The 72089-nt window shown below is 38.4% G+C and overlaps 1 protein-coding gene across 1 annotated transcript; it reads left to right on the forward strand.

Annotated features, from left to right (window-relative positions):
- Positions 1-8610: 8610 nt before the first annotated feature.
- Smc2 (structural maintenance of chromosomes 2) lies at positions 8611-58614 on the forward strand. The gene is made up of 25 exons (XM_051162072.1): positions 8611-8710; positions 9555-9777; positions 10891-11040; positions 13573-13695; positions 14939-14977; positions 16465-16575; positions 16758-16802; positions 17863-18096; positions 18275-18424; positions 27813-28046; positions 29034-29193; positions 29638-29755; positions 30589-30727; positions 31333-31452; positions 33465-33669; positions 35943-36078; positions 38586-38710; positions 40898-41091; positions 41937-42080; positions 45642-45836; positions 47382-47582; positions 49310-49426; positions 53885-54045; positions 56000-56147; positions 58429-58614. The coding sequence occupies exons 2-25, from the start codon at positions 9610-9612 to the stop codon at positions 58585-58587; spliced, it is 3576 nt and encodes a 1191-aa protein (XP_051018029.1). The 5' UTR covers positions 8611-8710; positions 9555-9609; the 3' UTR covers positions 58588-58614.
- The last annotated feature ends 13475 nt before the right edge of the window (positions 58615-72089 follow it).

Genomic DNA, 72089 nt, shown 5'->3' on the forward strand with positions numbered 1-72089 from the left:
ATGGAGGCCTGCAAAATTGTATAACAAGTAAAGGAAAAATACTTGCATATCTTGTGGGGGAAATTATGTGTGCAGACTCTATCTGGGATCCAGTGAGAATTGAGTTAGGTCACAGATAGAAACCAACTGGAGGAGGGACAGGTACGTCAGATATTGATTCCAAACAAACAGCAACAACAACAAAACCACAGTAAAGGGGCACTATGACGTGGGAGAGTAAGAGAAAATAAGAAAAAGGTAATAGACATCCCAACAAAAGGAAAGGGTATGACAAAATAAAGAGGGGTGATACAGATAGCTCTGCCTATAAGCCAGCAAAAGGTGAAAATATGGAATGATAAATTACAGAGTTTTAGGAATAGCTATTTGAGTATGTGAAAATCTGTAAGTCGGGGTCAGCAAAACAAAAGCCATAATGTTCTTCATGAACACAATAGACCCACCTGTTAAAGGATATTTCATCACATTGTGAACCCTGAGATTGTGTTGTTTACTGGAAAAATCAGCTTCTTGTGGTGTAGTGCAGCCCTAGCCCACATCTTTCATCCAAGAGCTTCCTGCTTAAATTAAATAAAATCAACCATTGGTCAAGAGACATGACAAGCACCCAGTTGACAAGGAGTGAACATGGGGGAAAAACATAGAGAGTAAGAGAAAGGAGACTGGATAAAAAGACAAACAGGAAGAGAGGGCAGGAGGCTCATTCAGTTTTAGGGTCTTTAAAACAAGGTGGACATTGGCTGAGGAGGAAGGTCACTGGGTGCTTTCGTTGTCTCTCTGAGCTAGCAAGTTTCCACCCTAGCATCTTTATAGGTAAAATTGATTCTTTATTGGTAAAATCAAATGATTGGGATTTTGTCTAGAATGGCAGCAACAGCAAAAACAACAACACACTAACACAACACACACATACACACACACACACACACACACACACACACACACACACGCAACATGGTCCTTTGATCAGCCCCTTTGTGATACACCTGATCAAAGAGCCAAAATAAAGAAGTCATAACAAAAAAAATGGAAAAAAATTAAAAAGGAATAAAACACAAATTTTAAAACAATGCCATCATTGAAATTATAACGCATAGGTCTAATCATAGCTTGCAAGTAAAGGAATGCAATTCTTAAAGGGAAGACGGAAAGGGGAAGAGCTCCACTCTGTCACAATCAGCAACCTGAGGGATCCCACTATTTTTTAGGTCCTGAAATTCAGGCCAAATTGGTATTTGAATGAAATGGTTGACTAGGCAGATTTTATTGTAGATATGAGGAAGTACAGCCAGAGGCATCTGGAAGAATTCAGAGCAGGGAGAGAAAATACTGAACAGAACAGAAATAGTGAATGAACCCGGCCATGAGAAGAGGGGGGAGAGGGAGAGCAAAAGAGAAAGAGAAGACAAAGGGGCCAGAAAAGGGACCAAGAGGACAGAAGAGAACACAGCGCCAACAAGGCAGGTTCTTACAGGAAAGAGAAGCTGGAGGAAGGGAGGCTGAGCAGATGGGCTGCAGAGGTTTAGGATAGGGGTGTGGTGAGAGAAGAGTTGAGTGGTGCCACAGATATTGAAGACCCTGGTCTCCAGCATGGGCTTTGGTATGCTAATAGGCACCTCAGTTAGCCATTTGACCCTATTCATGCTGTTGCTTCCCCAGTGACTGCAAGTCTACCACTCTTTAGGGTTCTACAGTTTGAAGCACTCATAAGAGTTTAGCCCATGGTGATGAAACAAGAACGATGATACTTACACGATATCTACTCAACAGTTTATTGCCAGCCTTCTCCTCTACAATGCATCTGTGCCATCTCATTCTCTACTTGTGACCTCAGGAGGCAAAGCCATAAACTTTTCACTCCTTTAGCGATTGCTCAAGTTCCTCTCAACCACTTTCAGCAGAACTATTGTTTCTGGAATGAATCAAGACTAAAACTGATGAGATCACAACCTTTGTGAGCAATTTTAATACATAGTTCTAATGGGAGTAAACACCTCATTGTCCTTATCCAGAAAAAATGTAACCGTAGATTCATAGTACCATGATAAATAGATGGCCACATCTCTCTTTTGTATGTTGACTTAGATTTCTTCATCCATAAGAAAAATGAAACATGTCATTTGCAGGAAAATAAATGGAATGATCATCTTACTAAGTGAAATTTAAAAAAAGCTCAGAAGGATAAATACCATGCTTCTCTACTATCAAGGGTTGTCAACTTGTGGGACATGCTACCATTGGGGGTCAAATGACCTATTCACAGGGTTTGTTTGCATATTAGAAATCCTGCTTATCAAACATTTACATTACAATTCATAATAGTAGCAAAATTACAGTTATGAAGTAATTTTATGTAAAAAAAAATTTTATTACTGGAGATCACTACAACATGATGAAGTATATTAAAGAGCCACAGCATTAAGAAAGTTGAGAACCACATTATATGCTTATATGTAGAACTAAAAGATTTATTTGGTTTTTTGAGACAGGTTTTCTCTGTGTAGTCTTGGATGCCCTGTACTCACTCTGTAGTAGAGGTTGGCCTCGAACTCACAGAGCTATGCCTGCCTCTGCCTCTCGAGTGCTGGTATTAAAGACATACACCACCACTGCCTGGCTTAGATTATTTTTTTTAATATAGTGTTTAGAGAGAAGAAGGTTAACGCCAGGGCAGAGGGATAGATATTAAGGGAGGGGAGAATACAAGCAAAATATACATATTATACATGCATGAACACATCATAATGAAATCCATAATTTATATGATCAATATACCATCATAAAAAGCACACTTACCTGTAAGTTTTTTATCTATTTAAGGATATTATCTAGCTATTAATCTATTAAAATAGTCAAAATACTGATAAAATCTGTCTTAATACTTAAGATTTTATTCCCCCAAATAGATTATATGATTTGGAAAAATCACATTAGATTTGCTCAAAACTTTATTCATTTTTAAAATTTTTTTATTAATTTATTTATATTACATCTCAATTGTTAGCCTTTCCCCTGTTTCCTCCCATTCCTCCCTCCCTCCCACTTCCCCCTTTCTCCCCTCCCCTATGTCTGTGATTGAGGGAGACCTCCTCCCCCTATATATGCTCTTAGAATATCGAGTCTCTTCTTGGTAACTTGCTATCCTTCCTCTGAGTGCCGCCAGGCCTCCCCATCCAGGGGATGTGGTCAGAAAAGGGGCACCAGAGTTCATGTGAGAGTCAGATCTCACTCTCCACTCAGTGGTGGAGAATATCCTGTTCATCAGCTAATTACCTTTAGTCATAAAAATGTCATCAAAGGAAGATAGCAGAGCTGAAGGTAAAAATGTATAATTCAACAGAGTCAATATAAATAAGTGAACTCACTGGAGTTCAAGAGCTATAGAAATTACAGCAGACTAAATGTCTTCATTAAAGGGATATTAGCTTATTTCACAGGACAAATTGGCTGATACCACAGGAAGGCAGGAAGCATACTAGTGTAGATAGATGTACTCTTTCTTAAACAAAACTTTATAACACTTAGCTAAACTTAGAAAACAATATGGAAATACAAATAAAATAAACTCTACTGCCCCAAGCTGCTTTTGGTCATGGTGTTTCAAAACTCCAAAAGAAACTCTACAAGACAGTCACCTACAAAAGAAGCCCTGCTATAAAGCTAAACCCTAGCAGGCCACAAGCAGAGGCCTGTATTCCCAAATTACCTCTATGCCTGGGAGACTCCATAGGCCCTAATAGAACTCTGTCTAGTTCCCTCACCCCAGCCTCCAATACCAAGAGCATTCTACCTGAGAACCTAACCTACTGGCCAATGCAAGCCTGGGAATCAGATAGGTGATCTTTACTCTCCTCGCTTCTAAATTCCCCAGTCTTCTTACCAACCCAGTAACTGACCACCTGGTGGGGCCTGCCTTTTCTCTCTGACTCCACTCTCTGGAGAATCCACAAATCCTCCTGACTCAGCTTTCCTCTGTCATGTGGACCCTCTTTGCACCTCATATTCTAACCCTCCCTTCCTATTCCTTCCCAGTCTGCCTAATGCCTAGAAACATTTTCTACCCAGGACTCACAGTGGCCACACTGGGCAGGGATTCAGAAGCACCCCCTGCCAGGCAACCCACACCTACCACACTGTCCTAAGATCCCAGAAAGAATAACAGAAACAAAGAAACAGAAAATCCAGATGACAAAGACAAGACCAGATACCAACACCTAGAATTACAACCATCACCAACCCAGATGTCTAGACACCGGCATAAAAATAGTCAACAACAGCTAAAACAATATGTCTTCACCAGAACCCAGCAGAAATGCAACATAGCTGAAGCACAAGACAAGGACTTATAGCTACTATGAATATGATCAAAGATCTGAAAGAGAAAATTAATGAATCCATTAATGAAGACAAAAGCAAATAGTGAAATGAAAAGAAGAAACAGTTCAAGACATAAAAAGTAGATACAGAATCACTAAGAAAACTCAAACTGAGGGAAATATGGAAACGAAAAACTTAGGACCTCAAACAGGAACGTCAGAGGCAAGTCTTACCAGCGGAATACAGCAGGTGGAAAAGAGACTCTCAGGTATTGAAAACATGAGAGGAAAAAAACAAATCCCTTAATCAAAGAAAATGTTAAATCTAAAAAACCTCCAAAACAAAACACCCAGGGAATCTGGGGCACTACGAAGAGGCCAAATCTAAGAATGACAGCAATAAGACAGAACAAAACACAGGTCAAAGCCACAAACATATTTTCAACAAAATCATAGAAGAAAAATTTCCTAACCTAAATAGAAGTAGATGCCTGTCAAGATACAAGAAGCATAAAAATCACCAAATAAACTGGCCTAATAAAGAAAGTCCCCTCAGCACATAATAATAAAAACACTAATTGTACAGATCAAAGAAAAATATTAAAAGCTACAAGGGAAAAAGACCAAAAAACATATAAAGGCAGACCTGTCAGAATTACACCAACTCTCAAAGCAGACTAAAAGCTGGAAGGGCCTAGAGAGACGTCCTGTAGACTCTAAGAGACCCAAAAATAAAAACAAAAAAATCCTTTTATTTTGCTATTCTCCCATGCGTCTCTCATTTAGAGTCCCAATAGGATGCCTTTCCCTCTGTCCCAGTTTCCTGGTAAGTGAAGGCTTTCGTGGGACATGCCCCTTGGGCTAGTATGCAGATATAAGTGAGTATATACCATTTGATTCTTTCTGCTTCTGGGTTAACTCACTCATTATGATCATTTCTAGCTCAATCCATTTATCCTCCACAGTTGAGTGGAGAGTGTGATATGACTTTCTCACGTACTCTGGTGCCTCACATTTGACCATGTCCCCTGGATGGGGAGACCTGGTGGCACTCAGAGGAAGGACAGCAGGTAGCCAAGAAGAGACTTGATACTCTATGAGAATATACAGGGGGAGGTAATCCCCCCCAGGAACAGTCATAGGGGAGGGGAATAATGGGAAAATGGGGAGGGGGGAGGAATGGGAGGATACAAGGGATGGGATAAACATTGAGATGTAACAAGAATAAATTAATAAAAAAATATATAAAAAACAAAACAAAACAAAAAAATCCCATCCCAGATTACTATAGTATATTTCAATCACTATAGATGGAGAAAACAGGACATTCCTCTGTAAAGCCCAAATTAAGCACTATCAACTAATCTAGCTCAACCATGTTTATTGCTCCTCTAATTATAGTTAGTAGCCAGAAATTGATATCCTAAATGTCCATCAACAGATTAGTGGATAATGTGGTACATTTACAAAATGGAATATTAATCATCTGCTAAAAAAAGGAAACAAAATTATGAATTTGGCAGGTAGACAAAACCATCCCGACTGAGGTATCAAGTATGGTATGTATTTATTTATATGTGGATGTTAACTGTTGAGTCCTTGATAAAGAAGTTCCAGTCTATATGACCACATAGCTTAGGCATAGAGTAAGGAGCTAGATGGGAGAGAAGGGTTTCACTTAGAAAGAAAAAGAGAACAAGTAGTTCTATTTGTATGGATGGACAGGAGGTGAAGGGGAGCTGCAATAGGAGGATCAAACAGGAAGGAAGGAAGAAAAGAAGGGTAAAGGAGGGGATACAGGGTGTGGCCACTTAAAACAAAGGGCCATTTGAGGGATCTTATGGGAAACTTAATACAGTAGAAGCTTCTTAAAATAAGATACTTAAACTGGAATCACCTAATAATGAGGGAGACAAAGCAGCACTTATACATCTCTCACCACCAAGTGATACCTCTAGTGCGGAGAATGAAGCACACTGAATGGAGTTGCCCACCCAGTGTACTGTATAGGACCCCCTAAATAACATGGAATATTGGTTGCTCTCCAGAACTGACTGTAAGACCCTAATGCCGAAGACAACAGCTACATAACTTAAACAACACAGACATATTGAGTTCCTGCCTACCTAGAACCTTCACCCCTACTGAATAGTATTCATCGTATGGGAAGGTACACTGCACACTACCAGAAGGGTATAAGAAAGGTAAACCAACCCAGTTACAAAAACTCTGGTCTACAATAGTGACGTGCCTCTAAAATAAGCTGGTACAACAGCTACGCAAAAGTTGTAGGAGTAACCAACCACTATCTGATTCAAACTAAAGCCCACTATATGAGATGGAATCCATGCCCAACACTGCCTGGGTGATGAAAAACACAGGAGTAGACAGGAACTGGATCTAGGTGAAAACCAAGTACTACTGTTTGCTAAAGGAATGTAGAAAAAAGAAAACTCCGAACAGCATTCAGCAATACTCACATTGCTCAACCACCATCAGAGAAGCTTTCTCATAGAGTAGATGAGAACAAAGAGAGATTGTACAACGCGTAGAGGGAACACTTGGTTCTAAATGGTATGTCTCCATCAAATCCCTCCCCTCGGGGCTCAGGGAACCCTGCAGAAGAGGAAGAAGAAAGATCATCAGAGCTAGAGAGAACGGAAGGATCTAAGGAAACAAGGTCTCCTAGACAGAACAGGACTGATGCACATATGAACTCACAGGGACTGTGGCAGCATGAGCGGGAACTGCACAGCTCTAAGCAAGCACTGAGAGGGGAAGTACGTAGAAAGAATCCCCACCCTAACCCAGAAGCTATATCCAATTAATAACTGATTGCAAAGGAAACGTTTTCTCCAGTGAAGTCTCCCTGGGCATACAATCCACCCTTGAGAGCAGCCTCCGTGCCCATCAAAAGATGGCCAACATAGCAGGAACTCAATAGCATTTTTAAAGGGTTTTTGTCTCAGAGTACTTTAGCTGGACATTTTCTTTTAACCTAAGAGATCTTTTGCTGAGTTATGGTTTCTGTTTTTGTTTTTATGGGCTCTGTGTGTGTGTTTAATGCTTTGTCTTTGTTTTTTGTTTGTTTTTTTTTTTTTTCTCATTTATTTGTCCTATTCTGGTTTGTTTTCATCCTATTTTATCATCATCATCATCTTTTTAGATGCCTGTTTACATTCTAATAAAAAAGAGAAAAGAACGTGTGTGGATTTGGGTGGGTGGGGAAGTGGGAGAGATTCTGAGGAGTTGGGGAAGGAGAAAACTTGTCAAAATATATGGTGTTTTAAATTGAATATTGAAAATCATACTTTCAATTAAAAAAGGAAAGCGAAACCCTCCTCAACTTGGTATTGATGCTCAAATATAAATAACCCTAACACCTGTTGTTGTTTTCTAAAGAAATCATTAACATCAGTGACAGGATCAGCTATTACTAGCATTGTGATGCTGGTGATGCTTTCGGAGCATTTGCTCTGTAGTTAAGCTGCCTGGGAACAAAATCTGTCTCTTCACTCACAAGTCGTTTAACCTGGTGACTCTATGTACTCCTCTGTACAAAACTTAAGAATGCTAGCATTCCAGGTTTGTTGAGGATTTTTTTTTTTTTTTGACAGCCTTTGAAGCACAACTACCAAATCCAAAGAACCCTGAAAATACAAACTGTCATAAGGAGCTTCAGCAAAATTTCTTGAGCTGTTGGGTCAGTCATTGCTTATCATTAAACAGCTTTTCGGCATAAGGAACCCACGAGCTACACGCATAACACCAGCAACCTAACCAAGTATTGCATGCAGGCCTTGGGTCCCCTCTGGAAACTTGAACCGTTTTTTGTTTTTCGAACCCAGAGCTTTTTCATTCAATTAATAACACCCTCCATTTTTTCCAGTAATCTCAATTGTCTGAAGAAAAAAGAAACCTCAGAAGAAGTTTCTGTCCGGTTCCGGTTTCGCTACAGAAACCTCCGGGAAGGGAGAACTCTGAGGAGGCGGAGCCTCAGAACTGTAGCCCTTGGCCGGAAAGGACCAGAAAGTGGGTGGAGCCAGCGACGCGCGAGGCCCAGACCTAGGCAAAGGTGCTGCCTGGAGCATGCCTGACGCTATGTCAGCACGACAGATCTTTATTTGAAATTTTCATACTCTCAGCGTTATGATCCCGCTACACGATACTGTTTATTTACTGCCTCTAGTTTGTTTCTGTGGTTTTTAAATGGGGAAAAAGGTGAAGCGCTTCAGTCAGGCAGATCCTAGGCAACACCAGGGGACAGCTGCCTCGGAGGTGGGGTCTTTTGCTCGCGCCTAAATTCAAAGGAACAGTTCCGGCACGGTTGTTGGGCTGCGGCGGCGGGTCTGTACCCGGGATGTTGGCGTTCGCCTGGTAGCGCCGGAATACAGGTCGGATGGCTTCGGTCTCCACCTTCGCGTCGGCTCTGAACTTTGCAGGTTCCCCAGGCTGGCCGCTTGTGGCGGATGCATAGCGCGGCCCTTGGCCCGGCCGGGTGTACTGGCGGTGGATGGGGCGCGGGGGTCGGGGGTGAGGTGGACGAGATTGAAGGAGGGACCGCTAAGCGTTTATTAGAGGTATTGACTGCTTTTTATCCGTAAACCGAATCAAGAAAGGCTTGGGGAAGCGAGAAAAAGCTGAATTTAAAAACAGGGGGTAGAAAGAATTCACCTGGTCCTTAATGCCTGCTAACCACTCGGGTTCTCAGAGTTGAGCGTTCAGGGGTGTATATAGCGGAATTTAGGATGAGTTGGACAGAGATAAATGCTGTTACGTGTCATCTTTTACTGCTGTGGAGGAAGGGAAGGAGAGGATGGGTTTACGTGTGTGTGTGCATTACTTAGGGAGATCCAGAAGTCCTCATCTGAGGGGACATTTATGTCAAAACGTGCGCAGTAAAGGGAGTAACCATTCCAGCGCCAGAAAAGCGCATTTGTGGCAAGGAGAATGGAATGTGAAGTAATCAATAGTCTATTAACTAAGTATTTTTACAGTGCAATGCAAGCCTAGGAAAGTGGACAGTAGTGATGATGATTTCCGGGTTCAGTGGTTTAACTTTTAGGCAGTGGCTCTCAGGTGGATATTTTTAAATCCGAGGAAGCTGTTTTTAGGAGATAAAGTAGTTTTGCAGGTGTATTTTAACGTTGCTCAATATTTTGTATTCTATCATATTTACTGTGATTTGGGGGGCAGATTACATTGTACTTACACGACGTTATTTGTGTTTTTCTGCAGGCCTGGCTTGGAGCTTGTTCCCCAACAGGCTTGCCAGCCCAAGACAGTATAGAAAATGTATGTTAAATCAATCATTCTCGAAGGATTCAAGTCCTATGCACAAAGGACCGAAGTCAATGGTTTTGACCCCCTCTTTAATGCTATCACTGGTCTAAATGGTAGTGGAAAATCCAATATATTGGACTCCATCTGCTTTCTCCTAGGCATCTCCAACCTGTCTCAGGTACAGTGTAACCTTCCTGGTTTATGTAAAGTTTGGCCAAGGAGTCTTTGCTGATCTTTGAAGACTTTGGATTTTCTTAATTTGCACTTTTGTACTTCCTCAGACTTATGTTGCAGTGCAGCCATTTAAGAAAATGCTGTTATTATTCTTCCGTCCCTTAGGTGCTTGATAGGAACTTAGACGCTCTGCCTCACATTGGTCCTCTTAGGCTATTGGGAGCAATACTCACACCAGTGCTGCTGCTTCAAGTGTTCTCAGTCCAGATGTATACCTGCTTTTCCGGAAGGAACACTAGCTGGCCTGATGATGGAAACAGGGCTCTGGCAGGCCTAATCCTTCTCCTGCATTGCATTCCCTCTGTCTTGCTCAAAACCATTAGATGACATTGCTAAAACTAGCTCCCAAGGTTCCTTTCCTTATTTGGCCACTCCCTCCTGCTGAGGCTATCTAAGGTCCAGCTATCAAAAGCCTCCTTTGATTCACCTAATTAAAATGCTCATTCAGACTTAACCAACTCACCCTAACATGATGTTTTTCCCTTTTATGTTTATATACTGTCATTTGCCTATGGGCCACATCTGTCTCCTTTCTATCAGGGACAGTCCTTTGTTGGGGGGGGGCAGAGGGAGGCCCCCCTTTCAGGGCAAATGCACGTTCCCCTTGTTCCATTTTTCTTTCTCTTCATTGTTTATCTCCTGTCTTTGCCTTTTTTTCTTATTCCCTTCCTTGCCCTTTCTTCCTCTTGGGCAAATAAATCTCCTTTGTGCTGAGAACTTGGTCTTGGGGTATCTTTGAGCCAATACCAGTCCCTTCACTTTAGCCTTTCAGTGCCCTTTTTAGAGCATACTAATGGGTGGGATAGCTAGTAAAGTTCATAGACACTACTTCCTTGAGTTTTGCAAATATACCTTTGTTAAGTAAGTAAAAATCAATTCAGAATAGAAAGTTTTATTGAAAAAGATATGTATTATAGGTTATTGTCTGATGGATGTGACTGCCTGTTCTCACTTAATACCACACAGGTGGGGGGGTTCCTAAGCAGGACATGTGTTTTTAATGCTGCTCTTGTACAGTATGAAGTTCTGTCAGTGAACTTTCCTTCTTTAATTATAGGTGCGAGCTTCTAATTTACAAGATCTAGTTTATAAAAATGGGCAGGCTGGAATTACCAAAGCCTCTGTTTCAATCACTTTTGATAATTCTGACAAAAAGCAAAGTCCGTTAGGATTTGAAGCTCATGATGAAATCACAGTAACAAGACAGGTGAGTAGTGCAAAGTATCTGGAAACTTACATTGTATGACAGGCACTCTTTCTCCGGGGATCTACTCACCCCAGATAGTGAACCGACAACAAAGAATGGATGCAGCCGAAGTTCAACTTAGTGAGTCAATGAATTGTCCTACGGTTACGTACAGGATTTGGGATAAGGAGTTAGTTACAGGAGTAGAAATGACTCAGAGACAGTTGTGTCATCCAATGTGGGTGGCAGCTCATAAAGCATGGAACCTGGAGCACACTGCACAGCCTGTAGGCAGCTCAGCAGGTTGGAGAGTGCCCAAGTTGCTCGAAAACTCTTCCAGACAGCTCTCAGTCTTCTTCACAGCTTTTCTCCTCTCAAGAATCTTTGCAGCTCAGGTGTGTGTGTGTGTGTGTGTGTGTGTGTGTGTGTTGGGGTCAGAAGGAGCTCTCCAAAATAGAATGTTGTCTCTGGAGGAAATTGCTATGTAACCACCTTGCAAACTTTTCAAGTTTAATGCGGTGTTTGGCTCAGTGAAAGCTGCCTGTGACCATGTTGATGAGCAAAGCTTCTGAATACTGGCTGGAATCCTTTAGAATATCTGCACACTGTTGCTCTAGTCAATAATGAACTGTGTGTTTGCTAGTGCCTCCATTAGGTGTCTCATCTTTAAGAGAATGGAAAGAGATCTTGGGAGTCTTCCATCTCATGTAAGCATTCAGCTATGATTAGAAAGGACTTAAGCCATGCCGTGTTTGCATCTTTTTTCCCTGCGAACTCTTCCTGTTACCTCAGATCTCGCTTTCTATTCTGGTTTTGTAGAGAAGTTTATTAAAAACTGATCTTAAATTCAGCAGAAGTCTGTTAACAAAGTTTTATGAGTTAATCTTGGTTCTCTTGAGACTTGCAAGATGAGATCTGGTTTTTTCATGTATTTCAATATTTAAGTTGTCTGTGGGTCCAAATAGTTTCTAAGTGGAGCTTGACCAGGGCTTTCACTGAACTTATTTCCAGTTCCTTCATCTGTCTAACCACACCAAGTATGTGCTCCCTCCTGCTCACACACATGTAATTTTAACTATGTGACCTCAGATTGAGTGTGACCGAAAGAGCTAGTAAAAACAGGTATAAACAAAAGAGGTATTTCTTCATTTTCAATACTCTAGCGATTTTTCCCAAGCCTGCATTTCAGTGTGCATACCATGACTTGAAACCACTCTGCATTTTGCTCTGTGTGTCATTACTAATTCCATTACTGCTATTCTTTTACAATCATGAAAGGCCTTTCATTAGTTCATAATTTTTTTCTATAGTAAGTGCTTTCAGCTTTGTTTTTATTCTATTTTTATAAAAATAATTTATATAATTATAAATTAATTATGTAATTAATTTAATTAACTACAAATATAGAACTAATTCTAATTTTATAAATTCTATTAAACCTCACTTTCCATCTTAGCATTTTGCTAACATAGATTTTCTCCTTTATTTTATCAAGCTTCTGATTTTGTTTGGCTAGACTTGACAGAATTCGGTTCTTTGTCAGGTTTTTAGGTAGGCATAAACAGCTGCTTTTTAGGAGTTGTCTCCACATTCATATTTAAGCTACGTGTTTTCTCTTTGTTTGGGTTATGAGACTATATTCTTACCAGAGTTTATTTTAATACATTCTTTGTTTCATTCATGGACCTTTCTTTCATTATTAGGCCTCCCAACCTAATAATCCTGTAAAGAGAGTAAATGAACTTTATTCAGCATTTATTAGTTATTGATATATAGTGGAGGTTGTTGGATTCGGGGAGGTGTATATACTGAGAAGCAAGTCTCTTTTAGAAATTCAAGATGGCGTCTGTCATACTCTAACTGACAATTTGGAATTATTGTAAAATCTGACAGAGTCTAGAATGTTATGATGGGCCAAGCTGAAGAGTTATTATTCTCTTCCATTGAAGTTATCAAACTTCATTTTAATAATGAACTCCTTTTATAGTTTTGTCAAGCATTCATTACAAAGCTGCTGGTGTCGTCTACGCCTTTAATCCCAGCCCTCAGGGAGGCAAAGGCAGAGGTAGGAGGATCGATATGAGTTTGAGGCCAGCTTTGTCTGCAAGGTGAAATCCAGGACAGCCAAGGCTACACAGAGAAACCAAAATGAAAAAGAATTCATACCAAAAATCCATGTCTTTAGCTTTTACTATCTTCTGTTCCCATTGGAAAATGTAAGACAGATATTAACCTCTAAGTATTGTCAATTTTAGAAGTGATCAGGAAAGGAAAATATATGTATAACTGGGAAAATAAAGTTAGAATTGACCTAATATACATAGTCCAATGCAGGTTAAGAGGCTTATGCATAATTACATTCACTAGTTAGTGAAAGTACCTGAGCTGTCCTAACCCAAATCAATATTCCTTTTGACTATGACACGCATTTACTATTTACCCAGGATTGGATGTGCCATTATACAGAATAGCGCAAGGTAATAGACTCTGCTTTATTATTTTGGCACAAAGTGTTCTTGTATGTTTAAAAGTTGTTAAATACTTCCTTTTTAGGTGGTTATTGGTGGCAGAAATAAATATTTAATCAATGGAGTGAATGCCAATAACACCAGAGTCCAGGATCTCTTTTGTTCTGTTGGCCTGAACGTTAACAACCCTCACTTTCTCATCATGCAGGTATCTTGTAGTTTTCATAATAGTTTTACTACCTTTTATTTTTAGCTTATTACATAAAAGAATTGTGGAATTTTACTTTATATCTGTTTTCTATTTCCATTTTTATTTGTATTTTCTGAATTTTAGCTATTAGGGTTTTTGTTTTGTTTATGCTTTATTCTTGAACTTTTAAAATTCTTTAAAACTAATCTTATTAAAATAAGATAATAATTTTACGGTTTTGATGTGAAGTATTCCCCGGCAGGGTTCATGAGTTGAAGGCATCATCCTCAGTGAAACCTTCAGAGGTAGGGCTAGAGGGTCATGATCGGATCAGGATAACAGAAACCTAGTTACTTGCCCAATCACTGATGCACTTACCATTGGGCTGTTAGAAGGGTATTAACTGTGGACAGTGGCGGTCTCACGGGAGAAACTGGAGTTGTAAGGCACATTTCTCTTTGTTCCCTGGACCCCATGAGAGAAGCACCTTTCCTCTGCCATGCTGTTCCCCTGTGGTGTTTCAGCCTTGCCTTAGGCACACAGCAATGGAGCTCATTAGCAATGGGCAAGAAACCTTGTGAAAGGCAATGAAAAATCAGTCTTCAAGGCTGTCGTGGCACTGGGGGATCATGGGGAAGAGAATGAGGGAAGCAGTGTGGCTGATTCGCTTTTTGCTCTGCGCTTTATAAAAGCCCACTCTGAATATCGCTGCTCTTGTCACTAAGCAGATATCATCAAGTCCCAGCTCTCGACAGTGTTGCATTGGTGGTTAAAGCCGTAATACAGGAACTGTGAGGGCCATACTCAACTAACTAAAATAAAACTGTATTCACTGCAGTCTGGCTTCAAAGCTGACAGCTTACTTTCAAGTGACTCTAAGTGGTGACTATAATCTGAGGCCTGGGTAGATTGGTTTTAGAAATGAATGCAGTGACAATTTCCTGCCACTGGGAAAGCAGTTTCACTGCAGACCTGGAATCAGATGGTCTGCTTTTTGATGATATATTGCAGGGTTTAAAAATTAATCAAGAAATACTTAACAAACAACCTATTTTAAAATCTCATAGTCTACATTTTTATTAGTGACCCTCTCAGAAATGTCCAGACTTAACCTGTGTACTTTGTATCATTTAATAACTTAATTTATGTCACACTGATGAGTGAGTTATATCAGCTTCCACTTAAACATTGAATGACCTACTTAGGTAACATTTTTCTATAGATTATTGTAGTTATTCTAAATCTGCTGTTTTCTTTTCAGGGCAGAATTACAAAAGTATTAAATATGAAACCACCGGAGGTAAGAGTACTGCTGTGAACAGCAGAAAATTATAACTATAAGTACTCTTTTTCTTTTTTTTTTTTTTTTTTTTAATTTTCTAAGCAATCAGTTTTTGAAAGTAGTTTCTAGAATTAAAATGTTTGGAAGCCTTGTCTGAAAATTCATAAAATAGCATCACATTTAGCACTATGCCCATAGTTAACAGATCTTGACCGTATAACGCAACTTAGTTAACTAGTGTTCTATGTCGGGAAGAATTACGAAGGAAAAACTTGATAGAAAAAAATGTGTATGAAATTAGTTTCTTTACTAGGGTACTTTATGTAAAGCAAAGAACTTGCAACTACCTTGAAAGAAGTTGATATGATGAAATGAAATTTTTACTCTGGCTGTTGAAACAAGACAAAGATTGGTTTTTTTGTTTGTTTATTTTTTCCGAGACAGGGTTTCTCTGTGTAGCTGTGGCTGTCCTAGATTCACTTTGTAGACCAGGCTGTCCTCGAACTCACAGCGATCCGCCTGCCTCTGCCTTCTGAGTGCTGGGATTAAAGGCATGCGCCACCACACCCGGCTCAGAGACAAAGATTATAATTCATGTTACTACTGTATTTAAATAAAGTCAAGTTCACTTTCAGGTAGTGCCTTAGTGAGGAATTGCTAATTTAAAACCTGACTAACGTGCATTTTCTAATGGATCAGAAGAGAAGGACTCCTTTAGGGCGATGGTTCTCCTCCTGTGGGTCACACCCTTTTGGTGGTTGAATGACCCTTTTGTGGGGGTCACATATCAGATATCCTGCATATCAGTATTTACATTATGATTCCTAACAATAACAAATTTGAAGTAGCAATGAAAATAATTGTATGGCTGTGGGTCGGCACACATGAACTTCATTAAGCGGTCACAGTATTAGGAGGCCTGAGAACCATGCTGTAGAGATTGCGATTGAAGAAGAGTAGAAACAGTTAAAAGTTGCTGGCATGCATTTGCATTGCCTGTTCAGTTATTAGAGATGGGATAGGACACTCTGAATAACAATATGGAAGCATAGGGAAAATTACATGTCACTACTCTTAATGCATGTGCCTTAGTCAGTAAGCAAATGTTACGCCATGCTTCAGCCTTGGAATAAAAAATTAAAGTCCACTGTAAAACAGATTTAAGAGCAAACCTGAAAAATAAAAGCGGAGTAGGGCTACTTTCTTTTTAATTGCGTTTTTTAGATTTATATTGGAAGGAAATTAAGAATCAATAGCTTCAAATTCAGAAGAGATAAACATTGGGAAATTAGTGTAGTGGAAGGCTTGATTCAGGAATAAGAGTGAAATCATAAATATTTTTAAAGTTAAATGTCATGGTCACATGCATGTTTTCACCTGGCTGACGACGTACAGCATGGTACATGTGATGCAGTGAGGCTTCGTGGAGATCTGTGTGTCGGTAATTAATGTTAAGTTCCAGTGAGACACATTGCTTTGAGTTCTTAATACAATTGTTATTCCAGATACTATCCATGATCGAGGAAGCTGCTGGAACCAGGATGTACGAGTACAAAAAAACTGCTGCCCAGAAAACTATAGAAAAGAAGGAGGCCAAGCTGAAAGAGATAAAAACGGTAACTAAGCAACTTGCAGCAGTCATGGAGAAGAGCCTCACATTGGGAAGTCTATGTTGTAAAGCAAGAAACTTTTTTTTTCTCAGTTCTGTTCGCTGTGTCTTAAAACACAGACCAACCACTTAGATGTGTCTGTATCAGAATGTGACGTACTGAGAATATTGACTTCTTTTGTTTTCCAGATATTGGAAGAAGAGATTACTCCAACTATCCAAAAGTTAAAAGAGGTAATGCTGTATTTTTGTTATGTAGGTAGGATGGGTCTCAGAGTTGCTTACAGATCCTAGGTTAGATAAGTACTGAGGAAGTGACTACCATTTCTTTGGAGTTTCTCTCTGGGATGAAATGCATTCAAATTAGTGCTCTATAATGCCGCCCTCTGCCACGGTGGGTATAAATGTCCTCTGCTACATCATAGTGCTGTCAGAGAATGCTCTTCAGACGCTTAGGTAGGTTCAGGCAGGTTTTAGTACTTTATTGAAGAACAGCAAATCCAGCTTCAGTTAGAATTTACTACAGCATTTTAAAAGATAGAACTCTTAATATTGGTCATTGTCAGTGAATTCCTTTCAGTATAATGATAGCTATCACAGTAATTATCACAGTTGATGTAGAATGTTTGCAGTAAGATTGGGTTCTCTGTATAACATGTGCAGTCCCAGGCATCATAAAACTGGCAGTGCTTAAGTAAAAGTGTAGAGCACATTGGCTTTACCCACTTAAGACTTCCTAAGCGCTCATTACAGTTTGGTAGTGTTTAACTCTTTATAGTGTAGATAATTCGGAAAAACTGTGGCAAATTAGATTAAAAGTTGAAACCTAGCCTTCAGATCCCTTTTCCCCACCCTGGCTAAATCTGTAGCAGGGAGAGGCAGTAAAGCTACTGTGAATGTTTCTTTATCTGCAGCTTATGCTGCTGTGCTGCTGTGCTGCTGCTGTGGTTCCGTATGCCAATCAGCTTCTGCAGCGCGGGACCAAGTAGTTGTAGTACGTGGGAGTTCTGTGGGCACATGCACCTTACAGACTTGTGCTGCCACCAGGTTATGAGCCTTGGGGACACATTTCCTTGTTCATCCCAGCTGCTTGATCATATTTTACAAAAAATAGAAATGGCCGTATAGGATTCCTTAGAGATGGGATATTGTTTTAAAAGCCAGTTTCTAACAATTTAAACTATCAAACCATGTAAAGAGAAATTTGATTCAAGTTTGCTATACTGAGGTTCTCCCCAAATCTGTTTTAAAAGTATGATTTTTGAATTATTCTTTATTGTGACTTTTCTTTCAGGAAAGATCTTCTTACTTGGAGTACCAAAAAGTAATGCGAGAAATAGAGCATTTGAGTCGTTTATATATTGCTTATCAGTTTTTGCTGGCCGAAGATACCAAGGAGCGCTCAGCTGGGGAGCTAAAGGAGATGCAGGATAAAATACTAAAGCTTCAAGAAGTATTGTCAGAGAATGAAAAAAAAATAAAGGCTCTCAATTGTGAAATAGAAGAACTGGAGAAAAGAAAAGATAAGGTCAGAACAATTAGATAAACTATCCCATGATTTTGGATTCACTGGGCAGTGTTTTCCACACTGTTTTGTTAATCTAAAGCAGTAATGTAGCTGTGACAGGCAAGTACATCATAGAGAGCACAGCAGAGAGCTGTAACTGAACAGATTAAGTGATGGGAACTGTGTACGTTGGTTGCAGGAGACTGGAGGCATACTGCGATCTTTAGAGGAGGCTTTTGCCGAGGCTCAGAGAGTTAATACTAAATCTCAAAGTGCATTTGATCTCAAGAAGAAAAACCTGGCTGGTGAAGAAACCAAACTCAAAGAGCTAGAAAAAACCATGGCTGAGGTAAGCAAATAAGAGTTACTCCCAGTAATGTTCATTTGTCCAGCTGCTCACCACAGAGTCTGCCATAGCTGTTCATTTGTCCAGCTGCTCACAGAGTGAGTCTGCCACAGCTGTTCATTTGCCCAGCTGCTCACCACAGAGTCTGCCATAGCTGTTCATTTGTCCAGCTGCTCACCACAGAGTCTGCCATAGCTGTTCATTTGTCCAGCTGCTCACCACAGAGTCTGCCATAGCTGTTCATTTGTCCAGCTGCTCACCACAGAGTCTGCCACAGCTGTTCATTTGTCCAGCTGCTCACCACAGAGTCTGCCACAGCTGTTCATTTGTCCAGCTGCTCACCATAGAGTCTGCCACAGCTGTTCATTTGTCCAGTCTGTTCATAGAGTAATGTTCATTTGTCCAGCTGCTCACCACAGAGTCTGCCATAGCTTACGTACAGTTGCGTAGGTCAGGAAGACAAGAGTGGGAAGAAATAATTTTTTAAATCTCTGTCTTTTGGGTACAGTTGGAGAAATGTTAAAGTAAGTAAAATATATAGTTGTTGTACAGTGATAACTGATGTGATGAAATAAGGTGGGAAAAGAGAATGGGTAGAAGGGAGCTTGTGCCCCTAAGTGTTCTCAAGGCCAAGTGCAAGCCTGGTTACAGTGTGGCCACATGATACTTACAGATTGACTGCAGAAAAGTACATGAGTGAGTCTAAATGATTTCCTTTCCACTTCTTTAAGGTTGAGTCCTAACCCCACCACAGACTACCCAAACACCCTTATAGCTAAGAATGGTCTTGAACTTCCGGTCTCCTGACTATACCTCCCAAGCGCTAGGATTACAGGGGTACACTGTCATGCCCAGTTTATGTGAGTTTCATTCGTGCTAGGCAGAACTCTCCAATTGAGCTCTGCCTGGTAACCCGCACCTCCCCTCTTCCTTTTATTCTTATTTTTTAAAGGCTCCCACTCTACTCCAGGCTGTTCTACAATTCCTGTGTGCTGAAGACTGATGTGATTCTCCTGTAATAGCCTCATGATCACTAGCATTATAGGTGTGACCCATCATGGCCAGTAAATAAAATAATTCTTAAGATATATTTCCTTGAAAAACAAAGGATAGAGATAGTAACTGATCAATGATATAATATAGGAGAAATTGGAGGAGGAGTTTGGTTTTACTTGGAATAATTAATAAAATATACTAAATAGACACTGGTGGTGAAAGTGCAGTGGAGATAGAGTAGCTTAGACCTCTAATCCGAGCACTTCAGGAGGCTGAGATACCAGTTGGAGATCAGCTTTGGCTTCAATATGAGGAACATTTGTGATTCAGAAACTGATGGGAGACAGTGAGAATAGGATGGAAATGAGTAAAGGAGGGTAAAATTAGAGGGGGCAGCCTTCGCAAGGGCTGTAAATAGGTCTGTCATATGACAGGAAGTTAAGTCTCAATGGTGATGTATGCGATAGACCACACAAGTGTTTCAAGGATGAGTTCATTGGGTGACTGAAAGTAGACATCATTGTTTCAAAGTCAAGAAAACAAAATGTTTCTTAATGCTGTCCTATCAGATACTGTTATATATAAAATAATTATAAATATAAGCAATAAGAAAGTTTTAAGTAAAATGTCAAAGCAGAGTAAATGTTATGACAGTTCTGTTTGTCATACTCAACCATACAAATGTGGTTTTGATTTTATTTTTATTTATTTATTTTTTGGCTCATTCCCTCCTTATTTTTGCATGGTCATTTAGCTTCAACATGGAGTTACTAGATTGTTCTCCCTCCCCGCCCCCCTTTGTCCTTTTTGTATCCTTTATTTGTGATCTGTAAATGTTAGCATGCCCCAGGCTAGAGTATAGACATCTTCTATTTACACTTGCTTCTGAGGAGAGCTCCCTTACTCTTGTAGCTCTAAATACATTCAGTTTCATGCTTTCAAATCCATTAACTCTGTGAGACATTTGACTGCATACTGGCTATCAGCTCGTTTGAAAAGACGTCATGTAAGACAGGAAGTGCATATACATGAGCTATCTTGTGAAGTGGGCTCAAGTTTACTACTAGAGGACAGCAATAGTCTAGGATTTGTGAGGTGATTTTCTCAGGCTTAGAAAAAGTTCACCAGGGGAATTAGGACTCTTAGTCATAGGCTGTTAGGAAGCTTCTTGCCTGGCTTTTATATCCCACAGTTATTTGAGGCGCTACTCTAAATGATGTCCAGTTGCTGGAGGAGGAGGACTGGAGGACCAAGCCCTTCATAACTCAGCATGTTGCACTCCCAACAAATTCCTCGGCCATTTACTGGGACCATAATCCAGAAAGAGGAGATTTCAGCTAGTCCAGGGCAGCTACAAAATTGTCCTGCCTTCGCTACTGTGGCCCAGAGAAATCCTCTTAGCAAGGCAAATACATATCCGTTGCCTAAGGCCAGCCCCAAGACTGGAGGAAATTTGTCTCCAATTAGGTCACAACACCTTGCTAGATAACAGTGCAGCATTGTTGAGCCCCAGAAAGAACACATGTACCTACATCACATGCAGGATGATAGGAATGATCCTGTCTGCCTAGAGTACTTACTTGGCTCAGATGGAGGTGGTCCAAGTTCTGTTACAAAAGATACAAAAAGCAAGTGGAGGGCCAGCTTCTGAGCTTCCTCTGCTTGTTTTTCAACAAGAGGTGGTGGCAGTTGTTCATGTAAAAACCATAACTCTCATCTTTGTGAGTGTTTGTGTTTGGAGTGGTGGGCAGCCCTGGCTCTCCTTGAACTGGTTCTGTGTACCAAACTGGCCTCAAACCTGGGAGTCTTATCTGTCTATACCTCCCAAGTGCTGGGATTATAAAGGTGTCTGCTACTCCACCCAGCCACAACTCTCATCTTAGAAGAAACAGAGAATTCATTCTGGAAGTATTTTGAGTGACCATGGCCTAGGAACACAGATTTAGGCTCCCCAAATTCCATGTTCCAATGTGGAAGCGGTTTCACAGTGTTTTTATAGTTTTACAGAGCAAGGAAAGTCATAAATCAAAGCAAGTTTGTAATACATTGATGAGTACAGTAGAGACAGACAGGTACAATGATGTGGGAGGTAGCTGATCTGTAAACCCAGGAAGCTATTTGAAGGCATTCTTCATTCCTGGGTTGGTAGAAACTAGTGTTCTGCTAAGTTAATAGTTTCTAAGAGGTTTTTAATTATTGTCACAAGGTGTTATTTCAGATACAGAGAGGGACAAGGTGTGGCTGTTCTAGAAGGCTAAAAGTAGCCCAAGATAAACCATTTAGTTTCTGAACCTACAAAACTCCAGTCTCTCCCTAGTACTGAAATTTTAGTCAATCTGTCAGTCTGCAGACACTAGCTCCTTCCTGAAGTTTTTTTAAATCATAGCCAGGCACAACTTCTTTTCAGGAACTTTGCTTCATACAATCATACATAGCTCCTTTTGAAGTTTACAGCAGCTCTGTTGTCTTAAATGTAGTTTTTGAGAAAATTGAATGATTTTAATGGACTGCCAGGACTGTGACAGTGATGAAAAATCAGCTGCCATATCTGCCACAGTATTTTATCATCTTTAAGAATACTGACTCCTTTGTATGATAATAGACATAAACTGATTTCACCTCTGGGTAGGTCCCTGGTATACCTAGCACAGAGCTGTGGGCTCCAGGCCTAGTGCTACATCACATTCTTAGGCTCAGACCTTGAGATACACTGGCATACCTAGTGTACAGGATTCCATCATCTGCCGGGTCTCCAGGCATGACATTGGCCAGGTTCCAGTCAGCATTCCTGGAGGTGGAAGACACATCTTATTCCATTAGGCATATCATATTCATAAGGTTTTAAAAGCAGTGCCTATACTGTTAACTTGTTGAATGCTTCAAACAGCCCCGTTTAAAATTCGCAGCTTGAGTAAGGAGCAAAAGGTATTGGACATGATTTTTATAGATAGGTTCCACCAATGCAAACTCTTATTTAGACTGGATCTAGGATACTTGGATGTTTTGTTCAAATGATGTTAGCAGTCAGCCTGGTGTGATAGTGTAGTGCCCATGCCCTAAATGTCTTTAATCAGAGAGGTTGTCCTCATGTATTGTAATAGGTGGTTTGTACCCACGTAGCTAAGTATGACGTTGGACTAGCTGAGATTACAGATGTGTTTTACCACTCCGGGTTTATGTGCTCCTCGGATCAGTATATCAGGTTTTCAATTATCAACCAATTATGCCTGTGCGATCTGTGCGATCATGTTTTTTTGTTTGTTTTTTGTTTTGTTTTGTTTTGTTTTTTGGTTGTTGTTGTTGTTGAATAACCTATTGGGCCTTGGGAAATTTGTAGTATGAAGTGAGTCTGTTCTTCTCTCTCAGACAGTAGTGGTGTTCCGTTCATAAGCAGCCAAATTGACAGTGCAAATAATGTATCCTGCTGTGGGGAACTAAGGTCACTGGTACTCAAAATGTGCCCTCACTGTAGTTATCCTAATGTAATCATCGTAGTGTTCTCTCTACAAAAGCCCTGAAGAGTGAATTCATTTCTTTGTGTCTCATCTTGACAGGAGTAACAATGTCAGTGTTTACTGTCTTAGGCTTTTTCTCTATTGCTCTTCATAGGATATCTCTCTGAGAAAGCAACCTAAAGGAGAAAGGTTTTATTCTTGGCTCAAAGCTGAAGGGAAACTACAGCAGCAAGAGGTTGAATTGGCTGCTCACATTGCACTCAGCCTTGAAGCAAGTAGTGATGAATGCTTGTGCTCATCTCACTTTTTCCTCTTTGTACAGTTCAGAGCACCAGCTCAGGGAATGAAGCCAGCCACCCTCAGTGGGTAGACATTCCCACCGCAGTTAACCTAGTCAAGATAATCCCCACACGCACTTCTAGAGCTCCATCTCCTGGGCTGATGATTGAGATGAGCAATCAGAACAGCCTCCCTTTATCAGACAAAAATACCTTGGCCGGGTTGCATAAATCTTTCCTAGCCTTTCCCTATCTCTTCTAGTCTGATTCTGTAAGTCCTGTACTGTGTCTTACTTCCCTTGCAGATGGCTCAGAACCTGACAACTTAATTTTGAGAATTCTAAATACTTGGGATATGAAGTTATATATTTCCCCCAAAACTTGATCTTATGCTGAACTCCATATTGTATACTTTCCCTCCATCTCTGCATCAGATGTATGTAGTGAGCTTATTAGCATCTGGAGAGAGTAGCTTAGGTCTAATTTACTATGTCTTTCTCCCTAAAATGTCAAGCCATGTATCTGTATCTACAAACTGTGAGACATGTCTGTTCTGTGCTGCTGTTTATCAGTGGCTAAAGCTACTTGCACTTTTTCAGTAAACCAAACTGGATCCCTAGTTCTGTGAAGCATATTCATTTATTGCTGTATCAAAGTCACTCAGCAAGTTATGGGAGTCAGATCAATTTCTTACAAATAGGTAGTAATTATGAAAAAGCCTGGGTTATATTGTGGGCCTTTCCACATGACTTTGATAAGATGTCATGGGAGGATGGAGTCCCATTTCTATATGTCCAGTTAACCTGCAAGTGAGGAACCTCGGGAAGCATCCTAATTAGAGATTTATACATTGGAGTGAAATGGGATTTACTTAAGGCATTACAGAATATAATTTCTAAGGGGGGAGGGGATTAGAACACCGCCTAAGGAAGTTGCATTACCATCACATTTTGCAGTATTTTTAAGAATTTCATCTACACAGGGGGATGAACTGGGTCAGTCAAAGCCATCTGCAGAATTATCTTTTAGTTATACTTTTGTTTTGCCAGCTACTTAATATTTTTACCCGAGGGACTAACAAAGCAAGAAAACTCACTACATCCACAATGGAAGTCACACATTTTTCCCACCGATGATGAATGTTCCACATTAGTTAATGGCACCAACATTACCCTTGTTATCGAGGCCAGAAAGCCCAGAGCTGTTCGTGTTCTCATATCCATCGCTGCAAGCTCATTTGAGCTATTATCGCATTACTGCTATTGCAGTACACGCTGATTAGTTGCTCGTATTTACTCTAGTCACTCTAGTTTGTCTCTACAGAAGCTACAATGTAAGTTGTCTCACAGCAAATTCTATTTCAAAGTCAGTGGTGATTAGATCAGATGTTAATCTTAGCCTCCTGTGTGCTTCATAAGATGACTTCTGACTCCTTTATATTCTCTCTCTGCTCCGACCCCTGTTGCTCAAGGCCCTGTCACCAAGTCCAGTGCTGACTGTTTGTATGTTCACTGTTCATTCATACTTCCTCTGTTCAAATGTCTTGTCATCCAGGTTTTCCTTTACTCCTAAGATAATTCCTTCCACTGCTTGATTTCTCCTGATTTTGCTTTATTGTATCATGTTTTCTGCCATAGAATGAAGACTCCTTATACATAAGGTTTTGATCTGTGTCTGTGATGTCTTGGAACAGTATCTAGTATATTGTAAGCACCTAGTAAATATTAGATGAATTACAGTTAATCAAGTGGCCCAAAATACTTAGCTACGTTCATGTAAATAAGAGTTCCCCACACGGCAAGGCTGCCCACTCTCTCCATATCTCTTCAATATAGTACTCGAAGTTCTAACCAGAGCAATAAGACAACAAAAGGAGATCAAGGGTATCCAAATGGGAAAGGAGAAAGTCAAATTATCCCTATTTGCAGATGATATGAGAGTGTACATAAGTGACCCTCAAAATTCCACCAGAGAACTCCTACAGCTGATAAACACCTTCAGCAAATTGGCTGGATACAAAATTAACTCAAAAAAGTCTGTAGCCTTCCTATACACAAATGACGAGCTTGCAGAGGAAGAAATTAGGAAAACCACACCCTTCACATTAGCCACAAGCAATATAAAATATCTAGGAGTTACCCTAACTAAGCAAGTGAAGGACTTGTTGGAAAAAAATTTCAAAACTCTGAAGAAAGAGATTGAAGATGACCTGAGAAGATGGAATGATCTTCCTTGCTCATGGATCGAGAGAATTAACATAGTAAAAATGGCCATCCTACCAAAAGTAATCTACAGATTCAATGCAATCCCTATCAAAATACCTACACAATTTTTTTTTAAAGACATTGAAAGTTCAATTCTGAACTTCATATGGAAAAACAAAAAACCCAGAATAGCTACAACAATCTTGTACAATAAAAGGTGCTCCGGAGGAATCTCCATACCTGATCTCAAACTGTACTATAAAGCAATAGTAATTAAAACAGCATGGTACTGGCACAGCAACAGGCTGGTTGATCAGTGGAATTGAATCGAAGACCCAGATATGAATCCACACACATATGGTCACTTGATTTTTGACAAAGAAGCCAAATCCATTCAATGGACAAAGGATAGCATCTTCAACAAATGGTGCTGGTCTAACTGGAGGTCTATGTGTGAAAAAATGAAACTGGACCCATATTTGTCACCTTGCACAAAACTCAAATCCAAGTGGATTAAAGACCTCAACATAAAACCAGAGACACTAAGTCACTTCGAGGAAAAAGTGGGGAAGAGCCTGGAACATATTGGCACAGGAGACAACTTCCTGAACAGAACACCAACGGCCCAGGTCTTAATGTTAACCATTAATAAATGGGACCTCATGAGGCTGAAAAGTTTCTGTAAGGCAGGAGACACGGTCAAGAGAACAAAGCCATAGCCTACAGACAGGGAAAAAATCTTCACCAACCCTACATCTGACAAAGGTCTAATATCCAAAATATATAAAGAACTCAAGAAATTAAACACCACCAAACCGAATAACCCAATTGAGAAATGGGGATTGGAACCAGAGAATTCTCAGCAGAGGAGTATCAAATGGCTGAGAAACCTCCTTAGTCATCAGGGAAATGCAATTCAAAACAACTCTGAGATTCCATCTTACACCCATCAGAATGGCTAAAATCAAAAACTCAAGCGACACCACATGCTGGCGAGGATGTGGGGAGAGAGGAACACTCCCTCATTGCTGGTGGGAATGCAAACTAGTACAGCCACTTTGGAAATCTATCTGGTGCTATCTCAGAAAACTGGGAATAGGGCTTCCTCAAGACCCAGCTATTTCACTCCTTGGAATATACCCAGAAGATGCTCCAGCACACAACAAGAAACTTTGCTCAACCATGTTCATAGCAGCCTTATTCATAATAGCCAGAACATGGAAACAGCCTAAGTGTCCCTCAGTAGAAGAGTGGATAAAGAAACTGTGGTACATATACACTATGGAATACTACTCAGCTATTAAAAACAAGGAATTCCCTAAATTTGTGGATAAATGGATTGAGCTAGAAATGATCATAATGAGTGAGTTAACCCAGAAGCAGAAAGAATCAAATGGTATATACTCATTTATATCTGCATACTAGCCCAAGGGGCATGTCCCACGAAAGCCTTCACTTACCAGGAAACTGGGACAGAGGGGAGGGCATCCTATTGGGACTCTAAATGAGAGAAGCATGGGAGAATAGCAAAATAAAAGGATACAGAGGGTCCTAGAAACCTACAAGTAGAACAATATGATAGATTTGGGCCCAGGGGTCCCGCTCAAACTAAAGCACCAGCCAAGGACAATACAGGAGGTAAACTTTAAACCCCTTCCCAGATCTAGCCAATGGTCAGAATAATCTCCACAGTTGAGTGGAGAGTGGGATATGACGTTCCCACGTACTCTGGTGCCTCACATTTGACCATGTCCCCTGGAGGGGGAGACCTGGTGGCACTCAGAGGAAGGACAGCAGGTTGCTAAGAAGAGACTTGATACCCTATGAGAATATATAGGGGGAGGTAATCCCCCTCAGGAACAGTCATAGGGGAGGGGAATAAGGGGAAAATGGGAGGGAGGGAAGAATGGGAGGATACAAGGGATGGGATAACCATTGAGATGTAACAAGAATAAGTTAATAAAAAAAAAAGTGTTCCTCAACCTGTAGTTGGTATGTTGTCTCATATCCGATACCTGATTAATATTATGTAAGAGGTGCTAAGTATTAGCAGTACTTTTCTGTAAAGCTTGACTCTTAGGCTACTTTATAAAATATTTCTTTATATGTGTTCCTAATCCTAAAACTTCCTTTTAAACTTGGTGTAGAATGACTATCATTTTACTTTTATAGATTTTAGAACTGACATTCAGTTTTCTTAAGTGAGTTCTTTAACTACTTATTAGCTTTATCCCATTTTTTTCTGTGATTTTACTGTCCCATTTGGAATGAAAATACTTTAGGATACAGGTATCACATCTCCCAAACAGCAAGTTTCAAAGGGAGCCTTCAGTATTTAAAATTATAACAACAATTACATTACTCTTAATTATGCCCCCTCAAAATTACAAACTCTAATAACAAAGTAAGTTTAAAATTGTTTTCTAAATATCTTTTCACTTTGTCATTCTTCCTAAAGGACGCTAAAGCAGTAGCAACAAAGGAAAAAGAAGTTAAAAATATAACAAATGGGCTTTACAGCCTTCAAGAAACATGTAATAAAGATGCTGAAGCTTTGGCTGCCGCCCAGCAGCACTTCAATGCTGTTTCTGCTGGCTTGTCCAGTAATGAAGATGGGGCAGAAGCAACTCTGGCTGGTCAGATGATAGCCTGTAAAAATGACATAAGTAAAGCTCAGACTGAGGCCAAGCAGGTAAGCACAGACACTGAGCCTGGTGTACTAACTGCTGCTCATTGTAAGAAGCTACTTTTCACAGTCGCTTTGGGTTGTTACAAAATCTTGAAAAATATTAATTGAATCTCAAGGGTTTTTTTTTTAATGTAAATATCTAATCTACAGTATGGTAAATCTCAAATTCATTGTGAAGTATTAGTGGTAGTGATTGTCAAGATGCAGTAAATGCTTTGCTTGGTTTGTAGCAGTGCTTGTGATTACTCATGTATGCTTTTTTATTAAGGAGCCACCTTAAAATATTTACTTGGAAATATTTATATGTTAATTAATTCTCATCACTTAAAATTTTAATTGTAGCTTTTCAATTCAGAAGTGACAATCATAAAGTTTATAAGCTGTCAGTACTGTAAAAGTTTTAATTTACTTTGAAGGAATTAGGAAAAACTGAAATGCCACCATTCAGTTATAGAGCAGGGATCACCTGAAAACAAAAGTATAGCTTTGAACGTGTTCACTTCTGAAGAGTGAAACGTTGTCCGCTTTGGAAATCAGAGTTATGGCATTACATTTCTGTTCGTTTAGCTTCCCCTTTCTGTATTGCCTTGGTTCCCATCATTCAGTGCAGCTTCTTTGCTGCTGAGAGACAGGATTTACAAAGATAGACAAATGAAGTTAGAAGCATGTGAGTTGAGAAGGAAGAGGAAAAAATGATGTGCAGCTGTCTGGTGATCTTTAGAAGCTACTAAGAGCTGTTCTTTTATGACATTTCTTATTTGGGTTCATATGTCATACTTTATATTAAAAACACGCCTGCTAAATTATTAATTCATTTATATTAATGTTTTTAAGACATACAGAGAAATGACTGATATTTCTTGAAATTTAATCTAGGAAACTACACAGCGACATTTTTAGTCCTGATGTCTCTTAATTAGGTCAACTGAATATCTGTTTAATTACTTCACTGTCTGCCTCATGGTCGGTTGTGACCTCCTGTTACCACAGGCTCAGATGAAGCTCCAACATGCCCAACAAGAGCTCAAGAGTAAGCAAGCCGAAGTCAGGAAGATGGATGGTGGCTATAAGAAGGATCAAGAAGCTTTTGAAGCTGTAAAAACAGCTAAAGAAAAACTTGAAGCTGAAATGAAGAAGCTAAATTACGAAGGTTTGTCTTAAATGTCTGTAAGTCACATCATGAGGAGGCTTGTGTGCATGGGAACCAACAGAGGACATAAATAAGCACCATTTTACCTACGCATTAGAAAAGCGTCCATAAATACAGCCATAAAATTATCTAAAATAATCCTGTAAAGTTTTGATAGTTTCTTGCTTGATCGCTTGAAAGTTTAAAACAGGCATTTGTCTATATTTCACTTTAGTAGGCATTAAATTCATAGGTTGTTTTTGGATTGAACATTGTATGATTTTGATGTCAGAACCATGTCCATTTGCTGCTTGATAGAAATGTAATGGTAAGCGCACCCTTACTTAGTACCAGCTGCAAGGTTATATTTGCTTCTTGGAGTGTTTCATAGTGGTCGAGGCTCCCCTTTTCCTGAGTGGGAGTGTTCTGCAGACCTGGCTTCCAGCTTCCTGATTTCTTCTGTAGGAAACAGAGAGGAAAAGCTCCTGGAGAAGCACAGGCAGCTGTCTCGTGATGTCAATCATCTGAAAGGAACACATGAAGCTCTCCTGGCCAGATTTCCCAATCTTCGGTTTGCATACAAGTAAGATTTAAACCTTAATGTCCAGTGTACATTTTTATGTAAGCTGAAAGGCAGTCTGAAAACTTTTCATAAGGAATTTAAGTTGTACTTCCTTTTTTTGTATTTTTCTTAAATATTAATTGAAGTCTATCAAATGTTGGGTGGAGGATTCTTAAGACAATAACAGCCACTGGTATCGCTAATTTTAAGCCAAATGCAGTGATTGATTTAGTCTCAGTTCAAACTGCCTTCAAAGTTATTCTGTCATTAATTACTCTTGCATCTTCTGATTTGTCTTACAATGTGAGATTTTTTACGACATTCATTTTTCATCTCTTTTTCAATGGCAGTACTGAACATTGACTCCTGGGTGTCAGGCTTGTGGGGGAACTAGCCAACTACTGAGCTACAGCTACAGCCTTTGTTAGGGTATTCTTAACCATAGTCATGTATTAGATTGGAACGCCAAAGTTATTTCTTCCATTTCATTGAAAATTTGCTGAGGGACCTGAGAGGCTCAGTGGTTAAGAGCACACATGCCTCTTTCAGTTTTTATGACCCACATCAGGAGGCTTACTTACAACTCCAGCTCTCGGGACCCAGCCCCCTCCTCTGGCCTCCATAGGAAGCTGCACTCACATGCATTTGCCCACACACACACACCTGCGTGCTCATAATTACAAATTAAATAATAAAGCTATTTTAATTTACTGAAATATTTTAGTTGATATTAAAAAAATAGCTGACTTTTAAAAATTTTGTTTTTTATAAAACTATACTAATTTATTTATAGCTCTTAACTAAGATATTATAATTTATCTAACATTAAATTTTGGTAACTTCTCTATTTTTAGGGACCCAGAGAAGAACTGGAATAGACATTGTGTGAAAGGACTTGTGGCTTCTCTGATAGGTGTGAAAGATAATTCTGCAGCCACGGCTTTGGAGCTGGTGGCTGGGGAACGACTCTACAATGTTGTAGTAGACACAGAGGTAAACAGATTTAAAGACAATTTTAAATTATAAATTGTTAGAAAAGTAAATTAACCTCATCATACACATTTTATGATTTATCTTTTAGTTTTACTCTGTATGTGTTACTTGCGTGCACACATGTGTGTACATAGAGGCCAGAAAAAGGCATCATATATATATATATATATATATATATTTATACACATGTGTATATATATGCTATATACTATATTTAGACACACCTAACTTTTCTAATTACAAACATGTGCCCCCTTACCTGCTTCTGTGCATTGTTCCCTCTCCTTGCCACTTCTCACCTTCTGTCCTCACTCTTCGTCAAGTTTTCCTTTTAGGAGTCTATATATAGATGACATTGTGCAATATTTTTTCTGACTTATATCACTTAGCAAAATGCCTTCCAAGTTCGTTATTATGGCCACAAAAGTCAACATCTCCTTTAGTAAGGCTAAATTATAATCTATTTGTATACTTTTAAAACCTACTTTTGGATGAACACACCACAGATGTATTTGATGGTGGGTTCTTAAATTTGTATATGTTCCATTTTAGTGTGTTTAGTCATCATTAGTATTTTTTCTTAAAATTTTAAATGCATGTTTTAGGTTACTGGTAAGAAGCTACTAGAAAAGGGGGAATTGAAGCGTCGATACACAATAATTCCTCTCAATAAAATTTCAGCCAGATCTATTGCTCCTGAAACTCTGAAGGTCGCTCAGAATCTTGTAAGTCTTATTTTGTCTTAATTAAACCTCTTAAGTTTTAGGAAACATTAGTTTTAGGGGATATATTCATGTAGAATTCTGATCAGCTGCCTAGGTAGCCCTTATTGTGGTGTATCTGCTAGTAAGAAAATAGATGTTTACAAGGAAATAATTTTTATTTTTAACTTACTATGCATTTTTTTGTTTTTTAAAAGATTTTTTTTTTATTTGTTTTATTTAAGTATGTGTCCAAATATATGCCATATGTTTCTGCCCTTGAATGCCAGAAGATGATGTTTGATCCCTGGAGCTTAGGGTATAAGCCGCCTGATTTGAGTACTGGGTACTGATTCTTCACAGTCCCTTCATGGGTATTGAATGGTGATTAAAAACATGAAGCCAGGGGTGGAGAAGCTCAGTGGTTCAGAGAATTGGCTGACCTAGAAGACCCAAGATTCAATTCCTAGCACTCACATGACAGCTCAAAACTGTAATTCTAGTTTCAGGGGATTTAACCCCCTCACTTAGAAATACAAATTCGCATTTTTTTTTTTTTTTAAATCACACACAAATATTATGATGCCAGGGCTAGAGAGATGGCTCAGTGGTGAAGAGTGCCATCTGCTCTTCCCGAGGTCCTGAGTTCAATTCCCAGCAACCACGTGGTGGCTCACAACCATCTATAATGTGATCTGCTGTCCTCTTCTGCAGATAATGTACTCATATACAATCAATCAATTAATCTAAATCTTTTTTAAAAAGGAAGCCATTGATGTTTACCAGCAAAATTAGCTTCTTATTGAGCAGTTTTTAAAGTGTTTTGAGTTGAAAAAGTTATGTAAAACACAGAAATAGCATTTGTAGTTATGATACTAAGCGGATAGCCAGAGTCTTTAGTATTATTGAGAAAATTTCAATCAAAACAATTTCAAAATGCCCTTCTATTTGAAAGTGGGTTTTTGCTTGTTTCAGTTTGTATCAAGAATGTTACAAACTGAATTTAGCTATATTTAAGGCCTAGTTTAGTGAGTTGGAATCTCAAACACCAGCAAGAGCACTTCCCCCTACCCCTGTTTAGACTTAGCCAGACCTGTTAATGGTGTCTGCTGCCTCATAAGATGGTCTGAGCATGGTGCTACCTTGCTGTTATGCTGTTGCCATACCGACGTGTAGTTTTTCTAAAAAGATGGGAAAGCTGGCCATTGTAAGCAAAGTTCACAAACAGGCTGTGGAAGACTGGGGGGCCTGGCCTGTTTTTTGTTGTTGTTGTTTCGTTTGGTTTTTTTCCTTGTGTTTATTTCTGTTTTTTGAAAGTGCCTGCTGTTGTCCAATTTGAATTTAAAAAAGCATTCACTGAAGTGGATTACTAATAATTGAAACCAAGCATTTTCTGTAACTATGCTGATACCAAGATTATTGTACTTTAGTTAATAGTTGTTTTTGTAGAGCCCATTTAGATGTACAAACTTGGTATTGCCTTCTTGATAGAAGCTTACAGTGCTTAGTAATTTTTAGTTTTTCTTTTTTTAAATATTTTTATGTATATGAATGTTCTATCTGCATGTACATCAGCATGCCAGAAGAACGTATCAGATCCCATTATGGATGGTTGTAAGCCACCATGTGGTTAAGGGAATTGAACTCAGGACCTTCAGAAGAGCAGATGGTGCTCTAAACCATTGGGCCATCTTGCCAACCCAACTTTTGGTTTTTCAATACAGGGCTTTTCTGTGTAGCCCTGGCTGTCTTGGATCTCATTCTATAAACCAGGCTGGCCCCAAACTCAGAGATCTACCTGCCTCAGCTTCCTGAGAGCTGGAGTTAAAAGTGTGAGCCAACGCCACCCTAGTGCTTAGTACTTAAACTATTTTAGTTGGTAATAGAGCTTTCAATATTTAAAATTATATTTTAAGTAAAATATCTAATACTAGGTATATGAAATCTAAAGATATATTGCAATAGTTCTTACTAGAATATAATAATACTTCAAAGAAAGTAGTGTGTCCTGTGGTACATCTTTTGTTTTCCTGCAGGTTGGTGCTAACAATGTTCATGTAGCTCTTTCCTTGGTTGACTACAAACCAGAACTTCAGAAAGCAATGGAATTTGTCTTTGGAACAACGTTTGTTTGTAACAATATGGATAATGCCAAAAAAGTGGCCTTCGATAAAAGGATAATGACCAGAACTGTAACTCTTGGGGGTGATGTATTTGATCCTCATGGAACGTTGAGTGGAGGTATGTTGTGTATCTGCTTGTATCAACAATTTTGTGGTAAACAGTTTGTGCCTCTAGCAGCTTGTATCTCTACCTCCCAGTTTCTTTTCTTGTATAAAATAAAGCATTTAATTGAAGGCTTGATTACAGTTTCAGAGGGTTAGTTCATTATCTCCATGGAAGGGGAGCATGGTGGTAGGCAGACGGCAACAGTGCTGGAGAAGGGGCTCATCTACAGTTAGGCAAAGAGGGAGACTGGAACTGGTGTGGGCTTTCTTTTTCTTCTTCTTTTGCATATACATTTATATTATTACACATATATACAATAAACTACCTGCATTCAGAAGAAACATGAAACAGTCGACAATTATATAAATGTTACAGTCATAGTGTTTTGGCTATTTGTATTTGGCAGCCTTGAAGAAAACATCTTTCCTATCTTGGTGGGTCTAAAATTCTGAACGTAAGTTAATATCTATCACATCTCATTATTATCACCTCGCAGTTTCTTTTTAAAAGTACAAAATGGTGCCAAAGCCCTCAAGTGGTTGATGATACACTATCATGGATTCACTCAGCAGCTCGTTCTTCTAAAGCTTTTCCCTGTTGGTACTTAGACTATTTCAGTCACTGAGGTGTGCATGGGGATACAGTCTTATGTATACATACTTTTTGCTCAGTTGTAGTCACAAAGAAAGGGAGTTGTTTGTGTGTTATTTTTTTGTTAAGTTCTCAGCCTAACTATCCTAAATTTTCTTAGGAAATTTAATATTTCACATTGCAGTGTGCTGTTACCCATTTCAAATCTTGAAATGGTGCATTAATGCCTTAGGGAAGATATTTTAAAACAATGATTATACACTAATGCTTTGTCCTAGTAATGTATTTATTCTGTAGCAGGAAATATCAAAGACTGTTGTCTATTACAGTAGCCACTAGCCATGTGTGACTCCTCACAACTGACAAAATGAAAGGATTTTCCTTACTTGCACTAGCTGTCTTTCAGGGACTCAATAATGGCAAATTAGTTGGTAATTGGATAGTACATTTATAGTACATTTTATAATGCTCTATTCTATGGGCCTTAAATACATAATTAATCCTTATAGGAATATACTATCATCTCTGATGTGTAGTTTCAGAAATTAAAAAAGTACTTGTTGAGTAACTTAATAATTTGCAAAGTTTGGAGTTGGAGTCCTTGCAGTCTGGTTGCAACTTGGGCTCTGAACCCAATTTAATATCTTTTTAAATGTTCTTTTGTAAGACTTACTGTTATTTGTTTGTATGATAGCAGTGTGTCTGTGCATGCATTTGCCCTCAGTCCAGAATCAGGCAACAGATCCCCTGGAGCATGTAGTTAGTTGTGAGTTCCCTGACTTGGGTGCTAGAACTAAAGTGGTCCTCTGGAACAGCAGGAAATACTCTTAACCTCTGAGCCATTTCTCCAGCCTGTTTGTAGGCCAGTGCAATTAATTAAGTGACCAAGTGTCACACTCCAAAGAAAAGTATCAAATGACTTCTATCTGCATGGAAGATAATGTAAAGCAGAAGGAATTCTTTGATTGATTCAGATGTGCTTGGAATTTGTGTGTAAGAGGGGGCATATGTACCACACAGTGTTTTATTAGCTCTACTGGCATTGTTAGTTAACCTTAGCACCCGTCCATCAAACCTGGCTAGTGTAGTGTCTCAGTTGTCACTACTGGATGACAACAGTCTCTTGTACAGTACCTCAAGGCAGGTTATTCTCACGCTTTTGCTGCATCTTCAGAGCCTAGGCCACGTGATGAGGTGACAGTATAATAGTTCTACTGGCTTGAACTAGTTTATTTCAGCTGTATTACATTGACTTCAGCTCCCTGTTCTCATATTGTAACTCACTCGGAAGAATTCCTCTTCTCAGAATACTTTCCTTAGTGCAAATGGTAAATTATATACTGATGTTCAGGGGAGTTAGGTTTTCTTTCATTGGTCAGGACAAATCACAAGGCCAAAAGTTTAGTGTCCAGGGTGGAAAATTTCCCTGAGCAAGGTGGTAGGCCCAATTCAGCAGTCGTTATTTTGAATCAATAAACGACCACTTCTACTAAGAATTGTTTTTTGTTTTGTTTTGTTTTTAAATCAGTTAACTTTTTTGTTAAGGCTTGGGTAGTGGAATAGATCTCTTATTGTCTTTACGTTCACTGGAGGGTTTGCTATTTCATCATTTCTAGTATAATTCCTTTAGAAAACAATGTTAATGAACATGTGGTGACTTAATATCCAGAGCCTCTGACTTTGCTTCAATCCAGGTGCCAGGTCCCAGGCAGCTTCTATCCTAACCAAGTTTCAAGAGCTCAAAGATGTTCAGAATGAGCTGGGGACCAAGGAGAACGAGCTACATGCTCTAGAAGAGGAATTAGCAGGTCTTAAAAATGTTGCTGAAAAGTAAGTCTTCTGTTAGATAAAGCTGCACACATTCTGCATGATAGAAAATTATTGGGAATTGACTATCTGTGATTCTATAATTAATTTTAGAATAGATTTTGAGTCTAATTTTTACCTACTTTTTTCTGATTTCAAAGGATATCTTTAAGGAAGTTATCACAGTATAAAAATATGTAGTGTTGGTGTCCAGCTGGGCTTGGTGGGAATGCTTTGATATTCTGGAATGACTCCAGAGGACACCTGAGATCTTGGTTTGCATTTGCTCAGTGCAGCATGGCCTTTAGTTGTCAGCACTAAATGAGCAGTGCTATGGCTGTACCTCAGATACTGACATCAGTGTGTTGCCTGAGGAAGAGGTAGACAAGTTGATGTCCAAAAGTAAGCAGTAAAATTAATTTATTTTATTTTTTTATTCAGCATACTACATAACAGATTTTCTTATGACACTTTTATTCATACTTTGTTTTGGTTCCCGCCTCTGTCCCTAACCACAAAGTCCTGACCCCGTCTTCCTAATCCACACTTCACATGTATTCTTTTGTCCTCAGCATTCCTCATTCCATATTCATGTCACATGTGTTCTTTTACTCCTCCATACAATTTTCTTAAACCCTCTTTTCCATCCTCATGGTTAATAGTTACATTACACCCCCCCAATACACACACACACACACACACTCACAATCACTTCTTCCACAAATATACATAACATAAAATTAGAACTAGAATCTATATACAAGTTCTGGAATATTTACCTTTATGAACCTGGGTCATCTCACTTAATATTTTTTAGTTCTATCAATTTGATTTTAAGTTTTATAATTTCATTTTTTTATGGCTGGAAAAAAAAAACTACTGCGTGTTCACATGGGTGAACATCTAGGTAATTTCTGTTTTCTTGTTGTGATTAAAGCAGCAAATATTTATGGTAGGATTTGAGTATGTGCCCAGGAATGTTCTCTTACAGTGTTTCCTTTGTGTAGAAGTAGGTTAATTTGGATTTGTTTGTTTTTGGAGACTGGATCTCAAAAACCTGTAACCCTAGTTGACTTAAACTCAGTGATCCATTTGGCTCAGCTTGTCAAGTGCTGGAATCAAAGGTGTGCCACTATGCCTGGCATACATGTCTGCTTTTGAACATAACTTGAGCAGATGCTTTTTCTACCTGAAAATTGAGGTCGTAAATTTACCTCTTTGTCTCTCTTGACATTATATACTCAAATACATATCCACTGAGTGTTCTGTGTGCCAAACACCCTTGACATTATATACTCAAATACATATTCACTGAGTGTTCTGTGTGCCAAACACCCTTGATACTGAAGTGACTCAAATGTTTCTCCCTTCTATTTTTTATAGCTAAAAACACAAAACAAAAACAACAAAAAAACCATAAATTGGTAAAATATGTTAAGTAGTTCTGTAAAGCCAAAGATGTATGTGGAAAGGAAGTATGAACTGTCTAAGAAAAAGGTACTGAAATTTTGGTAGGATGACCAGGAAAAGCCTCGCCAAACACAACTACTGAGCAAGCACCCGTGTCACCCAGAATATAGTCTGTGCTTGCTGCTTCAACACTGAGCGTTGCAAACTTACAAACATTGCTTTGTAGTGTTCATTTCTTTTTAGGGAGGCACTTACTTATTCTTCAGACTTGTTATTCCCTAATTGTAGCACTGAGGAAAAAGAAACTCATTTTGTTAATTAAAAAATGTAAAGACCAGCAAAAGCCATTCTTGCATATTGTATCGGGACATTGGTATAGTTTTCTTCCAAATTTCTGTATTCTACATATTTTTACTTACTTGGAATGGACTGTTTTATTTATTGTCATGCAGTTTCATGTAAGAATACTCAAGGTAGTGTTTATATTTAGGTTAATTCTTTTCTCCTCAAAGCTCATGAATTTCTAGTGACTAGGGTATGCTCTGAATTTATATGAACTTGAAATTTCACTGCAATTGAGTTAGATAAATACATTACAAAGAGATGTGGAGCTAGTATAGCATTCCAAAAAAAAAAAAAAAAAAAAAGCATATTACAGATGCTTAAGGTGAATCCCATGACTTCATAAACTGTCAATTTCAATATAAAAAATGGGTAACTTATTACAGACATTTATAAATGGGAATTAGAAAAGTTTACTAGCCGTATTTAGGAAATTAGTATGTGTTGTTTATGTATTATTATATATTAATATATTATGAATTGTCGTTAATTGTTATTTTTGTAGTAACTACTGGCTGTGTATTTGTAGGTATATTTTTACATTTAATAAACCTAACTTATTCTTAGGTCACTTTTGGTGTTTTCTAAAATTAAAGCTTTCTGGAAAATAGTTGTTTGGGGTCTTGATCATTTGCAGTTCACCTTCAGTGATGGCTTTCCGTGATAACCATTGGCATCTCATTCTATTTATATTACATGGGTTTACTTTATTTGTATTGCATTTGAACCTCACATTTGAATGCATGTCTCAAGGCTATTTATAAACTTGTCTTTTTAAGGTATCGCCAACTGAAGCAGCAGTGGGAGATGAAGGCAGAGGAAGGAGATTTGTTGCAAACTAAACTTCAGCAAAGCTCTTATCATAAACAACAAGAAGAATTAGATGCCCTTAAAAAAACCATTGGTAAGATGAAAACCAATGTGCCTCATTGCTTAACGCTGCTCTCCTTTCTTTTACACTCAGAAGATGTTATGCTCAGAGCACATGTGGGAGTTATTTTGTAGGACAAATTCAAGTGTGGGGCTTTTGGGTCTTAGGTGGCAATCATTCTCATTTTTATTGTGCGTCACCAACATTGTCTTTTTTTTTTTTTTTAAACCAATATTCACTTCCATCAGTATGGGAAAGTACTCATTCCTTTAAATCTATTCTCTTAAGTTGTGAGCAGGTGACATAAATATTTAAACTTGTATTTAATTTGCATGTTGCTCATCATTAAAGTTTGGGATACTTTTTTATATTTATTGGATCTTTGGGATTCTATTCCTATTTGCCCATTTTTCCTGTTGGTAACTTGTTTTCTCCATTTTTTTACATACAGAAAGTTGAATGTAATGCAATTTATAGCTACTTTCATGTTGTTGCTCTATTTGGCAACATGAACCTGGGAGAGTGGATCCTAAAACTGAGGTGTACTAAAGTTTCATGCCATAACCAACTTGATTTAGAGCATAGATAGTTAATACTCTGAGGGTATTCTTGAAGGTCAAGCAAGATCATATGAGCAAAAATCACTTGAATTTGGGCTGTATACAGTCAGGAGAGCAAGGTCACGTTAGTTTAAGCTGGACACTGTCAGGAGCACAACTCATTCTAGGAAATGTCATTCTGAATAATAATGGGTAAGATGGTGGGTAGTCTAAAGTAAACCGCATACCTGTTACTAGACCTGGGAGGAACCTGAAAGTAATCTCCAAGAATAACCATGGTATGGAGGAACAAGGGTTGCAAGAATCTTGTCTTGTTTCTTTGGAATTTTCCCTCAAGGTCTCACAAATCTCATATAGCTTCATTCATAGACCCTATTCAGTCATTTTCCTATGCAGATTCCTGAAATGTTTCATATTTTTTTTTAAATTAATTTACTCATATTACATCTCAGTTGTTAGCCCTTCCCCTGTTTCCTCCCATTCTTCCCTCCCTCCCACTTCCCCCCTTCTCCCCTCCCCTATGTCTGTGATTGAGGGAGACCTCCTCCCCCTATATATGCTCTTAGAATATCGAGTCTCTTCTTGGTAACTTGCTATCCTTCCTCTGAGTGCCTCCAGGTCTCCCCATCCAGGGGACGTGGTCAGAAAAGGGGCACCAGAGTTCGTGTGAGAGTCAGATCTCACTTTCCACTCAATGGTGGAGAATATCCTGTTTGTCGGCTAGGTCTTGGTAGGGATTTGAAGCTTACTGCCTATATTCTCCTTGGCTGGTGCCTTAGTTTGAGGAGGACCCCAGGACCCTTTAGGCGAGAGTAGCATGGAAGAATGGGGAAATAGTGGGACCCACAGGGTCCTGGAAACCTACAAGAAGAACTTTGTGACAGGCAGAACTGGGTCCTGGGGTCCTCCTCAAACTAAGGCACCATAATTTTTTTAATGGAAGATTTTCCTCTCCTTTCATATAGCAGTACTTTTGTTTTTATCATTCATTATGATGAAAATCTACATGTGCATTATCCTACTAATACTTCTGTTCTGCACTGAAAAGTAATAGAAAACTGTCCAGTTTTAGCTTCTGGAATTATATTTGCATCATGGATGGGTCTTAGCTCTGATAGATGTCACACATGACAGGAATATGTTCATTCTTCCTTCTTTGCATATGTTTAAAACCCCAACTTCAATCTAAACATCTTCTTATGGGTCTTCTTTTATTATAGAAGGCGGCTTTGGTGGGCATAAGTAGGCAGAGTCACTGTAAGCTCGGGCTAACTAAAATCATGGAAAATAGTGTGACCCCAGTGTTACTTTGAATTGTAAGGTAGGAGGTGTAATTCAGTAGTGCAGCATGTGCTTTGTAAATGCAAGGTTGAGTTTTATCCTCAGCATTTTAAAAACAAAAACACACACCCACCCCGCCCCCACAAACACAAATACAGACTGATCTTTCAGAAGAAGTAACTTTACAAATCTTTAGATAATTCAAACATGGCTTTTAGTGGGATTTATAATTCATTATGCCATTTCTAAAACATAGCTATAATGCCTTAAAAAATTCAAACTCTAGCTTCTAACTTTTCAAAACATACCTTAAATTATTTTGATTTGTAAGTGTGTATCTGTTATTAAATTAGCCATGTTTAACTACCTTGTCATTCAGAGGAAAGTGAAGAGACATTAAAAAACACCAAAGAAATCCAAAGGAAAGCCGAAGAAAAGTATGAAGCATTGGAGAATAAAATGAAAAATGCAGAATCTGAAAGAGAGAAAGAACTGAAGGAGGCTCAGAAAAAGCTGGATTGTGCCAAAACAAAGGCAGATGCATCTAGCAAGAAAATGAAAGAAAAACAACAGGTAAGACCTTCCTTAGAATCTTTTTTTTTTTTTTTTTTTTTCTTCCTTAGAATCTTAAAATTGGCATAGAGCAGAAGGTGTGAAGTGTCAATGGCTGGCCATACTCATCAGTGTTGATTCCAAAATAAGCCAGTTGTGTAAATTGTAAATTATGCGTTTTACAAGCCAAATGAGGTTCTCTGTAAACCCCACAGTTGAGTCAAGCAAATCAGGAACAAATCATGTGATGTCATGTATGTCTTACCAGAGAATTAGAAGATTGATATTTCTGTTTATTACCACCTGTGTGGATATGCACTGTTAGAAGCTGATGAAAAAGCATGCTATATTTGTAAGGTGTCATAGAATTGGAGACTGATCATTAATATCTTTTGCGTAGTGCCGGAGACTGTATTTCAATGTGTTTATGTCTTTAAAGACTAATTACACTCTTAAGGTTTACTTCTTTACCCAACTTAAAATTCTTTCATTAAATAGCTTCACAAAAATTTTCCAGTGTACTAAGTATATTGTGGAAAATAAAATCAAGGTACACAGGCTTTTATGCACTGAAAAAATTTGTCACTAAAGCTCACTACAGCATATGTTATGTAGAATTTTATTACTTTTCCATGGTATGATTAAAGATAAAGAAAACAACTGTGCAATTTTCTAAACTCTAATTTTACACCTATTTAAAAGGGAATAAGCTTCTGTTTTCTTTTTCTTCTGAGATAACAGCTTGGTTTGTAGGTAGTTTAATACTAAATGATTAGTCCTACTGAAGTGAGAATAATGTTAATTTTTATCTCTGTATGAAGCTAAGTTACTTGCCAGCAGTTAACCTTAATGCTGTGTTTCTGTAGGAAGTTGATGCTATCACTCTAGAGCTGGAAGAGCTGAAAAGAGAGAGTGCGTCTAATAAGCAGCAGCTCGATGCTGTGAATGAAGCCATCAAAGCCTATGAAGGTCAGGTTGAAGTAATGGCGGCTGAGGTAGCTAAAAATAAGGTATGATTTACCCATCAAGTTGGAGAAATTTAAAAACACTTGTAGAAAGGTTTTGGGTTTGGGTTCGAAGAGCACTGAAGCAGATTATCCTTTGGGACTAGAGATTTATTAGAAGACAGCATGCTGGGGAATCCGAGAGTCCAGGCCCCAAGTGTGAGGAGGCGCATGGGATATGGTAGAGAGCTCCCTGCACAGCTCATGACCCTTCTTTGATTTCAGAGAAAGGGAGGAGGCCTCTTGTCAAGTGAATTCATAGCATTGTCTTTCAGTCAGGTGAGCTAGGATGACCAAAATTGGAGCATGGGGGGCAGGGGGAGCTTGTAGTATGAGGAAGAAGGTCAAGCATCTTGTTAATATGGACTTACAGGATGTGGGGAGGTAGGGAGAAGGACCATAGTTAAGGGGTACCCTTTATCAGAGGGAGAAGTGTGGCGGGCTTGCCCTGTGTCTCTTAGAATCGCATAATGTGAGCCTGTAAGTTTCTTAAGTAATAATTATTTCTGGGCTATTTTCCTGGAACTGGTCACCTGGGGAGTCTGTTACAGTTTCAGATTCTGAGGCTCTTGGTAGGGCGTTGCCATTTTCTTCTACACAGCAGTTTTGAGAAAGAGGCTCTTGTGGGTGGGCATGGCCTATTTATAATTAGCCCCCAGCCTGAAAGTTAATGCTCATCTACTTACAAAATGTTGAATTAAAATGGTTGATTTAGTGCTTTAAGTCTTTTCATTTATGATCACAGTATGAGGTGAAATGGGGATTTAGAAAGTTATAAAATCACATTAAGCCAGGCGTGGTGGCACACGCCTGTAATCCCAGAACTCAGGAGGCAGAGGCAGGTGAATCTCTGAATTCAGGGCCAGCCAGCCAAGGCTACACAGAGAAACATAGTCTAGGGAAACAGCAAGAACAAGAAATTACATCAAAGTTTCAGCCTGAGTCTACACAAATAAATCCATACAGAGTTTAAAGAAAAAAAAATTAACTGGGAGAAAGGATTAATCACTAGAAGTAAAGAAAATTCTAAGGCATATAAGAATTACAGAAAGAAATAGATGGTGCCCCCAGGACTGAGGCAATTGATCCTCAGAAACAGTCTTGGAGCCCACTTTACTCACAAGGCTGAGGACCAGGTCTAATTGCAGAACTGTGGCTGACTTGGTAAAGATTTAAGTTTGCCAGAAAAGACTATCTACAGAAAGGTCGTGTGTATGTGTGTGTGTGTGTGTGTGTGTGTGTGTGTGTGTGTGTGTGTGTGTGTGTGTGTGTGTGTGTGTGTGTGTGTGTGTGTCGCGCGTGCACACACAGTGACTACTGAGATAAATTTCTATGAACAGTAGTAGCCTTTGGGTGGTATTCAGCCTGGAACTAAGTAAAGCCCCATGCTAAGGCATGCATGGCATTGTCCCCTGTACTTGGTGAGTCTACCTGTGAGACAAGCACACTGAAATCAGCAAGTACAGCCCCTTCTTACAGTGCCTCTACAGGGATGTAACATTGTAATGCAGCAAGTGTTGCAGCTGATCCAGAGAAATGCCCAGTTCTCAGAAGCAGCCCTGTGAAGACGAGGATTCAGAGACCTTAGGAATATTTTATACTCACACTTGCTTTAATCATTTTAAGTTCTCCTTTGTATTATTTCTACTCGTGCTTCTGTAATATAACCTTCATTTTTCAAGTATTTGGGGCTTTAGCTATTTTCTTAAGTAGCATATGCTTTATGTTAATTAAATATTATTTGTATTCAATTAACACAGAATGTTCCCGGGTCTCCCATCCACATAAAGAGCATTTTACCTTTGCCATGCACTTATGTTTCCAGCCTGCTTCACTCCTGACATTACTCCTAATTACAGTCCATTTTGTTAGCACATTAATACCACATTAGCAGCAGAGCAACAATTTTTAAACACTACTTTTCTGACTAAGAATTTACAATTTGACTCAACTTTACAGTTAATGTTGGTTGGATGTTTAACACAGTGTCTGTTCAATTTTCCTTTCTTGTCTCCAAGGTAAATTTTAATTTTTGCTTTTCTGGTTTCCTTTATTTTGTTTTGTTTTGTTTTTTTAATCTTAATTTCTTCCTCTGTCTTCTACTATGCTCTGTCAATGTCATGTTGGTCTTCTTTTAATAGGAAACTGTTTTTAAAGGTTGTTCAATCAGGCTTTACCTTAAAAATTATTTCCTTTTGCCAATAGAGCAGATAAACAACAATCCCTGGGAGCTAAGGAAAGAAGTTAACTTCCTACTGACTAAGTGGCTTGAGACAAAGAATATTAAAACTCCATTTCTGCTCAGTCTGAAGTGATAGGTCTCATGTACTTTTTTCTCAATGCAAAAAAGACTGACAGTCACATACATACTGCACTTTTAAACCTTGGTATGAAAGTCTTCATAAGCATGCATTTGTCAACACATTCTTACAGTTGATAAGGCTCTTTGTATTATTTCCTTTTAATGTATCAGAATTTTACTCTTTTTTTTTTTTTTTTTTTTCTTCAAAGAGTTTTAGGAGCTAAAATGCCTTTAGTTTTCTTGTTCTTACAGAAGACCATAAATGAACACAGCTAGGCATTAGAAGGGACTTAGGCCACTGAGCACATCCAATAGTCTGAGGTGTATAACACTGTTGCTCGGCATTATGCTGTTTCCCTAATTCTCCCATGCAGTAATCTAAATTATCATTAGTGCTTGTGATTACTTAAGGAAATCATGGAGTCCTTTGGCAGATTATTGTGCTGAGCTTGGTTTTGTCTTGGTTTTTTTTTTTTTTTTTTTTCCTCCTGAGTTGAGCTAGGGGGTCATTGTTTTCCTTCATGTGAGCATTTCGGTGAGTTTGTCATCTTCTCTTTACTACGAGGACATTCAAAATCTAGGGTGGCACAGAAGGGCTGAGGGAGTTGGTAGCAGACTGAACATGGCTGTAATCAGTCCTTTGGAAGTTAGGTAGTCTCCACCTAGCTGGAGCAGGTGGCCCTGAAAGCCAGGGGAGGAAATGCATTTGTCTTTGCAACAAATTTTTTTGCTTTCAACAAAAGGGTTCTGTTTCTTTTATTTTAACCTGTGTGCTAAAATCAAACGCTGCCACATTGTTTTGCTAGTGGTCATACTCTATAGTCACCTTACATCTGCAGAAGGGAAAAAACACAAAGCCCCAGTCTTGAGCCCTTATCTTTGTCCTTCCTATATATATATATGTTCTTTGGGGATCTTTCCATTTATCTTAACTGCCCCAGACTGCACATTTTAAACTGAGAGACATAGCAGGTCGGCTTTAGTACTCCCTCCTCCCAGCCCTTCATTCGGTCTACACTGCATACAGTAAAAGCTCTCATTTCCAGCATGACTTGTATACCAGTTGTAATACGAGGTTTGCCTTGTTCTTGAATTCATGACTCACTTTAGTGTGGCTTTAAAATGTGAAAGGTTAGGCAGCCGTTTACCTGAGTCACTTTAACATGCTCTCCAGAAGTCTGTCAGACAAACTTGGAGCAGAATTAAAATACGTACTTATTACCTTACTTTGTATTCTTTAACTTTTCTTTTTGTTGTTGTTTTAGGAAGCAGTAAATAAAGCTCAAAATGAGCTGATGAAGCAAAAAGAAATACTATCAGCCCAGGACAATATAATTAAAGATAAATGTGCAGAAGTGGCAAAATACAATTTACAAAACAATGATTCTCAGCTTAGAATTAAGGAGTTAGACCACACCATAAACAAACATAAGCGGGAAGCTGATGCTGCTGCTGCGAAGGTATGGTTATGTTTAGTTTTACCACCTGGATAATAAAATTTTTATTTCTGAGCTCTTGAAAAATCTAGTAACTGCTCAGTAGGACACTTGCTACAAATGACAGAACCACAGCCTAAACTACATTTGAGTTTACAGCTGCATTAACTGCTTATCACTAACAATCACTTTCAATAAATGGCCCAAATGATTTAGTTTAAATTCAATTGTGGACATTTATTTCTCTCTTTAAGAGGTATTTCTATAATATTTAGTGTTATTCAATGGAATTGGTATTTGTATCCATATTTATTAACACAACTTATTATTAATAATAACACATCTTATTACAAGTTAAATTTGAAAAATTCATAAAAATATGTATATAGGTCTCATTTTAGAAGACATTGGTTTTTGGGTGTTCTCATATTCAGGTATCATTGCTATTTATATCATCTTACTGAAAATATGATATTGTGCAATGCAGTTATTTTATTTCACAGTACTTTAAGAATTTTAAAGAGGAAATGGTTGCCTTTGTAAAAAATTATTATATCAGACACTATGCTGAAGATAGAGAGATAAGTAACATATGCTTACGGTACCTTCAAAGACCTTGCTAGTCCTCTTAGGAGCTGGACTGCAGTTGAGAGCTGACTTGTGTTTTAGAGGCACTGTGCAGTGGAAGTAGTGAGGGTAAATAGATCAGATGGGATGACACTCTACTCACCTGGTTGTAGAGGAAAACTGTTAAGGGTTGTAATTTCAAATTTGAAGTAGTTGCATTATATGAAAAAGTTACATTTTACCTTGTCAGAAGAGTGGACAGAGGGTAGTCAACATTCAGCGCTTCTTTTTTCTGTCTTTCTTAGATTATAATTCTAAGAAAATTATTATATAGTGACAATTAGGCTTCTGTGATTTCATCAAATATATGATTATTTCTAAGGAATTTTAGCTGCACACAAATTACTTTTTGAAATAATTTAGTAAAATCTGAATGAGCCTCATCTAACTTAATTTTAATAGAGATATTTTGAATATCTTCACTCTGTAAATCTTAAATGCTTCAAGATTTAAAACATTTGTGTGCTAACATTGCATATGGAGGAAATTCAACACCTGGTCTCATATACCAGGTCAGAAAGTAAAGACAGTAAAAATGTCATGCAAAGTGATCTTCAGATTTTGTATGAATTTTCAGTTTTAACTTAGATCCTATTTCCAAGATATCTCACTGTATATATGTAAGTATTCCAAAATTGGAATAACAAAACAAAACCCAGAGCACTCAAGTTGAATTTCTAACACTTTGATTCATCCCTGCTCGTGCTTGGTGGGTGATCCTTCTCTGTGAGGGCTGTTGTAAGTCTGCAGTCCCCAGAAAAGTACTCACTTGTCCTTACTCCTGCAGATAAGCCGCTACACCCTTTCTTTGTCTGTGTCATTGTGATTTATTTTCCCTTCCCAAATAATTTGACTTAAAAGTAGTAAGCATTTAAGAAACTGCTTTGAAAAAGTTTGGTTTGAATACAATTTTATTTTCTTTCCTTTTGCATCTATGGCCAGGTATCCAAAATGTTGAATGATTATGACTGGATTAACCCTGAGAAACATCTCTTTGGCCAACCTAATAGTGCCTATGATTTCCAAACAAACAATGTCAAAGAAGCTGGTCAGAGACTTCAGAAGTTACAAGAAGTGAAAGAGAAACTAGGGAGAAATGTCAACATGAGAGCTATGAATGTACTGACTGAAGCTGAAGAGCGGGTAAGTTGGCTTCTCTCAGTGCCCAGCTGTACTCAAGACTTGTAAGCCAGACAAACCCTGGCCTCCCCAAGTTGCTTTTGGTCACACAGTTTATCACAGCAAGCATAACCTCAACTAGGACAACCTTTTTCTAATTCTTTAAACATTTTTCTTTTAGCATTCTTTTTTAGAATGGTATTAGAGCCCAGTTATCATGATCTAATAAAAATAAACAAGCCTCACAATGCAGTAGCTGAAAGCAGAGACCACAGAGGAGTGCCGCTTACTGGCTTGCTTAGCCTGCTTTCTTATTTAACCTAGGACACTATGCCCAAAGGTGGCACTGCCCACAATTTGCTGGGCTCTCTTTTATAATATTAATCAGGAAAGTGTTCCACAGACTTGCCTTACAGGCCAGTCTCATAGAGACATTTTCTCAATTGAGAGCAAGACAGAGATGCCGCGACCCTTCCGACCAGCGGAAAATAAGGACACGACCCTAGCGTTCTTCTCCAGGTGGTTTATTCAGGAATTTTCAGCAAGCTTCCTCTGCACCCCAGCACCCCTCTTATATCCTCTGCCTCACCCAATCAGCAGCTCTTACGTCGGTAGCTCCAATGGTTTCTGACAAGGCAGGATGCATACGTCAGAGCAAAGTGCGGGCCCACAACCCAAATAAGGACTTGTTTACCAGGAGCAGAATTGCAAGTCATTTTGCCTGGCAAGTTGCCAGGCGCCATCTTGGCGAGGGTGATAGCTTCAGCTTCCCACACAGAGAGACAGTGTCTAAGAAACAGCAAGGTTCTCTATTGATGAACAGTTAACCTCTCCCCCTGATGTTTTGTGTCTGTTTGTATAAGAACTTAACTTACAGAACAAGTAAGATGGGAAACTATAGAGAGGAGGTGGCAGGGCCGGCTCAAGTTAAGACAGGAGATGTGAAGCCTGCTTGAGCTGTGAAGCTGTACGGAAAAGTGGTTGGGACTGTACTGTCCATTGTGGGGCTTTCCTGTGGCAGCCGCTCAGTGGGAGGGTGAAACGGTACCAGATACGCAGCTGCAGAGTCCACTCCAGAAGGACAGAGCAGTGCATAGAACACCTAAAGAGTTTATTATGTTCGTGGGCCTGAAAAAGGCCAAATGGGCAGAGCCCAAGGAAGGCCCTCATTCTGTAGTCAGAAAGATAAAGGCCAATTACTGTGTTACATGGGACATACACATCACTGGCCCAGTTGTACTTAAGTTTTCAGGTGGTATTTTTTTAGTTTGACTCAAATGCTAGGAAGAAAAGAGACTATTAGCATAGCCTAAATATTTTTAGGACTTAATTCTTGATTCTGGAAGTTAAATTTTCCTGTATATTGGTAATATGTTTACTTTTTTCTTTTTTTGAAGATCTATTTATTTATTATGTATACAATGTTTTGCCTGCCATGTACATCTGCAGGCCAGAAGAGGGCACCAAATTTCATTATAGATGGTTGTGAGCCACCATGTGGTTGCTGGGAATTGAACTCAGGACCTTTTTTGGCAGAGTAGGCAGTGCTCTTAACCTCTGAACCCCCTCTCCAGGCCTATGTTCACTTTCCTTATACTTTGGTTTATATTATAGTGTTGGTGCTTTGTATCTTTCTAGATAAGAGGATTGTGTCAGGTTTAAAAATATCAAAACTTCTTTATGACTGCCTAATTCCAGAATGTAGAAGGAATTTTTAATTTTACAAACAAATTATCGCATTTTTCTTACAGTATAATGATTTGATGAAGAAGAAAAGAATTGTAGAAAATGATAAATCCAAAATCCTTGCAACTATAGAAGATCTTGACCAGAAGAAAAAACAGGCCCTAAATATTGCTTGGCAAAAGGTACTTGAACCCCAAATGTAATCCCAAGGCAAGGATGAAGGATGCCATCAGGGGGTTTACACTGTTAGAGCAGCTCAGTGCGGCTAAGGGAGGCACATGTTCACACCAAAGTTAAAGCCCCCTAGAGTTTTAAAAATGTGGTTTTATATGTTTAGACTTTATTACAAGGCGTAGAGACGCAAGTTCATGTCACATCATTGTGACTTCTCCATTCAAAGGGAAAAACACCATTTATTCTCTTTTCTCTACAACGTCTTATATGTGGAAGGAAACTTGAATATCTCCAGTATCTGCTACACCCTACACAACTGCTTAACACTAAAAGCAGCACATCTTACTTTGACAGTGGGGTTAGAAATAAGACCATTTCACCATCTTTAGTTTTTCTTGCCTTTTTCAAAACATTCACATACCCCAAATCTATACCTCTCAATGAACTGCTATGTTAAAATACAAGTTTGGAGTATAGTTGGTGTTGTTGTAGCAATGATGATGATAATTTGCAAGTTCTATGAATTGAAGTTAAAAATGAAATGGCAAGACTTTTAAAAAATATCTTTTTAATTGCCATATAATACCTGTATGTATTTAAGGGTATGTTGTGACATTTCAGTATGTGCAATGCTTAATAATGAGACACAGGCCCTCAGCATACTCACTTCAAATATCTAATGCTTCCTTGTACTAAGAACATCAAAATCCTTTTCTTTTTTAGCTATTTTGAATTTTCCATTAATTGCAGTCAACACTATTTCATCCTGTGATCTAAAGCAGGATAATGTAGTAATCTTAGAGGCACACCTGCACCTGGTAACCATCTTCTCTCCACTCCCTTTGTCTGGAGGACCCTTCCTAGGCCCCCACAGACTATTATAGTGCTTCACCTTTCATAAAGGTATTAGTTAACTTTTCTCATTTTTATGACAAAGGAAAGGTTATTTTGGCTCACATTTTTGGGATATATTCCATCACAGCAGGCAAGTCCTGAGGTGGGAGTAGCAGCCCGCTGATCATGTTGTCCCCACAGTCAGGAAGCAGAGAGAGAGATGTGTGTGTGTAGTGGTTTGCTCACTCTTCAATTCAGTCTGGGCCCTACCCCATAAAGGGGCAGCACCCTCATTAGTATGAAAGGCCTCTTGTAAATGCAGATGTGACCATGGTTGTCTCTGGGAATGGCAGATCCTGTCGGTTGTCAGTCAAGACCAGGTATCATAAAAGGATATGTGACATCTGTATTTCTGTGCCTAACATTTACTTAGCATAATCTTTCCTATTCATGTTGTGAAAGAGAATAGATTTTTACTTCTTTTGTGGCTGGGCAATATTCTGTTCTGTAGATGTATCAGATGTATCACATTTTCATTGTATACTTATTTATCAATAGAGGCCCTATATTGATTTCAAATTTTGACTCTTTCTGCATCTTTGATGCATTATACTTTGTCTTTTTCGGGTGGACCATTTTAACTTGAGTGAAATGGTAGGTCACTGTGGTTTTAGTTTGCATTAGTGATGTTGAAAATGTTTCCTTTTCCTTGTTGGCCTTTTGTGTGACTATTCTAAGGAAATTCTATTCAGGTTATTTACTCATTTCTATATCAGGTTTTGTTCTTAAGTTTAAGTTATGTGTCTCATCCGTATATGCTTTGTAAGAGTACAGATTTTTCCTCCCACTCTTCAGGTTTTTTTTTTTTTTCTTAACTTTTGTTCTTAGTTTTAGTTTAATGTCATATTCTAAATGTCTTTGTCTCCTCACAGTTTTTGTTTTAAGTCTTATTACAGATGATTTTAACATGCCTGCTGCTGCTCACTTTTAGTTCCTGCTTGCGTGCTCTCTCTTCCCATTTTCAGTCTTTGTATATATTTTACTGGTAAACCAAATCTCCTTTCGGCATTGGATCATTATATCTAGCCTTGTCTTTCTCCGTCACCCAGTCTGTATCTTAAAGGAATTTAACCCTTTTACCTTCAAAGGTGTTAATGATAAAGGTATACTACTTCATTCTGCTAACTATTTCCTGCTTCATAGTTCTTTTTTTTTCCCCCTTCCGCTCCTTCATCTTTGTGGTTTGTGACTTTCTGTGTTGGTAGAAATTTATCCTTATTTGTATATTATTTGTATCTGTTCTACTGTGTGTGTTGTAAACTTTGTGTTTGTTTTGTATGATTGTATGCAGTGTTCCTTGACTTATACTGTAGAAACGAAAGCAGGACAGTTTGGGTGCTGACAAATTTCCATAGTTTGTTTTACCTCAGAAAGTTTCTTTTTACAAATGGAAGCTTTGCTGGCTAGCTTTGTCATAACTGACACTTTTTATATGTCTTCATGAACTGGAATATCACTTCATATTAGCAATATAGAAATAATTTTTTTTTTATATTTTATCTGAGTACACAATAAAATGAAAGGCTTAAAGTAGATAGAGAACCTACAGAATATACACAAATTTGTAGAGACTAAATATACTGCTACTTAATCATGAACTGGTCGTTGTGAAACCTAAAGGAACTTTTTAAACCTAGAATTAAATGAGACACAACATACCAGAATGTAAGAGATAGAATGAACAGTGCTGCAATGGAAACTGACCTAACAGAACTCTGCATTTAAAAAGTCACAGAGCTATTACATGTGTAACTTACCCATGTAGCTTTGGACCGTAGAAAAATAAGAGCAACCAAATCAATGGATGGAATATCAAGGTTAAGGCACAAGTTAATGGATTAATAAGAAATTAAAATTAATAACAATCAGAGAGGAAAAGAGAGTCATTACAGCAGATACCAGTGTTATTCAGAAAATCATCGGGACCTATTTTAATAAAATATATTATACTAAATTAGAAAATTAAAAGACTAATACCTACTGTCTTAGTTACCATTCTCTTGTGAGGAAACACCATGACCAAGGCAGTTTATAAAAGGAAGTATTCTATTGGGGGCTTATATTTTGGAGAGTTCATGATCATCAGAATAGGAAGCATAGTGGCATGCAAGAAGGCATAGCTGAAAGTAGCTGAAAGCGTATTTCCTGATCTGCAGGTAGGAAGCAGAGACTTAGTGCGGCATGGGCTTTTGAAACCTCAAAGCCCACCCCAGTTATATACCTCTCCTCCAACAAGCCACATCTCCTAATCCCTCCCAGTCCGTCCCAAACAGTTCCAACTAAGGACCAAATGTATGAGTCTATGGGGGGCTGTTCTCTTCAAACTACTACACCTACCACAATTAAACCAAGATGAGATAATAAAGTATTGTTCAACAAATGTTGACTGCATTTTGTCCTTTCCTAATTCCCAAGATCACCAGTGCAACTAATGTTTGTTGAATATTTAGCATGCAGTCATCAATCCTCTTTCTTAGTGTTCAACAGTAAATTACTGTGGTAGAAGCTATACATACTAGCTTTTTTTTTTTTTTTTTTTTTTTTTTGCTTCAATAATAAAAGTTCTTTACTTAGGTCCATAAGCTGGTCTTACGCTGCATCTTTAAGTTAATTACAGAATATCTAAACAATTACTTATATCTAGAGCAATTCTGTGCCCACAGAGAATCATTGCTGAATCCCACCAGACCTTTAAAGGAACTAATAGCAGTGCTGCTCAAATTTTATAAAATCAAAAGAAATGGGATGCTGCCATACAATCTTTTCCCGTCTGTATTGGTTACATCAAGTTCTGTGAAACACACACACACACACACACACAAGAACAGAAGAAAAATTATAGGTCAATCTATTTGCATGCAGAAACTTGTAATGTGTATGAAGTTAATACTGCGTCCTAGAAGATGCCCCCAAATGGTTCTCAGCTTTAGTACAAATGAGAATTTATTTTGTAAGTAGATTGTACTCTTTCCTAATTCCCAAGGTTCTTGCAGTTCAACTGATGTTTATTGAATTTTTAGTATGCCAGTCATCATTCCTTATTTTCTCAGTTTTTAACAATAAACTAATGTGGTAGAAGCTGTTGATATTAGTATATATGCTTCTTTTGGCTGAGGTAACATGTGTTCCTTAGTTCGGTCCATGTTCAGGAATGCTGCTTGCCTTTGAGGGATTTTCTTGGTATATTTATTGTGCATTTTGTGTATCTGCCCCCAAATCTGAAGATTTCCCTAGAGAACACAACTTAAATACTAGAGGACATGGCATTTGGCTAGAGACAATGCTTCTTTCTCTGTGATATACTCATATTCGTCTTCTGAACTCAGAAGTTATTGGTCATATTCATAAGACAGATGGCTGACCAGGTGTATTTGTATGTGTACTGAGTCAGCCCATATGCCATGAATTTGGGCCTAAATCTCTGTGTAGTCACCTGTTGTGACAATTCAGACAAGCCAAACGGCTTCCTAGTCCTTTTCTTCCTGACAGTGCAGTGGGCCTGTTGAGTTGCATGCATACATACTAACAATTGGAAAACACTCTGATGCTGTAACATGATCTTTTTAATCTAGGTGAACAAAGACTTTGGCTCTATTTTTTCTACCCTTTTGCCTGGTGCCAATGCTATGCTTGCACCACCAGAAGGGCAGACGGTTTTAGATGGTCTGGAGTTCAAGGTTGCCTTAGGAAATACATGGAAAGAAAACCTAACTGAGCTAAGTGGTGGTCAGAGGTAAGTAGACCCTTTACAATTTATAATTTCTCATGCTTATTTTTAATATATTTCATCATTTCATTTACTGTGTAATTCTCTTTCAGTTTTGATTTGGTTGGCTTCCTTTGTAGAATTTTAAATGCTTAATATATGAGGTACAGATTTTGTCAAAATTTGTTTAAATTAGTAGATGGTAACAACTATAAGCAAGGATATCACTTAGTGTTGCATGGCTGTAGCTCATGCTTGGAGTGTCTGGCTAGCATATACAAGGTTCTGGATTTGAGCCCTAGCACTGGAAAGAAAAAAATAAACAGAATCTAGGAGCAACAACTTATTAAACATAGCAGTCAAATCTACTCAAGCAAACTGAGGAGCGAGGAGGAAAAACTCAAAATCAGTTTGGAGTCCTGTTGAAGCTGCCTGACATACATGAAATCAGTGTTCCAAAATGAGAGGAAAATGGGAGCAGAAGTACTTTAAGAAATAGTGACACCAGATCTCCCAGGTATGATGAGTTCTGTAAAGAGAGCAATTTGAGCTAGTGGCAGAATAAGGACAGAGACATACTGACACAGCAAGACTGGACACAAAATTACTGGAAACCCATATACATGTTCTTCAAAGGCAGCCATGGAAAACACATAGCATGGAGGGAAGAAAGATTTGAGACTTTCAACTTCTTATCCCAAACACCAGCTGGGAGTTCCGGGGCATTAGAAAGTGCCGGAAGAAATGGGTCAGCCTAGAATTCTGTGTCTAAGAGAAAAACTGAAGCCAACAAACTTTCAGAAAAAGCCAAAAGACATTGATAATTCAGAAAATTATTAGAGAAATATTGAGACTTGGGTCTTTTTTTTTTTTTTCCCATGAAACCCCTGTCATTATTTTTAGTAGAAATATAATCTATTCTATCTATATAGGTATCTATATAGACAGATATAGATGAATAGAAATATAATCTATACTGTATATACATGTGTATGTATATATATATACACATACATATGCTATATAGAGTATATGTATATATGTGTGCATATATAGTATATATGAATTTGTGTGAACATATACATAATATAAATTTTAAAGATGGTAATTAAATTGTTTCCTTAGTAAATATATATATAGCAAGTCTCTTACCTGATGCCTAGGCTCTAAATAAGCAATTGACGAAGGGATAAATCTTAATTGTTATAAAGTAACGTGCTCTAGGGCTAGAAAGATATAGGTAAGAGCTCTGGCTGTACTTAAAGAAGACCTGGGTTTAGTTGCCAGCACCCACACGGAGACTCCTAACCATCTGTAACTCCTGTTGTAGTGATTACAATGCTCTCTTCTGGCCTGTGAGGGCACTAGACACGTATGCAGTGCACAAACACATACAGGCAAAACAACCAATATATATAAATTTACAAAACAATGTTTTTAAGGGCTAGAGAGATGGCTCAGTAGTTAAGAGCACTGCTTGCTCTTTCAAAGGACCCTGGTCCAGTTCCCAGCACCCACATGGCAACTCACAACTGTCTGTAATTCCAGTACCAAGGGATCTGACATCCCCACACCAAAGCATAAAATAAAATAAAGAATTAAAAAAAATTATTTTGCCACACAGGAGAGATGGCTCTTCTGAAAGACCCGGGTTCAGTTCCCAGCACCACATGGCAGCTTACAACTGTCTATAACTCCAAGATCTGACACCCTAACACAGACATACATGCAGGCAAAACACCAATGTACATAAAAATAAATGAATTTTAAAAAAAAATTATTTTTAAAAAGGAACTTGATTTTCAGTATAGTGTAATGAGAATATTAAAATTGTCTCGTGAAAATAATTTGCTTGTGAAGAGAGCTTAGAACCTAGGATCCTTATTACTTTAATCTCATATTAAAGAGATTGCAGATTTATTTTAGTGTTTTGGTAGAATGTCTAAATGTCGTGGCTTTATTTCTATCAACCTTTTCTCAGGTCTCTAGTGGCTCTCTCACTAATATTGTCCATGCTCCTCTTCAAACCTGCTCCAATTTATATCTTGGATGAGGTGGATGCGGCCTTGGATCTTTCTCATACCCAGAATATTGGACAGATGCTGCGTACTCACTTTACACATTCTCAGGTAAGGACCACTCCATAAACTGTCTTAGGAGAAGGTAAATAGTTTTGTTTTATGAAACCAAAGCTTTATTAGTAATCATTAAGTTAGATATTTAGGGTTGGGGCTGTAGTTGAGTGCTGGAGTTCTTGCCAGCTATGTAAATTATCAAAAAAAGGGTCAGTGTCCCTTGAAGGAGAGAACCAGAGATTAACACTCTTGGTTTTATCATGATAAAGAACACAACTTAGAATTTATTTAATGATTATAACTGCTTTCTGTAGTTATTGGCCACAAGGATGCCAATCAAATATAGTGCTTAAAGAAAATACTTAAGACATTAGGAAAATGTGGCCTATACTAGGGGAACTTTTCTTTCTCCTAGCTAAAACATAGAGGAAAGTCCCTTTAGCTGTCAAGAGTTGTTGTTGTTGTTGTTGTTGTTGTTGTTGTTGTTGTTGTTGTTTTATAATTTGTATGGTTGCTATAGGATCTGTACTGTCAAATACTATTGAATAAAACTAAATGTTGTACAGTTCTGGGGTCTCCTCATTCTCCTCACCCTGGAATATATGGTTATTATGACAGATTTTTAGGTAACTACAATAAAGGGGTGCCTTATTTCTATGAAGGTACTGTCTGCACGGAGGTTGAACTGTAGAAACTTGCAGTCTTCTTTGATATTATTAAATTTAGCACATAGAAAATTATTTGACTAAATGGTTAGACCTATCTATAAAATAGGTACTGGCAGCCACAGAAGTCAGCTACTGGGAAACAAGAACCTTAAATAATGAAACACTGAAAATAAAATTAAGAAACTTCTAAGATAAAAGAACATTATTATTCATTTGGGTACATATTACAGCAACTGTTTTCAGTTGTTATTTGACAAAGTGCATTTTTTCAGTGTCATATGTTTAAAGAGAGAATAAATTATCTCCAGATAATTCTCTCTCTTTTATTAAATTAAAATATATTTATATCACTTTCTCCTTTCCCTTAACTCCACCTCCCCAACACACACCTTGCTCTCTCAAATTCATGGCCTCCTTCTTAATTGTTACAAATGCACCACAAACATATGTTCCTAAGTAAATAAAGCCTGCTCAGTCCATGTAATGTTACTTGTGTATCTGTGAGGGCTGAGCGCTTGGTATTGAGCAGCCGGCCACTGGGAGGCCCTTCCTTAGTCACCGTGCGGCCCCACGACATTTCCCTCTTTATAAAAGCATATCTACTGGTGTTGCCCTTAATTGTATCAGCCATGTCATTGAGACTTCATGGGTATAGCTTCTTGGACATTTCTAGGAGATACAGTCTCATAGCAGACTTTCTGTTTCTCTGACTCTTAGAATCTTTCTGCCCTTCCCCGATATTGCCTGACCTTTAGATGCAAGAGTTGCGTTACAGATGCACCATGAAATTACTTGTTCTCTGCATTTTGATCACTTGCTTGTTTTTTGTTTTGGGGTTTTTTTGTTTTTTGTTTTTTTGTTTTTTTTCCTTAAAATTTATCATGTATACAATGTTCTGTCAGCATGTGTGCTTGCACGTCAGAATAGGGCACCAGATCTCATTATAGATGGTCATGAGCTACCATGTGGTTGCTGGGAATTGAACTCAGGAACTTTGGAAGAGCAGACAGTGCTCTTAACCTCTGAGCCATCTCTCCAGCCCCTAGTTGTAGTTCTAAAAAAATAAGTTCCTTTGATAAGGAGTGAGAGGTAAGCTTATCTGTGAAGAGAAGGGTAAGTGTTTAGAGCCTGGAATTGTGCTATTTAGTAAAGTGGCCATTGTAGGTTCTCCTTCAAGATCCATGACCTCATTAGCCCTGTGTAGTTGGCCAAGTTTCCACTACCAGGCCTGACTTCTGTAATTAGAGACCTGTTGACAACTGCCAAGATATGTATGCTACTATTGTACCCTTAGGGTTATCATTGTCATGCTATTGCTCCCTTTTTTGGGAACTTGTGTGGAACCTTCTATTACCCTGAAAGCTAAGCCTCGGGGTAGAGGCTTTTTGGTCAGAATTAGTGATAATTTCCCCCCCACCCCCCAAGATCCTGTGTCCAAAGTTCATGGTATCCTCAGCAGTAAGGTGCTTTTCACTTCTGGGAGGTAACCAGGGCAACAGTAATAGCCTATATGTTTTAGGAGTTTCTTGTACACTCTTGAACAACAACTCAAAATGAAATTCCTCATATTCATTTGCCTCATATTAGTGTCTTAGTCTTTAACTATTAGGAGTGGGGAACATTGTTAAGATATGATTTTTTGCTTTCTTTTTTTTTCTTCCATTAAGTTCATTGTGGTGTCCCTCAAAGAAGGCATGTTCAACAATGCAAATGTTCTCTTCAAAACCAAGTTCGTGGATGGTGTTTCTACAGTAGCCAGATTTACACGGAGTCAAAATGGGAGTATTCCAAAGGAAGCAAAATCCAAGGGAAAAGGACCCAACTGAGCATGTACTAGAAGTTCAGAGTACAGACTTCTCCTCACCTTTACCTTTTTACATATGAACTTTCAAGAATTTGGAATCCATGTTGTTTATATAATAATATTAACATTATTTTCTTACTTAATTCTTTTTTTATCGCTTGTAAAAAAGCAGATTTCTCTTTTCTTATGTATGGTCCAATTATTGTAGTTGTGATTGCATATATATCATCAGTTTTTTTCTTACAAAGATCTTTTTACATATTAAGGAACCTGAGATACTTCTAGTTGGTAAATTCTGTATGCAAAAGCCAAAATTACAGAGAAACAGATTAAGTTCTAGGATAAATATAGCTGACAGTCAGCTTTTAACTAGTTTAATTTCTAAGGGCAGTATCAATAAATTTTCTCTTGCTTATAAAATCATTAAGTACAGAATATCTATGAAGCAAGTTGCTGGACCAACAAAGGGAACATGTAGCAATTATGCATGTACTGAGCTATTTACTGCCAGTCCTGTAAGGATACCATGCCAGATCCTCAGATAGGAAGTGGATTTTTTTTTTTAAAAATTCACTTTAATGATATTGGACTATCATGTTTGTGTATGTTTAATAATTGGTCTCCACAAGCTTGAATTTGGGGTTTTTGTTTTCTTTAGCTTTGAACATTTTAGTAGAAGCTTGGGAAGAAATCTAAAGGCCACAAATATTTTTCAAGATTATGTCAGAATTCTAATGTAATCAATAACCTGTTGGTAAATGTAGGACCTAGCAGATTAAATGAAGAGTATATTTTGCAAGAGTCTGGTAAACCTAAATAAATCTGCCTTTTTTTTTTTTTTTTTTTTTAACCACAATATCTCAGAAGCTCAATTGATGTAATTCTTGGTGCAAAACTTTAGAAAGCAGAAGGCGGAGCTAACATATACCCTGAGATCCTCACCTGCAGCTCTTACTGTCTCTCCATACATTTTCACTTCCACACTTCTACACTTGGAATGCTCAGAGCTCTGATGTGATTTCATCTGTTTTACATACTTTGGTCCCATGTTTCTTCCTGATTCTTATACCTTATTTCCTTGATTTTCTACTTTCTTTGATGGATCATATAGGCCCTGGGCTGGACATTTTTCAAACTTAGTTTGCCATGCGTATTTGTGATGTTATATAGTCATTAAGTATTTGTGTCCATGGACATTTTGGAAATTATTTCATATGGAGGGAAGAGATACTAAGGTGTAAATACTGACCTACAAACAGTATGGTTCACAGATAGTGGACCTACATAGTATTTTGTTTCCCAGGGTGTTATAAACTGGTGGCCTAAACAGTTGTGTTTATTCTCACTGCCACTGTCTCAGTATTCTAATTTGATCACAATGTAATCAATGCCAGCTGTTAATATCTTGGATTAGACAGTTACAAAATAGCATTGAATTGCTATTTTAACTAGCATTTTTAAAATTATTTAATAAGGTTGACAATTTTGTGTGATTTTCTTTATCCTTTTTCTTTTTCCTTGTATGCCTTCCTGCTTTTTTTCTCTTTTGTATTATATATAGTTTTGCTCTTTGAAAATTTTTGTCATATATTAAATTTCTGTGAAGCATATTAAATGTTTGGAATAATGTTTTTAATATAATGAGGTTATTAATACTGATACTCATAAGAAGGTAGGTTAACTAACAGTGATAACTTAAACCACACACACGTCTCATTTTTATGTATTTTCTTATTTAGTCCTCACGTAGCTCAATAAGGTAATTTTTATCAGCATTCTATCACTGAGGAAACTGAACAGAGAGGTTAAGTAACTTGTACATAGTAACAGCTCTTAGTGGGTGGCTGACTCTAGAAGCACTGGGCACACAGGGTTGACTATACATAATCCCAAAATACTTGGGACCGGAAGAGGAACAGATTTGGGAGGTGCCTTATTTATTTTTCTAACTCTTTGATAAATTGTGTGACCAAGGCAACTTAAACAAAGAAGTATTTAATTTGAGGCACAGGTTCCAGAGAGTTAGTCTATGACTGTCGTTGCAAGGTGCATGGCTGCAAGTGGACAGACATGACGTTGGAGTAGAATCTATGAGTTCACATTTTCATCCAGAGTAACTGCCAGTTTTTCAAAAGGCTATACTGAAAACTTTATATTATGGGTATTATAAGGTTTCTATATCTTATACTTTCTATCACCAAGTAGGAAACAGTGCCTCCTGGGCCTGTTCTGAGTTCAAAAGGCAGTGAGAATGCTGTTTGACCATGTGACTTGGTAGCTTCAAGGGCACAAGAAAAGGCTCAGTCAAAAGTGAGGCAGCTTAAACATGACAAGGCAGTATGTACACCACAGATCCCTAAGGCGAGTCCTACAATAGCAACTTCTCTATCTTCTGAAGAGTACTCATGGGTAACAGACCCTTGTAGAGGAGGAGCATCTAACCATGAAGTAGAAAATGATCATGCAGCCCCAAAGCCCATCTTTAGCTCTGTTTTGCCAGATTTGCCAACTTAGAATTGCCAGCAACAATACATTATAAGATGAAGTTAGTGCATTGAGAATAAATACCCTGATGGTTGTGGTGGCGCACGCCTCTAATCCCAGCACTCGGGAGGCAGAGGCAGGTGGATCACTGTGAGTTCGAGGCCAGCCTGGTCTACAAAGTGAGTTTAGAACAGCCAAGGCTACATAGAGGAACCCTGTCTTAAAAAAACAAAAAACAAAGAATAAATCCCCTCTATGAGCCTAAGATTCCCAGATAATCCACCATTGCTTATCATGCCCATGATTTGAGGGGAGTCCCATGCAGCCAGTTGACAAGAGGAGAAAGCGTGAGCTCAGGTCACAGATGAACAGGCTGCTTGTGGATGATGTTCAAAGTGAAAGTGTGATGTGAACACTTTGAAAGATTGTGGCAAAGGAAAATCCAACAGGTATATTTAAATGCTGCACCGGGACTTGTACTTTGTGTAAATACAACCTGAAGTTAAGAGTCAGTTGTGGTGGTGCATGCCTGTAATTCTAGCACTCAGGGAGGCAGAGGCAGGAGGATTGCTGTGAGTTCAAAGCTATCCTGGTCTACAAAGTGAATCCAGAACAGCCAAGGCTACACTAAGAAACCCTGTCTTAAAAAACAAACCTGAATGGCTTGTCTGTTTACATAGAAACTATAAAAAGAAATACTGGTCAGGTAAGCACAATCTTCAGACAAAGAAACGTATGCAGATAGAAGTATGTGGGTAGATAGAGAAATGGTGACAGATATTTGAGTATTACCACCAGAGAATCTTCACCTGGGAAGAGGCACCAAATTACTAAGTGGTTAGTGAGTTGGGCAACTGTCAGCAAGACTGTACTTCCAGCCTTCCTAGCATGGGGAAGGAGGTGCAGAGTTCATGTTGTCACAACACATTGTGCTGCTGAGGGCTGTCCAGAGTGAAGATAGTTCAGCTTGTGGGAGGAACCTTTGGTTTGGAAACCAGCTACTGTGGCTGTTTGTCACTGTACTACAGAGTTTATTCAATAAGGTTTGCTCTGATCTTTTGGAAATGGTTACCAATTTTTACATGAATATTATTGGGATAGGGTCGATTTGGTTAAAGGGGGACTACTTGCCACGATTGTTGGGAGTCTTCAGCTGTCATCTGTTCCAGGTTTTGGTTTAGTTCCCAAGAATCACTTTGCATCTCAGCACAGGCGGAGGGGGGAGTGTGCCCACATCTAATACGATAAATAAGAATGGACCCAAGAAACAAGCCAGTGTAACCATTTTAACACCTAACGAAATACACTTCCAACCAAAATTAATCAGAAGCGATAGGGAAGGACACTGACTCATCAAAGGAAAAAATTGCAATATCCACCAAGAAGAAACTGCAATTCTTAACATCTATGTACAAGATACAAGTTCATAAAAGAAACACTACAGCCTAACTCACACAGAGACCCTCACAAAGTGATAGTGGGAGACTTCTATAGTCCACTTTAACTAGTAGAGAGGTCACCAAGACAAAACACAGACACGCTGGAGCTAAATCATATCACAAACCGAATATACCTAACATTATAGAACATTTCACCCAAACAGAAAAGAATACACTTAAGTATCTCAAGACTTTCTCCAAAATTGACCACATACTCAAACACAAAACAAGCCTTGACAAGACCACCACAGATTAAAGCCGGGTGTCAACAACAGAAAGCTTACAAATTCATGGAAACTGAACAACTCTAGTGAATGCAAAATGGTTCAAGACAAATTTAAAAAATTTTAAAACCTCTTAGAATTGAATGAAAAAAAAAAAAAAACCAAATATGGGACACAAGGTAGCCCTAAGAGGAAAAATCATAATATTAACTGTCCACATTTTTTAAAAATTAGAGTTCTAATGCTAGTAACTTAAAAATGCACATGGTGGCACATGTCTGTAATCCTAACACTCAAGGAGACAGATCTCTGTGAATTTGAGGCCAGCCTGGTTTACAAAGAGGGTTCAGGTTATCCAAGGCTACACGGAGAAACCCTGTCTTGAAAATTCAACCAATAAATAAATAAAAAAAATAAACCAAACAAAAAAAAAAAAAACACAAACAAACAAACAAACAAAACCCCAACATACCTGGAAGCTCCAGAACAAAAAGGACTACTAACAACAAGAAATGAGTAAATGCCAAGAAATAATTAAACTCAGGGCTGAAACCAGTAAAACAGAAACAAAACAATTCAAAGAATCAATGTAACGCTGAGGTAGTTCTTTGAGAAAATGAACAGGATTTACAAACCTTTAGACATATTAATTAAAAGGCAGAGAGAAAAATATCCCGATTAACAAAATTAGAGATTAGCCAGTCTGTGGTGGCACACACCTTTAGTCCCAGCACTCGAGAGACAGAGGCAGGCGCGTCGCTGTGAGTTTGAGGCCAGGCCAGCCTGGTCTACAAAGTTAGTCCAGGACAGCCAAAGCTACACAAACAAACCCTGTCTCGAAAAAAACAAAAACAAAATTAGAAAATTAGAGATTAAAAAAAGACATGCCAACAGATATCAAGAAAATCCAGAGAATCATAAGGACAAGCTATGAAAACCTATACCCCAAAATTGGAAAATCTAAAACAAATGGATAATGTTTTCAATGCATACCTCTTACCAAAGTTAAATTAAGATCAGATAAGCAATTTAAACAGTCCAGTAAAATAGAAGCTGTAATTAAAAGTCCTCCTCCCCTCAAAAAGCCCAGGGTCAAAGGGTTTTACCACAGAATTCTACCAGACTTTCAAAGAAGAGCAAATGCCCAATATGCCTCAAGTTATTCCACAAAATAGAAAAAAGAAGGAAATTGCCTAATTATTTTTATAAAACCAGTTACCTGACACCAAAACCAAAGTCCCAACAAAGAAAGAATTACAGATGGACTGCCCTCATGAACAGATGCAAAAAAACTCAATAAAATACCTACAACTGAACCAAAGAACACATCAGAATGACCATCCACCATTACCAAGTAGATTTTATCGCAAAGATACAGAGAGGGTTTAGCATATGTAAACTGCTTAACATAATGCTCCATATAAAGAACTTGAAAGAAAACTGTCACCTCGTTAGATACAGAGAAAGCCTTTGACAATATTCAACCAACCCCCTTTCATAATAAGAGTCCTGGAGAGATTAGGGATACAAGGGAAATACTTGAACATAAAAAAGGCAATTATAGCAAGCCCACAGCCAACATCAACTTAAATAGAGAGAAACTCAAAGCCATTCTACTAAAACCAGGAAGAAGACAGGTTGTCCATTTTATCCTGTCTATTCAATGGAGTACTTGAAGTCTTAGTGGAGCAATAACACAACTGAATAAAATGACCCTAAAACTCCACCATGCCCGTCCTACAGCTGGTAGACACTTTCAGCAATGTACCAGGATACAAAAATACACAAAAACCAGTAGCCTTCTTCTATACAAAGAACAAACAGACTGGGAAAGAAATAAGTGAAACAAAATCTTTGACAATAGCTCTAAAAATCATTAAATATCTTGGAGTAACCAACCAATGAAATTAAGCAAATGAAAGACTATTGTATAATAAAAACTTTCAGATGTTGAAGAAAAAAAATCGAAGAAGATATCCGAAGATGGAAACATTTTCCTTGCTCATGGATTGGTAGGGTTGATATAGTAAAAATGGCTACCGTACCAAAAACAATCTACAGATTTGGTGCAAATTCCCACCAAACTTCCAGCACAGATTTTCACAAATAATGAAAGGACAATTTTCAATTTCATATGGAAACATAAAAACAAAATAAACAAAAACAGGATAGATTTAACAATACCGAACAATAAAAGAACTGCTAGAGGTGGCACAGTCCCTGATTTCAAGTTGTACTATAGAGCTGTAGTAATCAAAACAGCATGATATTGGCACAAAAACAGGAATCAAAGCGAAGATCCAGGCATAAATCCAAAGACCCGTGGACACATCCTTTTCTACAAAGAAGTCAGAGATCCACACTGGAAATAAAGTATCTTCAACAAATGATGCTGGCCAAATTGGATGGCTGAATATAGAATCCAAATTTATGAATTTGGTCCCAATTAAATCCATCCTCTCACCCTACACAAAACTCAAGTCCAAATTAATCAGAGCCCTCAACGTAAGAGCAGCTACACTGAATCTCATGGAAGAGAAAGTGGGGACTAGCACGAAACTCATTGGCACCAGAAAGGACTTTTTACACTGTTAGCACTGAGACTAGGGAAAACAATAAGTGGGACCTCATGAAACCGAGAAGTGTCTGTATGGCAAAGGATACAGTCAATCCGTCAAAGTAATAGGCCACACACAAATTGGGTAAGTATGGTCTTAACACAACTCTCCAGTATTGCAATTTTCTAACTCAGAAGCAACTCTTTTTAAATTTTAAGTCACAAATAATTTTAGTTTGTTCAGACACATTTATATGACAAGTCTTACTCAGAAATTATTTGAATCATAAGTGATAATAGAGTTTTTTTCATTTCTATTAATTAAATCTTGAAATTATTAAAAAATACCCAGACTTACCTCATTCTATCTCAGGGCCCATTATGTACATGATTGAAAAGTATTTTATGCCTTGATATCTTAGCATTCCATTACAATAGCTAACTACACAAAGCAGGCTAACTTCATGAAGAAATGGAGTTTATTTAGCTTGCAATGTAGGCTGGAGCTCTCTTCAAACCTTAATGGAGCCCTACCTCTTCCCTCTGTTCAGTCCTATCTCCTTTCAACTCTGTTACAGAGATCACTCTTATGGGAGCTCTTCAATAGCCAGCCAGCAATCCAAACTCATTGCTTGAGTTGGCTCCTGGACCCAAGACAGTAGTTTTCACTCCGTTTAATTCTTTGTGTTTCATGTATGTTAATCTGTTGACTGCACTTGAAATTGCCCTTGAGCTATAGTTAAACTGTAGTCATCTCGATCTCCAGAGTAGTCAAACACTTCGGATTGAAAGAAATACTGGTCATCTGCCTGGTGCTCCTCTAATGCACTATATTGTTTTCCCCTGTGGAATTCTCCACCTTAACCTATGTTTGACGTTTTCAAAGGTTTCCAGGTTAGTCAGGCAAGCATAACCCTCATGCTTCCGGCCTTTTCTGGTGCTAGTCTGAAACCTGCCTCTTGTGTCTCCTACACATTTACCTTTGTTTATTAACTCATTTCCATATAACAGTTTCAGAAAAATAAAAGCATACAGCATATCCTCTGCCGAATCTTCATGACATAAGTAAATCCAGTTTCACTCCACTCCTCTCATGCTTCAACAATTTTTAGCATCTTATTCTATCTTCCCTATAAACTTTCTAGAATGCTTTAGCACAGGGACACCTTTTAATTGTTTAGCCATTCTAGTATTCACTTTACTGAAAGAGGATTATTTTAAAACAAAAACTAAAACAAACAAACAAACAAAAAAACATAAAGCAACTAGGAAGATAATACTTCAAATTATCTAGTGCTTCCAAGGACTAACTACTTAACGTTTCCAAGTCTTTTGATTTAGTCATCTTTCTCCAATATAATGACTTGTGATGTTAAGAATGCTGGTCTCTTTGTAGGACTTGTGTGATTTATTAATGGTATCGTTACTTTGTGAAATGATTTGACAAATTCTGGGCGGTTTCACTTTTCATTCCTCTAGTTTAAAGTAAGTGGTTCCTATTCAGATTGGCATTACTAATGATAGTGTGGGTTTGGCATTCTTCGCTCGGCTTCAAGGACAGCAAAGGGGTGAACAAGCTGCCAGTTTAACTGGCATTTCAGGCAAATGACATGAATCAATGCATCTCTTGTACGTGGCTCATTGAAAATTATAATTGTGTATTTAAAAATGTATACAAGCTATATTTTATACTGAAAGCATGTGTTTTGTGGATCAAGTAACATATGACAAGAAACAAACATCCTGACACTGCCCAGGAAATGAGGCCTCTATGATAAAGCACATAATTTTTCTTGAGAATGAAAAGTGTCTACTTTAGGGGGAAATTTTAATTATTAAAGTCTGTATTTAAGTAAGGCCCATAGAGGACTGTGATCCACACATTCTTTGATAACTTAACCAGTAATTTGGTTTGGAAAGTGGAATGATATGAGGCTGATGTCATTAAGAAGAAAACTCATTAATTCCCAGTTTCTAATTTACTTTAGGAAATCATTAACATTGAAAAGATTAGTTGGGAGGAAGATTGATGAGTTTAGTTTTCTCAGGGAACACCAAGGTTGTAAAAAGAAGTCAACTGTGATTTATCATTTTTATATTGTTTGTACTTCGTGTCTTAATGAACAAGTTGACATTTGATGCACTCAATTTTTATTATTTTATAGCTCACTAAGAGAACAAACTTTTGTAGAGTTTCCATCTTGGCTGATATTTAATGGCATAATGGGTGTAAGCAAAGATGTGAGACTCAGAAATCTAAATCCTAATGCTAGCCTGTTACCTACATACCTAGATTTATCTTATTATTCTTATTATTAGCCAAATTACACTTATCTGTAAATGGTGAATGGTAACAGTAATCACTTAATGGGCTTGCGAGGATTAAATGAGATAATCCCCCTCATTCATGGTAAGTGTTCTCATGTGGTAGCAGGGCCTTTGGTTGCTAGAGTTCACTTGGGTTTTCTCTGAGGAAGTCTTCTAGAACCCACAGACCGTAATGTTCAACCCATAATTCAAAATAATAGGCTGTTTCCTTCTTATTGCGTTGCCTCATAAATAATGGAATTTTGGTTAGGAAATAGAAAAGTTAAAGTAGTGGCCTTATAGCCAAGAAGAAACATTTAATCAATTTTAGAGGTTCCCGGTAAATTTATAAACATAAGCTACAAAGCAACGTGGACTTCTGGCATGGACTGTCAGCTTGGATCCTTCGTATTAAATTTAAAATGCTTCTATTCTAAGGCACAAAGAGATATACAGAGGTCTCATGGGGAAAATTCTGTTGAAATAAAATAATATATTATGGGAATAATATCTTCTTGGGAAAAAAAAAAAAAGCCTAAAGCACCTTAGATGGCTTCTTATCTGAGACATTGAGATCTCAATTGTGAAACATATTTCATTTGGGAACATGAAAAGAAAACATCCCAGAAGCTCTAGTGAGTTCAAAAGAAAGGTCACCAACTGAGACAATCAAGGTGAATGATGCTTGTATGATGCCCAAGGCCCAGATTGAGGACCAGAGGGACGCAAGGTTTACTGATCTCAAGGATAATGTAAAAGCTTAGCCAATGACCTGGATGTCAGTGGAGACATCTCGTAAATCAGACACAATTAGCTCATCACCCAGTGCGTGATATGGAAATCGAAGATGAGACAGATCTGTTTTCCAGTGGCCACATAGGCAGCAGTTTATACTGCAGTTTGTGTCGCAGCACCCTGAGCTCTTTCTTGGAGCCTTCATTACACCCTTGCTGCTGACCTGTGGCTGCGATATTTAAAGACTGCAAAGGCAATCTCGGGGAGAGATGCTGTTCTTGGTTCATGCTGGATTTATCGTGAAGTTTGTGTGTAAAAACTGGGAAATATAAGGTCATAACTGTCCTGATCTTCAGTTAAAATCATTATAAAGCAGACAGGGTTATTCTACATCGCAGCTGGGCTGGAAGCCTGCATCTTTTCATTCCCACTACATATTATTATCCAGTGCTTGCCCCTCTCAATAAAAGAATGTCATAAGACACAGGGAAATGTACATTATAAAAGAAGACATTTAAGGACTCACCTGACATGCTGGCAGATTTTTCCAAGGTTGGTTACTGGTTTTGCTAGCGTAGTTTTTTGTTTTATCAGATATCAATTATATTCCAGAATATTCTTATTTAAACCTCACAATATCTTTGGGAGGTAGTAATTATGCCACTTAAAAATGATGAGGCTGGGGCTTTATGAGGTTATATAATTTTGTCCAAAAGACTAAGGAAATTGCCAAACCAGATTCCAAACCTCATGACTTTTGATTTTACAAAGTCCATGGTTATTTTCCCTGGGTATTTACATATGAGTTTTGCAAGTAGGCACGGCCAGGCCTTCGGCCTACTGCTCCACTAGTCAGTTCCCTGGAGAACTCTGGAAGTTGAAAAATGACTTCAGTGATATTTATTGATTGAGGAAATGGTTTTAAGGCATTTATATCTTGGCAGGGGCCAGTCCTTTCACTGAGTGTCAGCTACCAGCACCTTTGGCTGGTAGTTATTCCCAAGAACATTAATCCACAGAACAATGATTCTATATTTGTACTTCTACTGAGGCAGTTTTCAGTAATTAAGCTAAACCAGGAGGCTGGTGATTTATACATGTGCAAAGGAGCAAGTATAGATCACTAAACTGAGTAGCTAAAGCAGACTCCAGGAGAGATTGATTGCTCAGAGGGCAACAGATTTTGTCTGTTTGATTGTTTGTTTGTTTGCTTGTTTGTTTAACTAACATTTATTTTCTTAGTTTTAGAGATTGGCAGCTTCTGAGGCCCTGCTGGGTTGCACATGGCTGTCTTCTTGCTACGTCTTCAAATGGCTCCCTTTTAAAAATAATTATTTAACAATGATGGATTTGGGGTTGTTTTTGTTGTTGCCGTTGTGGTCTCTTCTTATCCCCTGTCCGCTCACACTGAACCCCTTCTTCCCAGCAAGTCCTCCTCCTGTTATCTAGCCCTTTTAGTAATTTGCCTGATTTTTAATGTCTAGCTGTGGTAGCACACATTTTTAATCCCGGTACTCAGGAACCAGAGGCAGGAGGATCCCTGTGAGTCTATATACTGAGTATCAGGACAGACAGGGCTACATAGTGAGACCTTGTCTTGAAACAAAACAAACAAAACAATTGGAGTTGCTTGCATGTGTGGATGGGTCTTCTTTCCTGGAGCACGGACAGCTTCTTCATGCTACACCACTGAAGACAATCCCCGCCCCCCCTCCTTCCCAGCAACCATTAACTTCCAATAATTCCTTCAGAAAGAGAGAAACCTCATTCATCAGATAATAGTTAGTGACAGGCTTTTATACTGATTACCATACTTTTGTGAGCTCATGAATGCCATGGGCATGCATGACCTGTCTAGAAGAGTGTTTCCCATTCTCTGCCCTTTACAACCTTTCTACCCCTCTTCTTTAGCGTTCCTTGATTCTTAGAGGGTGCAATAAAGTCATCTAGTTTGGGGTCAGATGATCACTTTTGGCACGCTGACCAGCTACCAGTACATTTAACCATCACATGCTGCATATAGAAGCTTCTCTGATCATGAATAGCTCTCCTTTTACTTAAGGTGCACACTTAAAAAGTATTTTCAATTGTGTGCATGCCTCTCGTGTGTACGGGGAGGGTAGAGGAGGCATTAGATTCTGTGGAGTTGAAGCTGGGATTGAAGACACTTCTGAGCCACTCATAGATCCTGGGAACTGAACTCAGGTCTTCTAAACTAGTACCCAAGATGCACACTTCTTAAAATGAATGTTGACTTTGATAATACTCTTCTTTTCACTCTGGAGGAAGACATTTCATGTAAAAGGTGACATTATTCCACTTTACTATCTGAATCATGCTGTTTATAAGATATTAGCTGATAAATAAAAATACTAATTATCAGCTTGATTTAATGATATAACTTAGTTCCCATAGTTACTCTGTTTGTGATTTGAAAATACACAAAATTGGTCTCTTATTAAACTTCCAGTAAACAATTAGATATAGATATTAAATATGATGCCATGGGCATCATCCTGTCACAATTCACTATAGAACTGAAAATGTGTGTCCTTCGATCATTATCTCCCCATTTCATGTAATTCCTCACTTTTGTCAGCTGCAGTTCTCTCTGTACTTGCATGAGATCTTTGATTTTAGAATCCATATCAATGAATCACATAGAATATTCTTTGTTCACTTATTTACTTAACATAATATCCCTAAGGTTCACTCATGGTCTCACAAATGAGAACAGAATTATGTTTTTTATGGCTGGGTACTATTTATCATCTCTCTTCCTCTCCCTAACCCTCCCCCCACAAGATCTTTATCCATCTGGCATTGAACACTTAGACTCATTCAAATCTCTTGCCTATTGGGGATCATTCTGCAATCATATAGCAAAACACAGTTACTTCTTTGAGATACTAATCTTACCTCTTTTGAATATGTTCTTCAAAGTGGGACTGCTGGGTTTGTATGTCAATGCAGTTTTTAGTTTTCAAGGTACCTCTGTACTGTTACCATCCTGGCTTTTACCATTTATCTTCCAGCAACGATATTAAAGGAACCACTGTAGACACTGTTCCCTATGTCACTCAGAAGACCAGACTGAAGTTCTACCAGCTGTGCCTTTACTATCAAGAGCCGTCTCCCTCTCATGACTGTAGCACACTGGGAACTTGGAAAGATGCACATGTTATTATCAGTGTTTACTTCAGAAAACAGCAGGTTCCTATTGACCATTTTTGTTATTTTACTGACCAAACTGCAGACAAGTCTCCACCCAGAGGCAATGGCCTCAGGAAATAAAAAGATTCAGAAAAAAAAAAAAAAAGGTATTTGGTGAGCATACCATTGTTTTTAACAAAATCGCAATGGTTTGATTTTACCAATGAAGACTTGGGAGCCAGACGCTGGGGTGAAAGCCTTCCAGCTCAGAGAGGCAGAGAAAGCACCCAATCGACCCTCCTCCTCAGTAGATCTCCCAAGAGGAAGCAAGCCTCCTTCCTCATGTCTCAAAAAACCCTCAAACTGAATGACCTTCCCTTCCGCTTAATGTATGTTTTTCCATCTGTCCTCCTGACTTTCTCTTAACACTCTCTATATTTTTTTCCTATATTCACTCCATGTCAATTGGTTGCTTGCTCAACCTCATGACCTAGGGTTAACTTTATTTAATCCTGTTTACAATACTCAAGCAGAAAGCTCTTGCATTGAAGATGTGTTCTAGGGCTGAGCCTACCACAACCATAAACAGGTTTTTTTCACTAAACAATTCAATCTGTGGGTTCAC

Source organism: Acomys russatus, chromosome 2 (genome assembly GCF_903995435.1).
Source record: "Acomys russatus chromosome 2, mAcoRus1.1, whole genome shotgun sequence".
NCBI classification, from domain to species: Eukaryota; Metazoa; Chordata; class Mammalia; order Rodentia; family Muridae; genus Acomys; species Acomys russatus.

Coding starts and splice junctions, on each gene's coding strand:
- Smc2 (XM_051162072.1), top strand. CDS start 9,610: ATGTATGTTAAATCAATCATTCTCGAAGGATTCAAGTCCTATGCACAA. Junction 45,837..47,381: donor CTGATGCTGCTGCTGCGAAG/GTATGGTTATGT, acceptor ATCTATGGCCAG/GTATCCAAAATGTTGAATGA. Junction 56,148..58,428: donor CTCACTTTACACATTCTCAG/GTAAGGACCACT, acceptor TCTTCCATTAAG/TTCATTGTGGTGTCCCTCAA.